We start from the raw sequence: 72,089 nt of genomic DNA, 5'->3' as shown, positions 1-72,089 counted from the left end.
ATCTGCCATCCCCACCCACATCAGGAGCTCTCTGTCATGACAGGGTTTTTACATCTGCTCATTTGGCGTTACCATCTTGCCAAACCCTTATACAATAAAATCTGGACTGCTTGAACATCATCTCCCTGTGTCTCTGTGCTGGAGGGCCCCAAGGAAAGCCACTTCGGTGGCCTGTGGCAGGCGTGTTTGCCACAGTACTGTTCTAGTGTAAGAATGGTACCAAATCCAGGCCTTGCCAGGGTTGGCTGTGACTGGCAGCCCCACAGGGCTACACATACATGGCTCTAACTTCGTCCAAAGATGGTTTCAGTCAGTCGGCTGGTTGATGGGGCCTTAGCAAGTTCACATGTAAGCTGCATAAGAAGTATGTTCCTCTGACACATGTCTCTGAGGGCCCGACTTGTGAACAGCGGTGAGAGACGGATAAAAAATTGTGCCACAAGCCGTCAGTGTCAGTGTCTGCCACATTATGCAACCATAAAGGCAAATTCATACTTTGTCACACGACACTTTCAAAAAGTGTCGCTCGACAAAAATGAAGGTGTCGCACGATGTTTGCCGTATATACTTCAGCGAAGGCCTGCAGTGAGAGATCTGTTGTTTCTGTGATAACAAAACACCAAACTCCTCACCATTTGTTTACATTTGTGAAAACATGGTGGCACCTTATGAAATTATTGAGATTATAGAGGAGGAATTTTTTTTAAATCTACTTTTGTTAAAGATGTGAATAGAAAATTTTTTTTTGCTCCCTCTGTCCCATAAGCTAAATTAGGGAAAACCAGAGAGAATGTTCTAGGTAAGCAGATGAAATGTAGGATGAGGACACACATTTCAAATATTTAAGGATGCATATTTTATAATGATGTGAAGCAGAAAAACCACACATCCAAGACAATGAATTATGGCATTCTTCTGTTCGATCACACTTTGTGCAAAAGTGTGATGGTATCCACGACATAACTAAATTCTAAAGGTGTGCAACATTAAGAAAAAGTGTCAAGTGACACTTTTTCAGTTGAAAACTATGTCATCCTTGTCAAGCATCACTTGTTGAAAGTGTTGTGCGCAATCCAAAGCATGTCCTTTCTCAAGCATGCTTGCTACAGCACTAGGGGCTACCCCCTGACACCTCCTTACACTCCATCACAGTTAATCCTGATGGGGTTCCTCTGAAACAGGGAAAGGGTCTTGCTTGGGTGAAATTCCTGAGCTGATTTCACGTTTCCCATCCCCCCCACTTATTCCACGCTGGAGCTAACACAGGGATGTCGTAATTCAAAAACACAGCCAACGGGCAGGTGATGCAAACAGGAAGCATCTAGCCCCCCCTGCCCAGGGGAAGAGGGGTGGGGTGGCCAGGATGTCTTGGGGGAGAGGCAAGCACTGTGGTTGGTCCCTTTCAGATTGGTTCCCATGTCTCTGCCAGGATTTAATGGGCTGAGACAGTGGGAATGTGTCAACCTCTGTCTAATTTACGAGAAGGACCCACAGCTTTTGTACTATTCCCCCAGGTTGCATACCAAAGAGGGAGTGTGAGTATGTGTGTGTGTGCATGTGTGTGTGAGGGGGTGGGGGGCGGGGTGCTTGATTTCCAGTGGTTAAAGATCATGTTTTGTCTTTTTTCCCCTGCGGTAATCCTCATATGTCGTCTTCACCACATTACCTGTGCTTGTGTTGATTTGTTTTCTCTCTCTCTAAGAGTTGCCAGGAGGTTTCTGTTTAAGTGTGGGATTAGGTCTTTAAGCAGAGTTCCAGGGCCAGTAGAGGGGACACCAGGGAGTCTTGGTTCTGGTGGTGGTGCTGGGGGGAGCTTAGCAACCGATCTGACCTCATGCATGAAAGAGATACAGAATACATTAGCACCCTGAAATAAACAACAGCCTCACTTAAGGTCAATTCCATTTTATTTCAGCTAATTTAGCAAATTAATTTCAATTAAATTGATTCATTGAAAAGCCATCATGGTACATGATGGCCATTTTTTCAATTAATGAGCTGAATCAAAGAGAGTCCCTTTCTTCAGACTCTTGATGAAATGGAATACAATGCAAATTACTGGAATAATACTGAAATTTACAATGTACTGCAGTATACACGTGTTGAGCATCCATTCCTGCCTTCACCTGAAAGAAAGAAAACAAATGTAGTTATGTTCTTTGAACGCTAAACAGGAACAGTGAGGTGCTTAGAATAGAATGTTGCCGCATCTAGACTGTCATTGTGAAATATTTATATTTATTATTATGATGTGCCCCTCATCTTGTCCAAAACAATACCTTGCATGTGGTGATATGTGAAAAGATACCACAATGCAAACACTGAGGGCTCCCAGCCGGTTCCATAGGCAGTGTCCACAGCTATAAGCTGAGCCCTACAGCTTACACATCACTAGCTAGCTTGATTTTAGACTGTGCCATTAGCTGACAATTATCAGAAGTCTGAAGCCGGGGGTTTTAGGTAGGTTTGCGAGCCTGGACCCCTCAGGTTAATAATGCATATACGTCCCCGAGCATTGCACTGCACACTGTCAGGCTACCATTGGTGCTTAAGGAGAGACTGATGTCTCCTCTCATGGGTGCAAGCCCTCCTGTAGCGCAGTGTGTGGCTTGTCACTCATGAGTGAGTGTATCAGGAAGTGCTCTTGTTAAGCTGCAGTGCCCCCTGAATGTGTGTGGCTAGCATCACTAGTACATAAGTGTGTACTACAATAGCTACCCGCAATCTGGAGAAATAGACTGAATAGAATGCACAGGATTCTTAAATATTTCTGCACTCATCCATGGTTAAATGATTCCACACTGAATGGTATCCACATATTATTCTTTATATGTGGAGACTGGTATTGGAAATGAGATTTGACCATGCACACATATGGTGCATCGGCTACTGCGTTAATATTGTATATTTGCTTTGCTTATCCCTAACAAATAAACAAATAAATACTGATTAAAATGTGCCACGAAGGAACTTCTCTCTTTTGTGTTTTAAATGAAGAGGGGCCAAGTGCAGACAAATAACTCTTTTTTTTCCCCTTTACAAGTAGCATTTCCTGTGTCCCTTTTGGATTTTCCACCTCACAGTGCCAATCAATGGTGGAATGCAAGAACATGATTCTTATTTGCTAAGGGTCACCGAGCCCGCGGCCTCACATTCTAAAGGGCCATTGTTTCGGTGGGCTGAGAGACTCCTTAACCCCAGCCCCTGGTCTGTTCCTCCCTGCTCACCACATTAAGAGCCCTCTGTATTTACACAGCGTCCTCTGAGCCCACAGAGCATCCCACCGCGTTAAGCACTAAATAACCCGGGCCAAATGAAGACGTGCATGATGATTCAATTAGTGTATCGATTTTTTTTTTTTTTCCCCACTGCGGGGGGATGCGTGTTTGTGTTCTGTCTGTAACTACATTTAGAAAAGATCCACAAGGAGACCCTGTGGAGCAGTCCATAGGGCAGCCGATTCAATCCGTATACAAATCTCCCTCTCATTGTGGGCGGGAGTTTGATTCTCCATCACAGCCCTTTTTGATCCTATCTCTCACCCACTCTGCTTTCCCCAGTCAGAATACATACATACAGAGGGAGGGCTATCTCTTTTTTGAAAAAAGAAAAGATTCGCTCTCGATGCTTAGTTAAGATGAGGCTAAAATATTCATACATTTCTGTACATAGCCTTAAGTGCTGTTATGTGCTAATGGCAGTGTTATAAACCCAACTCTTTAGCATCGTCATAAGTGAACAAGCTTATTAAAGAGGAATGGCTACTCTGAGCCTTTACATTCAGGTGTTCTGTCTGTTATCACCATTGTTGTCATTATTTTCTTTATTCTTTTTTATTTTAATGATTATTGTAAAGGAAATTGAATATACTGCAATACTGGACTTGGAAAATATATTAAATAGAAGGTAAAAACTGTATATTTCACAAAAATGTATATTTACATCTGTAAAAACAAGATTCCTAAAAATCATCCTGCGTTTCAAAATGAAAGTTATCTTCAGAGGTGAATATATAGTATGTGCGTATATATGTACATAAATATGTATCTTCAGTAAGTAATATGTGTGTGAGTGTGTGTGTGTGTAAAACTTAGTAAACTGTAAATATAATATTATAGTATAACATGACCAAAAGTATCTGGATGCCCCTTGGTCTGGGGCTGTTTTTCATAGTTTGGGCTAGGCCCCTTAGTTTCAGTGAAGACCAATCTTAATACTACAGCATACAATCACATTCTAGATGATCCTGTGATTCTCCATATTAATGCCCATAATTTCAGATGATATGTTGGACACCAGGAGTCCACAAACTTTTTGCCATGCCATGTAGTTTTCAATAGGCCCATCTGAAACGTACCGTGAAAAGTACCCTGCTACACAAGAAGCAGCCCACTCACTTAATACTCCCTTTATGAATTGGCCATAAATTGACTATGTACTGTAGTAGAATGCATTCTTCTAGCTGTTCTCTTGGAAGGGTTCTGTGTTGAAACAAGTGATCAAAGTGGGGGCAAAGGGATCAAGTAAAACAATGTTCAATGTGCTTTCTTAGTAGTCATAGTGAGCATTTTTATTTGACAGGTAAGTTAATGTTATTTAACACTGAAGAATAATTCTTTTTCTTAAAATCTTACAATTAGGCTTTTTGTATTCTAATTTTTTGTTCTTTTTTTGCATTTTGAGTCTTAATAATTGAAACAGCAAGTAGGTCCTGTGTTCGAATCTGGCCTGGGCCTTCCTGTGTGGAGTTTGCATGTTCTCCCCTTGTCCGCATGGGAGAACTGAGTGTCTGAGTGAATTGCGAGTGAATGGTGTGTGTGTGTGTCCTGTGTTAGACTGGCGGCTTGTCCAGGGTATATTCCTTATACTCGCCCAATGCTGGGATAGGCTCCAGCACCTTCCGCAACCCTGCCCAGGATAAGCGGGCATAGATAATGGATGGATGGATGGATAATTGAAACACTTGTTAAAGAGGCACTTTCTTTTAATTATTTGTCCATTCGGGGGCAGGCCATACGATTCCATTAGGTTCTAAAAGGTTAAGTCTGTGTAAATCAATAACAAAAAAAAGTCTAATAATGTGATAATGGTCTAAGAAATTTCCCTTGCTTTAGTACCTGCACAAACAGCAGATACCATTTAACATGTACTGGAGAACTGGAGATGCTCGAGGCAAAAACACACACATTTTAGTGAGGAGCTGTGTGTAGAATTTCTCAGGGGATAATTTGTTCACCATCGATTGAAAGAGCACTTATCTAGTCCTCAGTAAAATAGATCTGAGGTTAAATTTACAAAACAACATTTTTCTTTTATTCTAAACTCATTAATAGCTGATGGAAGTACTTGTAGAATTAAACAATGACAAGATAATGTAAATTTGAATACATAATTAGAAATATATGCCGCTCATTAAGCATTCTATGCATTGTTTAAGCACCCAACTCTAAATTTACTGAAATTGTCAAGGTGCGCAGTTTTGGAATTAAGTTGATTTTTGCGGCTGTGTATGTAAAATCTGAATAGATTGGCATTAATATTTCACTCTAGAGGCCTAAAAGCTTCCAAGGGAACTGAAAATGGCCCATAGATGTCATACCATTGTAATCATAGTGTCACGCAGAGATCACATAAAGTGAGTCTGAAAATCGAAATTAAACGTGAAGTGCAAATTGTGAGCATGTTGTAACTGAATATGAATGTCTCCTTGAAGGACAAATCGCATGCATTTTTAAACAGAGAGGCAAATGATTGTTACAGAAGTTCAAGGATCTTTCAGCAATCAGTATGTTGATTACTATACAGAAGGGGTTATACCGTTTCGGGCGATGGCTTAAAAAAGTACAGTGGCTCTCTTCTATTTGATATATTGAATACCCCAGTGTCACCACTATATTCAATATATTCACAAAAAGTTATAATAATAATAATACATTAGAAATAAAAACTGATGAACCCATTTAAGCCTGCGGGCAACTAAAGTTGCAAAAGTCTCTACCACTCTTTTCCCATCTGTGAATATTTTTTGGATGACTATAGATGCTTATGTACTGCAAGAAATCTCTGGGAAAGATCTTGGCATTAATGGGTTAATTAGATGCATTCATGATAATATATTTTACTATACCATACATTTCCAAGTATTGAGACATAGAAACATTCTGGTCTGTATTTTCTGGAATTAATATCACACTGCACGTGGGCACATTGGGTGTGGCTAGTGAATGTTGGTATTTTCGAGACCACAGGCGAGGAGCGCACAGCGCAAAATGCCTGGCGCACCTGGAAACTGGGCTGGGTTACACTGAATATATTACCAGTTGGTGTGGGGCAACAAAAAAAAAATTAACATTTTTTCCCCTTTGCATGAATATTATAATTTCATGTAAAATAAATAAATAAATAAAAAATACTGAACAAAGCAATACATGTTTTAGCTGATTAAAATATCCAACAGTAAAATAGATACATTAGACTTCAATTACATTGACATGAACTATACAGGAATCTGTAATGATTAACTAAAAATATTTAATGTTGATGTTATGTTTTTACATATTACATTTATTATGCCAAAAAGAGAGATCATTGCAAAATATTGCATTAATCATCAAACTCAGTGTATGCCAGTACTGTAGCAATCAAGATTGTTCAAGTTACGTTTATTGTCATTCTTCTCATTACAGACTGGTGTAAGAAAAAGAATGTAATACATTACCCCAGGGACCACAATTTAGCATAAAAAGCTATAAACAATTAAAGACATAAATATATACAGGAATTATTTTTATAAAAAGAGAAAAAAGACAGTGAACAATAAATGCAAAGTATTCTTTTTTTCGGCTTCTGGGATTCATATCAAAGTCATATTTGACAGCATTTCATCCATGTAAACTGTTGATTGGCTTTTGAATAGGCTGTGATCATAAGTCCATTGCATGGTAAATGCGATGCTGTAAGATGGCCTGCATTTTACACTGTACATGTGGTCTGAGGAGGTGTGTGTGCGTGGGTGTGTGTGTGTGTGTGCTTTAAAGGTGCCTTGATGCCTTGATCTCATAGATGCAAGATAGGCTGATGACAGGCTGCAGGAGCATATGAGTCACTTTCCTGTATGCTCCTTGCCTCTCAAGGAAAATAAAATAAATACATATAACATTAAGATAATATGGACGTTTAAGACAACAATATTTTATGCCTATTTTTGATCATAGCCGATGTTTTATTTATTTCTTTAATTTTTTGGTATTTTGCAGGACTATTGAAGAATCATTGGACTGCAGTAGTAACATAGACGGGAGAGCTGTTATTTTCTATGGTGATATCGACTGGGAAAACCCGAAGAACGCCTACATCATATAATATAGCTACAGATTGGCGAATTTCGTATAGAAAACCGTAGACGGTGAGTAACTATGCCTCCACTCACCTCTCCGCCAGCTTGTAAGGGCTGTCGCCACCAGGACCAGAAAATCGCCAAATTAGATAGAAGAATATCAGTGCTTCATCAGATAAAGGATGACGAGCTGCTCCTCGACTCCATGATTGCTCTGGGCCCTGCAACCGCCCCCCACTGCTGGAGAACTTCCACTTAATTCCACCGCTCCATGACCTGAGGCTGCCTCTATCCAGTCCCACGCCCGTGGTCCCACCTGGGCACTAGACCTAAATTTCGGCTAGCGTAACTCCTAGCCAAGCGGTGCCCTGGTCCGCTGCCTCTAGGGCAAAGCATAGGGACAAGCGCCTCTCTCGCCCATCTCCACCAAAACACATCCTACTGGAGAACAGATTTAACATCTTGTACTTGCAGGAGTTCCCCTCTTTAGCTGGCCAGACCCAACTTTCCCCACCTTCCGCTCCCGGGACTAAATTGTCTGTAGCCAGGCGTTCTCTACCGTCCACAGCCCATCACTCCGAGCTGTCAAAAGGCACCTAGCCCGGCGTTGCCCACTGCCCATGGTCCATCGCTCCGAGCCACTAACTCGACCTCCTGATCACAAGGCTAGGGCTACGGCTAGCTCCTGGGGTCCATCTCCACCGCGGGAACCTAGTTCGCAATCCTCGCCTCCTCCAATGCTCATCATGTGACTTTATTATCAGGGATATTAAGTCGAAGTCGGCAACGACTCGCTGTTATCCAGGCGCTAAAGTCTGAATCCACAGAATCCCATGGTTAAAGTCGTCATACACGTTGGCACTAATTATATCCCCCAGCAAAAATCGGAGCAACTTAAACATGATTTTGTGGATCTTTTAAATTTTTTAAAGACCAGTGGAAAAGATATTTTTATATCTGGTCCCATCCCCAGACTAGGTCGCGGGATTGGACGTTTTAGTAGACTCCTTAGCCTCAACTCTTGGCTCCAGATGCAATGTGAGGCACAAAACTTCGGTTTTATTGACAATTTTAATCTTTCCTGGGAGCACTCTGCCTTTTTAAAATGGGATGGTCTGCACCCGAACCAAACGGGTTCATGTATGCTCTCCGCCAACATTTTCCATGGCATCCTGATTAGCTCCCGTGCATGAATGTTTACACACAACTCCACATGCTATTCCACTCCCTTCCGCTGCCGGGACCCTGTGTGGTGGTAGCTTCCTCAATTCCTATCTTGATAAGTAATAGAAAAAGAATGGTGAATCTGCTAAGAAACAGGAAGCACCCAATCGATTCTGCAAATTTATCAAATTTAGCATCCATTCCTTATCAGCCACAGCCTGTCCCAAAAAATTGGTCAGATAATGCTTTTAACACACTAAATCTAGCTTTATTAAACGTTAGGTCTTTGGCAAGAAAAACATTTTTAATCAATGATTTTATTATCAAGCACATTCTTGATTTTATGTTTTTAACTGAAACTTGGTTAGACTAAGATAACAGTGTAGCTGTTCTTATCAAGTCAACCCCTCCCAACTTCAGTTTTATGAGTGAAGCTAGAGTGCATATGAAAAGAGGTGAATGATTCCCTCCAAGGCAAGCAGTTATCTTATGGAAATTTTGGTTCTTTTGAATATGTGGCTCTTCAGCTGAATTCCTCCTCTCAAGCTATGTTCCTAAATATTTACAGGCCACCTGCTGTCTATAATCTGTATTGACTTTGACTGTGTAGTTATTGTTGGTGATTTTAACATCCATGTTGACAACCCCCAGGACAAAGGGACTGAAGAACTGTGTTGTGTTCTTGATAACTATGGAGTGACTCAGCATGTGATGGAGCCCACCCACCACAAGGGGCACACTCTGGACTTAATCATCTCCAAGGGTCTGAACATTTCCAAGGTTGTAGTGACTGATGTTGCTCTCTCTGATCATCCCTGTGTTTTCTTTGAGAGTACTATCTCCGTGCACACAAATGTTCAAACAGCGGTAATCACAAAACGGTATATCACCGAAAACACCAGTGAAATATTTATTCAGCTTTCTCTTACACACCCGCCCTCTCTTGGGTCTCAGTCAATGAGCTTGTAGATAATTCCAATTCTAAAATTACAAATGTCATTGATGCCATTCACTAAGGTGAAGGTGGTCTCTGGTAAGAAAAGATTTCCATGGAGAAATTCCACGCTGGTAAGAATAGAAAAAAGAGAGTGTCGAAAAGCTGAACACAGGTGGCGAAAAACTAATCTCCAAGTATGACATTTATAAAGAGAGACTTTGCATTTATAATTTGGAACTGAGAAATGCAAGGCAGTCCTTCTTCTCTGACATCATCGCCAAAAACAATAATAATGCACGTGCCTTGTTTGCTACTGTCGACAGGCTAACAAACTCTCCTGTGTCAGTAGCCTCTGAACTTCTATCCACCAGGGCCTGCAATGAATTTGCCTCCTTCTTCACTGACAAAATTAGACACGCAGTCAGTGCCTCCATATCAGGTACAGGATATGTGTTGTCCCTGTGTCCACTTAAAATCAATTCAAATACCATGACACAATTTGATCCGATCAACCATAAAAACTCAGAGGACATAATCTGAAATCCTCCTCCTGCTGCCTTGATGTTCTGCCAACAGGCTTTTTCAAAAATGTTTCAAATTGCATAGCCTCAGATCTTCTACAAATTGTCAATACGTCTCTTCTCTCAGGTTTCTTCCCACAGGCCCTGAAAACTGCCATCACCAAGTCACTCTTAAAAAAGAACAATCTAGACACCTCACTAATGAACAATTATATGCCTATATCAAACCTCCTGTTTTTAAGTAAAATCATTGAAAAAGCTGTTTTTCAACAACTGAACAACTTCTCGGCACTACACAACTGTTTTGATGTCTTCCAGTCAGGATTTCGACCACACCACACCACACCACTGAGACTGCTCTTGTTAAGGTCTTCAATGACATCCATCTAAACACAGACAGAGGCAGAATTTCAGTCTTAGTATTACTGGATCTCAGTGCTGTATTCGAAACGGTCAACCACAACATTACTAGACCGACTGGAAAACTGGGTGGGACTTTCTGGCACAGTACTAAACTGGTTTGAATCCTACTTAAAGGACAGAGACTCCTTTGTGTCTATAGGTAATTACACATCTGAGTGGACAAAAATGACATGTGGAGTTCCCCAAGGCTCCATTCTGGGGACTCTTCTTTTCAACATCTACATGCTCCCACTGGCTCAGATTATGGAAAACAACAAAATATGTTACCATAATTATGCAGACAACACACACATTTACATAACCATATCACCAGGGGACCATGGTCCAATACAATCACTGAGTAAGTACATTGAACAAATCAACGATCAGATGGATGTGCCAGAATTTTCTCCAATTAAAGAAAGACAAAACTGAAGTAATTGTTTTTGGAGCCAAGGAAGCATGACTAAAAGTCAGTGCTCAACTTCAATCGGTAATGTTAAAAACCAAAAATCAAGCCAGAGAACTTGGTGTAGTCATGGACTCGGACCTAAATTTCAACAGCCACATTAAAACAATTAAAAAGTCAGCCTACTATCACCTTAAAAATATATCAAGGATTAAAGGACTTGTGTGCAGGATTTGGAAAAATTTGTCCACGCATTATCTTCAGTAGTCTTGACTACTGTAACAGTGTCTTTACAGGTCTCCCTAAAAAATCGATCAGACAGCTGCAGTTGATTCAGAACACTGCTGCTCAAGTCTTCACTAAGACCAAGAAAGTGGATCATATAACTCCAGTTCCAAAATCTTTACACTGGCTTCCTGTCTGTCAAACAATTGATTTCAAAATACTACTGTTGGTTTATAAAGCACTGCATGGTTTAGGGCCAAAATACATTTCTGATCTTCTGCTACATTATGAACCATCCAGACCTCTCAGGTCATCTGGGACAGGTCTGCTTTCTGTCCCCAGAGTCAAAACTTAACATGGAGATGCAGCGTTCAGTTTTTATGCACAACATATCTGGAACAAACTCCCAGAAAACTGCAGGTCTGCTGCAACTCTCAATTCTTTTAAATCAAGGCTGAAGACTTTTCTGTTCGCCGCTGCCTTTCACTAAACATGCCTTTCCAATCATATAACGCAACCGATTTAAGGTGGACCGGAAATTTCGAATTGGGAGCTGCGAATCGGGAGCCAACTTCAGCGTCGTTCATCCTCAGTGGTTTGGTGGCGTGTTTGGGCATGGCTGTCTCGTGGTGGAGCATTTTTAGTGTCAGGTCTACCACATTCATTTGCAAGTGTTTCAATAAATGTGTCACTGTCTAAAAGTGTTTGAACAAGTTCTCTGGCTCTGTCAGCCATTGCGTACCATTAAAAAATAAGGGCGAAGCACGTTCACCACAAAGCATACAGTAGCTGAAATTAAAAGCGAAGTTCGTTCAGAAACAGCACGGCTCACATTAGCAAACCCGGGCAAACCCCAGGAAGACCCATAAGAAGCGGACCAAATATGTGCCTGTATTAAAATCGGAGAGCTAGCGACATTTTTAATGTCTTACTTGTTATATTCACACCAAAATTCTTACAGAATATAATAATATAATTTTCAGTCTCAATCCAATTAAAAATGAATTTGGATTGCACTGATTATGTCTTAATAAAGACCCAATGGGATGCCCAAATATATGCCTGTTCAGAATGATATATATATATATATATATATATCGATTTCAATGTATATATATCAGAAATGATGTATATATATTGTTTTCAATGTATATATCAGAAATTATGTATATATATCGGTTTTGATGTATAAATATCAAATATGATGTATATTTATCGTTTTCAATGTATAAATATCAAAAACAATGTATATATATATATCAAGAAATGATGTATATATATATCACCGTTCAATGTATATATAACAAGAAAGATGTAGGCCTATATATATCAGTTTCAATGTATATATCAAAAATGATGTATATATATCAGACTTCATTAAATATTTCCTGTTTGGCCCCTCATATATATATATATATATATATATATATATATATATATATAAATATATATATATATATATATATATACATACACTGTGAGCTTCATAATATTTTGGACAATTTATTTGGCTCTGTTCTCCTTCATGAAAATCATGAAGTACATGTGGCTCCCCTTTTATGACTTCCTAAACATATGTATTTAACATCCATCCATAACAGCCATTATCATATCCATTATCTTGTTCCGGGCAGGGTCATGGGGGTGCTGGAGCCTATCCCAGTGTGCATTGGGCGAGAGGCAGGAATACACCCTGGACAAGCCGCCAATCCATCGCAGGGCACACACACCATTCACTGACGCACTCATACCTATGAGCAATTTAGGGTCTCCAATCGGCATGCCTTTGGACTAGGGGAGGAAACCGGAGTACCCAGAGGAAACCCATGCGAACACGGGAAAAATATGTAAACAGCACACAGAAAGACCCAGGTCGGATTCAAAACAAAGACCTTCTCGCTGTGAGGCAACAGCCATGAATGGTCAAATTAGCTGTTATATATCTTTCCTGTATGCTCGACCATTTTGATCCCTGTCATATAAAGGTGTACAAAGTCATAAAAGGATTTACAATCGTGAAGCGAAAACCGACGGCAAACTGTAGTGTTATACAATAATATATATTACAGAAAATATATTATACAATACAGAAAATACAATAATAATAATAATAATAATAAAAGCAATATGTAATATTATGAGCAAAATTAAAAGTAAGTGAAGCTCAATCATGCTGGGGAGGAAATGAATGTCGATAACACTGACAGTGTAAGGAGAGTGACAGTAAGTCAGAAATATAGAGGCAAAGCAAAAAATGTCAGCTCTCAACACAATGGTTGCATGTACAGCTGTTCCTGTTAGCAATATGCCATCAACATCAAGAGAGTTTGTTATTAAATTATCTAAGTGATCTGTGCCAACACAACTACAGTATTGCTGACATTAAATTGGGATGTGCAATACCTCCAAGTTACAGCTTGGTGGGGCGGCATGCCCCATACCTATACAGCACCAAGTGTTTGGCACTTTTCAGGGTTTCCTACAGAAATAGCCACAAAGACCACAGACACTCAGCCCTTAAAAAACTCAGCCCTTTACAGACTCTGTTTGTAAACACCTCTTACACTTAGTCCTCAGCCACACCCACACCTCCATTGAGGACACACCCTTGAGCGCTACAATCATAATTGAAAGCAAAGAGATGAGGTTGTCAAATATATTGAAAAAGCATGTTTAGCAACATGAATGATTCCATATAGATGGTAGCAGTAATTATGCAGTGTTATAACGATACTTACACTGAGTGCACGCCTTAGTGTGTGGGAACATTTTACAGCAGCTACTCCGTAGTGCCAGTGCAGCTGTTTTGTGTTTTTCCTCGTTTGGTATTTAGCTATTCTAGGCCCTGTTTCACGAAGCAGGATTTACTTACTTAGTAGAATAACTGCACTGAGTAAAACTCAGGACCCTCTCAAATCTGGAACATGGACTGAAAAGGAGGGTTCTGGGTTTTACTACACGCAGTTATACAGCTAACTCAGTAATCCTGCTTCTTGAAATACCCCCTTGGACATCTAGTGAAAATTGGGATGTAAACCTGGAATCAAGTGTGGAATAAGTAACATTAGCGGGCCATAGGTCTATCATAGCTAACTAATATAGTTGTAAAGTGAATGACTTTTTCATGAAGTTATCCGTAGCTCTCTCAAAGTTGTTAGCAGCATTGTTAGCTTTGTTAGTGAAGTTGGCAACACGTGACTTCAGCAAGATTGCATGCTGTATTTGAATTCAGTTAATTCATTTTCAATAAATTCAGGTGAATTACCAAGCTAGCCTAGTCGCAACTATAAACAGTGACAGCAGTTCCCATGGGGGAAGACATCTTGATACTAGAACAGAATCTCGACACAAAGCAAAGGTAACTAGCTAAAAGTAACGTTACGTACAGGTCCAACAGAAAACAGGCTAAATCTGCATCGCTTTTCATCCCCTTGGCAAACTTCAGCTGACGTCACCGAAGAAAGGTAATTCCAAGGTTGACTCTAGTTTTTGAACTAGCCCTGTTGGCTTGTCTTTTTGCTTTGCTGTATCTAAATTCTTAGCATCTGCCATTGCAGCAAACTAGCAACAAACATTTCATTGGAATCTGATCCCAAACTGCATGCTCTGTAGCTACGCCAAAACCTCCCCACACAGAAAAGAGCACCATGCCTACAAATGTCTGGAACACATTTTTAGAATAGCAAATACAGGTAAAAAGTGCACAAATTTTGCTGAAGTGTGTAAAGACTGAGATTTCCAGTGCATCATAGATATACCTTAGCATAGTTGGTTCATTTGAGGGTTTTTACATGTTTTTATAATATTATACATCATTTTATAATATTTTCAAATAAAAAATACTGCATAGTATGCTTTTAACTTTCCTCATAACCTGTCTTACTCCAATACTCCCATTCACCAATACTCCCGAATAGCCCTGTTATTTATGAGAACATAATAGAAAATTTGTTTCATATAAATTTCTTTCATAAGGTAATTAGCCATCTTATAAGTAGGGTAATCCACTCCAAGGTGGTCAGCTATCAAAAAATAATGACCTTCGCTGAGGCAATCCTGCTTTGCATTGGGGGCTTCTTCACCTTTGCACTGGTCATTATTTTTTTTCGCTGTGACTGCAGCTCTATAGCTCTGTCTGTTGGTCACTCGGTTGGTCCACAATAAGTGGAGGCTGAAATTTGGCATGGACGTTGGTCATGACCGAAGGTAGAGCTGAGGCCGATTGACCAAGAGGGGGCGTGGCGATGGGCGTGGCCTATCACAAAAAGGCACATAACTCCCGAATGGATTCACAGATTTGCACAGATTTCGTGGAAAGGTTAGTCATGAGCCAAAGAAGAGGTCATGTGTTTGTGTGAGGGTGTGTGCGTGGATGCATACACACATGGATGCATGCGCGTGTGCGGTCGAATCTATTGCGGATTCGCGCTTGTTTGATAGCTGACCACCTTGTCGCGAATTAATATAACAGGTTTTCTCAGAGGAAACCAAAGCAAGGGGAAACTATGTAGTTAGCCAGTCTATTAACGTTAGGTACTGTAGGCCTATTGTCTTTGCTGTTAGCAAGATAATCTCAGCTGGGGTAACTAATGTTATTTTTTCAGTAGGATCTTCATGGCAACTTTCATGTCAAGCTAGCTAGTCTGTATTTCCCAATGGACGTACAAAAAAAAAAAAAGGAACACATTACATTACGTTACATTACAGGCATTTAGCAGACGTTCTTATCCAGAGCGACGTGCAACAAGTGCATCAGTTCAAGGTGCAGAGGTGCAAAAGAAACACACTAGAGTGAAGTAAAGATCGTAGTGCCAGAAGTGACCACATAGATCAGGACTCCAACCCTGTAGGGTAACCTGTTCAGCAAACAAACAAACAATCCTGCCAAGTACAGACTAGCACTGAAATTACATTTGCCTAATCAGAATCAGACAAAAACAATCCTGCCAAATAAAAACTAACGTGATCGCATTAGCCTAACTAGGTACACTGAGCTAAACTATAGGCTAGGGAGGGGTGGGGAGAGGTGCAGCCTGAAAAGATGAGTCCTTAGTCTGCATTTGAAGGTAGTCAGATTCTCTGCTGTTCTGACCGCCACAAGGAGGTCATTCCACCAGCGAGGGGCCAGGACAGACAGCAGACGCGAGCGGGAAGTACAGACACGAAGAGGGGGAGGTGCCAAGTGTCCAGAGGTGGCAGAACGGAGAGGTCTGGCTGGTGTGTAGGGTCTGATGATCCTCTGGATGTATCCTGGTGCTGGCCCCTTAGCTGCCTGGTATGCAAGCACCAAAGTCTTAAATTTGATGCGAGCCATAACAGGCAGCCAGTGGAGGTCAGTGAGCAGGGGGGTGACATGGGAATGTCTGAGGAGGTTGTAGACCAGACGTGCTGCAGCATTCTGGATGAGCTGCAGGGGTCTGATGGCGGATGCTGGCAGACCAGCCAGCAGCGAGTTGCAGTAGTCCAGGCGGGACAGGACCATCGCTTGAACCAGGAGCTGGGTTGCGTAGGTGGTGAGGAAGGGGCGGATTCTCCGGATGTTGTACAGGAAGAACCTGCACGTTCGACTCACCGCCGTGATGTTCTGGGAGAGGGACAGTCTGTTGTCCATCACCACTTTGAGGTTTTTTGCGGTGGGTGATGATGACACCACGGTGTCCCCTAGGGAAATGGAAAAGTCAAGGAGGTTAGAGGACATCACTGAATATCATTGCAAGTATACTCAAGATTGCACCTGCCGAAGGAAGTTCATCAGTTCATCTTTTATCAGAGCCCACAAGGCTGTTATATTTTAATCTCCTTGAGTTTTATATGGCAACGTGCATTACCACAATGCTTTCCCTTGGGCAATCAGCACTAAGATTTGCTGCACATATCTTGCCTGGGATTTCTCACTACTGAGTTACTGTACTGGCCTCTTTGGAAGTGAAAAGCTTTTTACATGATCACAGAACACTTGCTGCGATAGCGACTTTGATTAACGCTAGACTAACTTTACTGCATGCTTGTCGATTTTGTCATGGTTGCTGAGTTATATACTTGATTGCATATATTCTTTATCAAATAAAGGAAGTTCAGTAAGTTATTGACAGATTTACAGTAAGTGATATGATCTTATTCATACCTAGCCTACCTAGGTTTTTTATCATTTCCTGATCTTTTCCACCACCCACGGTACTTTTGGACTTTTGGGACGTAGTGCAATATGTCTGTTTTAAACGTTAACTTAGGTTTTAGTTAAGCTACCGTAAATGTTTTTACCATTTTCTACAAAGACATATGGATTGACAGCTGATGTATTCTGTCTGACAATGTCAACGGCAATTGCACTTTGAACGTGGGCTACCAGTAATCATTTTCAGTAGGCTAACTGGCTGCACTCGCATAATATGTCAAATTCAATGCTGTATCAGTGCTACCTTGTTCAAAATATCATTCTTAAACAGAACCCTTCATGAACCTAATTTTATTTTATTGATGTTAGCATTAAGTCTGATCAATTTAATTTCCTGTTTTTGAGACGTTTAACAAATGCAAACATTTCACTTAAAACCTCACATCTTGACAGTATATGGCAGTACATTCAATCTCCATAATGGTGTGCACACACACACACAAAGACAGATAACATGATAAGCACTAGGCACAAGGAAACCTGGTGATAAATTGTGGGGGGGAAGGGGGTTATGTGTTTTGTCCTGAATGCTCTGACCTTTGACCAGAAGGCAAATGTAGAAATCTGATTGGATGCTGGAGCTACAGGGGTCACCACTGTTTGCTTTCTCCAAAAAGTGCTGCCTCGACGAGTATGCTGAGAATGCGGAGAATTCCACAGATCATTGTGTGTCCCAACATGGCTCAAAGGTATGCAGTCACGTTAACAGAAACTCAACTTACCTGACTGATCGAAACTGGGCCCACGCATTATTAACCCTTTGGTGCGCGGCGTGGGAAACAATACCAGGGCCTTGGAGGCTAATTCCTTCTCAAACAAGATGGATAGATGGAGCGACAGCCTTGAATTAGATGGGGAGGTGCCAGAGAGGGAGAGAGGGAGAAATGAGAGACGGAAAAATCAAGGTTTGCTTCCCCATTATATCCAACACAAAAGCTTGTAGCTGAAGAGACCTTCAGAGTCTGTACAAACGTGTGGATGGCATTCAGCATACCAGTATTCCTCTAGCCATGCTACAAAGACACACAAGGCAGCCAGTTTGCTCTGTTCTTTGGAGGAATGTGCGACAAAGCAAATATGTAGAATACTAAAAAATACTATAAAAAACACACAGGATGAATACAGTAATATATATATATATATATTTATATATTATAAGTTTTTTTAGGGGATGTTAGTTTTTCCACTTGTGTAATAATCACAAATAAGTAACAGATGTACAACTGCATCCCTGTGAGGCATAAAACAATATTCCTTTGGTAGATGAATAGATTCTGAGGATTCAATACATTGTATTGTAAGAGAAAGGGAAAATCCATTTTTTTGCGTTTTATGCATCATGCATTATATCTCTGTGTGTGTATTCCTTTTTTGTGCTTGTGCGTTATTGTGTTATTGCGTTAGACTGTTATTGTGTAGCTTTGTCAAAGATGATATATATACACACACACACACAGTGTATATATATACAGTATGTGTTCAGGTGTAAGAATGTGTGTATATACATGCAGTATCTTTGTGTGCAAATGTGTGTTTGTGTGCATATCTGTCTGTTCGTGTGTGCATGTGTATGTATATGCATAATGCATATGTGTACAGTACGTGTGCTCGTGGGTTACATACATATGCATGTGTGTTCATGTGTGTTTCTTCGATGTATGCACATACGGAAATGTGCTTAACACCTAACACAGGTCAAATGGAAATATATAACATATAACATATATATGCAGTCCTTGCTGTGTCCCAGCCAATCTGTAATCAAATTCCTGAGAGCTCTTGTGGTTCTTGCTCGGTTCCTTCCTTCTATGGTCCAGCCCAGCTGTGGGAACAGGCCTCCTGCTGCTGTGGATAGAGAGCAAAAGAGAGAGATAGAGAAAGAGAGAGTGAAAGAGAGAGATAGAGAAGGAGAGAGAGAGAGAGCAGCCCCAAGCCCTAAAAACACTGAACACTAGCCACACAGTCCTTCCCTTCTCCCTTCTTTCTTTTCTCAGGGGCAACTGAGGTGACATAGCTCACTCTTTGGGTACAAAAGCGGCATTCCAGCAGGGATTAAAAACCCCCCACCAACCCCCTGCCCCAGTTCCCCATTCCCCGCCCTACTGTCCCCTTTCCTGTATGCCAAAACCTTCCCTGTGGCTCCAAACTGCACTGCCACTATCTTCAGCCTCAGACCCAGTACTGACCCTAAATCATCATTTAAGTAAAAAAAAATAAAAAAGGTTTTTAGACTTACAGTTTTATGAATGTTATATCTCTTAAACATGGACCTTGTTCACTAGTTTCCATATCCTGCTTTGTCTTGTCTCGTCGTTCTAATTTAGTTTTTCTCCTTCGTTTTATCTCCAAGTCCTTGCTGGTGGCTGGATTGTTTGAAAAATGCTGCATATGGGGTGTATAGGCCATACATTTCCCATGCAGTGAAAGAAAGAGGAATTAAAATGTATTGTGTATCTGTACATAAATTGGACGCCTTCAAAAACTTACTAGTTAATGCTTGTTGTGCTGTCACTGGTAGGAGGTATGTAACCCCGTTTGTATTGTATTGTGTATTTGTACTTTGTCTCGATTTATGAAACTTCTGGTTAAATACATTTATGGTGAGCCACCATTAGCCACCAGGCCACCAGCTTTGTTTTCTCTTGAAAGTACGAAGTATCATGTATGAAAAACTCTTAAAAAATAAAGGTATTATTATTATTATTATTATTATTATTATTATTATTATTGTTGTTGTTGTTGTTGTTGTTGTAAAGTTGAGGAAGTGGAGAGGGATAATTAGTGCAATGCCTATCAGTCAGTCCCACACTGGCAGGGATGGAGGGCAGCCAAGGAGGTGATATCGTTTTATCTCACCATGTGATTGATCCAATTGTCCCCTGGGGTGCGTAAGGTTTTGTTCATGTAAAAACCCTCAAATGAACCAATGAGCTACGAGACTGCCTGTCTTTCAAGACGATGTGAGCAGAAAGTATAATCATGTGCAATGGCAGAAACAAAATGGGGGTGGATTAGAATATGAGTTTAAAAGAGGGGGGACAAGTTGAAGATCAGACCTTTTTTCAACTGCCATTGACCAATTATGTCCCATCACCACAACATCCAAAATGCACAGCAGCAAGTCTAGTAGTTACACTGTCTTTGCATTTGTGTATACGCTACGGGTCCTATTCAGACTCAGCAGTTTACAGATCTGCTAAAGTGTTTTTTGCTGAAGTGAAAGTTACGTTGTTTTCATTACATTACATTGCCTCTAGCAGACGCCCTTATCCAGAAAAACTTTTTTTACATAGCATCTACATGCATCCATTTACACAGCGGAATGTATACTGAAGCAATGCAGGCCAAGTACCCTGCTCAAGGGTACAATGGCAGGGTCCTAACTGGGTATTGAACCCGTGACCTTTAGGTTACAGGACCAGCTCCTGTATTCACACTGACCTTGCACATTCACACTGTTGTTTATTTGCACATATTGGAAAATGTAAAAAGCTGTATTTTTACAGGACCAGTCACCTGACTGCCTACGGCAGAGTAATATAATGGTTAGGAAATTGAGCTTTTAAATCTGGGGGTGGCAGAATCAGTTCCCAAGTGTGGCACTGCTGCTTGGGTTAAAGAAAATACTTAATCTGAGTTACTTCAGTAAGGATTCACCTGTCCCGAAATATTTATTGAACGCCATTCTTTGGAGACAAAGATGTAGGTTGTTTGTATTAAAAAATTATTAATATATTTCTAGTAATATTTTGAGAATTGCACCAAATTATGAAAACCGTTGTTTCCTCGTTCTCCCCTAATAATAAAAAGTGTCAATAATTAGATTAATTGCCAATATCCATAATAGCTTGATAGCATAGATATTTCAATATATTTTAAATATATTCTATTTCCATAAAGATATAAGGGTTGCTAATTTTGATATATGCTTTTTCTCTTGTCACCCCATGCATTTATGTTGCTGCTAATTGGAATTACACCATCTTTATGGAGCTAAGATACAAACCCAGGCCTGCAGTGCTGCCCTCTGTAATTGGATCCCAAGGTCAGACAGGACAGAACGGTCACATAAAAAGGTGTGCCAAGCACTTCACTGGTTTCCATGGTTATTTCTACAGAGATATTAAGAGTGTCAAATTTATCTCGTTGGGTATTCCAGTGAGATTATTTTTTTTCCCAAAATGAATATCTGGTGACTTCAAATATCTTCCAGAGAGCACAGGTGAATATTACTTAAAAGTAAATGGTAAACTGACATGAGAAATGTGTGGAGATTCGCACACTTCTGGGATTTGCAGAGATGATGGGATTCTCACTGAATTCACTCCAGATTAAAGTAAACTGAAACGTTATAAAGAACACAAGGGCCTGATCTTGCCATTATACATCCTTATGGTCTTGAACTCTTGAGAGATGAAAAAGCTTCTATGCTTTTGTGCTTGGTTTGCCTTCACTTGGTGCTATAAGGGAAAGGTCAGTCACACTGAGTGTCCTCTCCCAATAGCACATTCTATTACAGTATGTCACTGACGTGCAGAATTGGATTTCAGTTGTGAAGAAAAAACATAATCTGCCAAAAGCGCTCAGTTTGCATGCTTGGTTTCCACATCTTTTACGTTCCAATCTGGCAATCTGTTCTCATTGTTCCTGTGTGTGGTTGCATGTGAGCCTGTGTGCACTGCATGCACATGTGAGTGCATTCATGTATATATGCATGCAGGAAAATGTGTTATATTTGTGTTATATTATGAGCAACGAATATAGAATGTTCCATTTTCAGAAAATGAGTGTGTGTGTGTGTGTGTGTGTGTGTGCACGCGTGATAATTACTGGTGAAATAGAGGTGTCAATCTGAGGCCCACAAAATTTGAATCAGAGCGGTGGAGACAGTATAAGTGGAATAGAGGCATCAATCTGAGACCCACACAATACAACACACTGTACTGGAGACAGTCAGTGGAGTGTTTACAGATTTATGGAGACTTTACTGTTAAAGTTGCAATAGCTGTTCTTTCAAAAATAAATTTTTTCATACAGTAAATAACTATTAAATTAAAGCACTCCCGAAATCAAGAGGTGGTTTCTACACATTTGGTAAAATATAACTGTACATCATCTGAAAGCTGAATTTTTATTTCGAAAGAATAACAGCCCTTACAATAAACCATATTTCTGTTTTTTTTTTTCAACAGGCCCATTTTACACAGTAGCCTATGAACCAAGAAGCAACCCCTTGCTCAGTAAAAAAAATTGTTTCTGTTTGACCAACATGATGAGAATGCATTCTTGTGGATTTTCTTCATTCCTGTCTGTTGATAGGAGGGGCAATTTAATCAGTTGAATAATAAAACTTCTAGTCAACTCTGTTTATCTCACTCCACATTCACATTACAAATGTGTGAAATAGGCTAGAAATTATTGAGATGAGCTTTTACCTCTAGAACCCATAAGCACATGCTTTACAGAATCTCATAACATAATAATTGGCTGTGACTTCTCAACATAACCACAGCAAGTCTTTGTAGCATAGAAATACATATATCAACATAAATACACAATTCTGTGCTATAAAAAGTCTGGCAAACAACACATCACAATTTAAAAAAAAAAAAACACTGATATAAGGAATTCAGTGATGGCAGTATTTTTTTGTTTTGTTTTTACCATAGAAGAGATGGGTGGTTTTCTGTTATTCTGATCAATAATCAAATTATCTAAATTAGAAACTGGTGAGGTGACCTAGTTGTGAGTGATATGTTAGAAATCAAAAAGGAACCAAAACACTAATAATGTCTGTGATATCTAGCTATATCTAATTTTGATGAGATTAGCTAATGTTAGCAACATAGAAATGTTTTTTTTTTTTATATATAGCTACAGTATTTGTGACTTACGTCACTGTAGGTAGACTGCGTAGCTTGCAGGCTGGCTAAAATAGTATATTTTCTAAATGTGATCATTGCAAAACTATGAACATGTTTGATTAAATTTGAGTTGAACATTACTCTTACCAGTAGCAAGCTGGTATTTTAGATACAAAATCTTAATGCCTCCTGGGCTCATCAGCTGGATCTGATATTACAACTATTTTATTACCACTACATTGTTAAACATGCATACGTCATCATAGTGGGCATGGTTTAGGACGGTGATAGGTATATAAACATGGAGTTATCTATCTGTGAGTTATTTTTCATGTCCTGAAACATTGTTCAAACAGCTCTGGCATTCAAGAGCAAAATTGACGAAATTTTTATTAATAATAATTATACATGTATATCACTCACTAAGAGTGTGAGAAAAAAGTTGCTTAAATCATATTCTGAATGCATTTATCTCAGTAAGATACATAATAAATCTGCCCCGTGCAGGTACTCACTGAATTTCACTTGTTCACTGTTTAAAGATCCAACTCTGAGTTTGACAAATCTCAAGTCCGAATAGCCCCTTAGATCATTCACTCAGCACATGAGCATGTTTTTGTTTGTGAGTTCTTTTGCTAGGCAGTGACGTTGTATCACGGTGATTTCCACACCTTCTGACTTTGTACGAGCACACTGCTGACTTGGACTTGGACTCAGGCACCAGTAACTTCACCTGAACTGGACTGCAGCACTCAAACACGTGGACTTGCGTGGGCAGGAAAGACCAATATTTAAATTCCTGTGGTCATATAACATTTTGTGTTCAGCTTTATGACTCTTCAGAAGTAAAACATAATGATAAGGCCTTACGTCTGGCAAGAAGAGAGGCGACGGGGTGTTTCATGGTGCAGTTTTATTGCCAATATCCTTTCGTTCGTGCCCTTTGGTACCATTGAGTTCCAGCCACATCAAAGCTTGAGACCGAATTATTTCCCTTTGTCTGTGTGTGTCTGAGTGTGTGAACCATAAAAAGATGTAAGCAAACCTGGGTTATGTGAAAATAATAGATGGTGATAAACATGACAAAAAAAATTAGCAATTAGTGCTCGATACAGAGGTGAATGAACAAATGGCTACTTGCTACTTACACCTGGCACAGTCTGTTTCAAATTAGCCTGCTTTGACTGACCAGGGACCACATTTATAAAATATCCTTGGATTTAAATTGAAACGCAATCTTAAGATCATTTCCCAAGTGTTTATGCTTGATTTATAAAAAATGTTGGTTTAAAGTGGCGTAGCTGCAGCCAGGGCCGTCTTATCCCAACGGACTAGATGGGCTGTGGCTTAGGGGCCCATGCTTCAGGGGGCACAGACTGACCCTAAAATGAAAACGAAAGCGTTATGAATAAAATAAAAATATTCAAAGCCAGTGATATGAGGTGGCATGCATCACCAGTGTTTCTCTTTTTCAGAGGGAGCGGTGTGTCCCTCTGGAAAATAATAAATAAATAAATAAATAAATAAATAAATAAATAAATAATCATCCTTCTGTGGCATAGGTACACTCTGTGGCCACGTCTGCTGTATACTAGTGCCAAGAAAACTGGACAGTAGTACGACATCAAAGCGGTACATTTTTATGACCAAAAATGGTAGGCTGTCCTCACACCAGCAAGTAGAGATTTGTTTTTTGGAAGACCAAAGTGGCACACTTTTGTATTTGGAGGTATTTATTAGGCAAGGGTAGTCTATGACTAGGTGTGAGGTTATATGATTTTAATTCACAACCCGGAGGCAAAGAACCAGCCAGCGTGAAGAGGAGTGCATTAAAACCTTATACCTGCGGGAAAGAAGACCTTCTAAATCGATAGGCTACCCCTCTCATGTTTCATTAAAGCCCTGACCTACTTGGAATGTCAATGTGACACATTATTATTTTGATTATTATGCCTATCAGACTATATTGGGCCTATAAGCAGGTGGCTCCTGTGTTGTTGCCTGTGCTTATTGCTGCTGTCCATTTTCATTTGGATTTGACCCATATGTAAGCCGTAGGCTTACATATGGGCAGTGTATTGCTTATGCGTTCAGTTCGGTAAAGATAGGCTGTTGCTCCTCTGTTTTGCATAGTTCTCACATAGCAGCAATAATTAAGAAATCTGAGCAGTTGTTTGAACTGCCCTTAAAAGCATGAACACAGCTCACTTTTGGGATTCTCGCTCAGCCCTCAAACATGCAGTACCTTCACATAACCAGCAGGTAATTAACTTAGCATAAACTTTACGTAGAAATAAATTCATATCCACATCAAAGTGGATGTGATAGTACCTAGTCCTGTTTTTCTAGGTAAGCCACTATTTAAGATACTATTTGATTGTAAGACCATTTTTATAAATGATGTCTTTTTCAGGCTGCTAACACAGGTTCCTCACATCTTTTGTATGGTTCGTATCTGTTTCACTTTGCAAAGCCTATCTAGCCAAACTAGTCATCCACCATTTTGATTATCTTTGTCCAGGTAAACACTTCAGCAGGAGAACTGGCATTGTCTAATGTTGAAGTTCAGGTAGGACCCTACTGCAATGAAAAAACCTTAATGCCCAATGACAAAATTTCACATTGCTCAACCATTGAAGCAGGTGGTGAAATATATCTGTGTTACAGTAACACTAGGCCAATTGTATTGATTTAGATAAAGACTGGGAACACCAATGAAAACCCACCTAGTGGAGCCACCACTGTTTTCAGTGAAACTGGCAGCTCTTGCCCCAGTTTGAAACTCCTGGTTAACTGATCTGCAATTTCTTGTCTGTTTTGTTAAATGGACTGCATTTATATAGCGCTTTTATCCAAAGCGCTTTACAATTGATGCCATTTACCTATTCACATGCACACTCACACACCAACGGTGAAAGGCTGCCATGCTAATCAGCTCGTTGGGAGCAATTAGGGGTTAGGTGTCTTGTTCACAGACACTTCGGCACCCCCAGGGCAGGGGATCGATCCGGCAACCCTCCGACTGCCAGACAACTTTTACACTGCATTGATTTACACAGCTGGATATGTACTGAAGCAAAATGGGTTAAGTAGTTCTGTACAATGGCAGGATACTTCCTGGGAATCTAACCTGTGACCTTTAGGTTACGAGACCAGTTCCTTACCCATTGTACTACACTGCCGCCGCCGGTGGTATTATAGCTGGTGGTATTATAGCTTGGACATCATGGTCCTGAAGTATGTGCTTCAATAGGAAGGATATCTGATGATGTCTTTAACTTGGAATTCCATGCTGAGATCACCTTACATATTATTGTTCTTGAAACATCAACACGTTGTGCTGTCTTGGCTACTGAAGGCCCCACCAAACATGTTCCTACAATTACTGCTCTGTGGTCTCCCCTTGCAGCCATGCTAGTTATAATTATAGAAAACCTGGCTTATCTAGAATTACAGAATTTACAGGACTCTATGCATGCTGTGATGTTATTTTCTTAATTAACGGTGAGCTAAAGCTGTGTGGTACATCATCATTTTTTGTGCAGCTAACCAGAGTAATGTGGTTGCCAGCTACAACTGAGTTTAATAAATTATAAGTATAAGCAAGAGATCATTTTAAGATGCATTTAATGGTGGCAGAAGTTACGTGGTAATGAAGGCGTAATTTACTGTCCTGATTCCTCTGTGTTTTTAAATTGATCTTGTCATATAAAAAATGATGTTGTTTTAACTACTCTGGTAATGCCGAGATTAAATTATTTTTAATTTAATTCCACAAAACGACATTTCTTCAATCCTCTCATTATGAAGCAAGTGTGTGCGTATGTATGCGTTTGTATGTGTGAGGGTGAAGGGAAGAATGAAAGAAAAGCAGGAGCGAACCTTTTTAACATTTTTGCCATCGGAAGTATGGAAAATCATCAGGTAATAGCTGGAATTTGTCAGCACAGCCCTCAGGCGATATTGTTTCAGCTCCATTAGTGGGTACTTACCCAATTTTGACACTCAGAAACAATCATTTTAGATCTTCGCATGAATGCAAATAAACTTACCAGAGCCAATATTAATGACAATTCTGAGTGATAACAATTTGCGTTGATAAGAAATCACGGTAATGCTAAAAATGATAATGCGTTGAAACAGTTCATTAAAATGTGAATAGGTTGATACTGTCTGACCGGGTCTCAAACCCAGAGACTCCTTTTGAGGCAAGAGTGCCAAACACTGCGACACAGTGCCGCCATTGAGATTTGGGGTGGGGTTTCTGGACTGTTTGGTCAAGGGAAACAGGTCTGAAATATTAATCACTGTATTATTTCCAGTAAGGCACACATATTTATAATATATTACAATAAGGGTTGATTATGAAATGAGGTAAAGCACTAGTGTAGATTGAATCCAGGTCATCGTGTCACTTTATATGACAAGGTAGTAATGAGGTTTCAGGGACTCAGTAATCCTGGAAATTGTGCATTGGCCTATACAGTAATCAGCACAAAACAGAAAAGGATCTTGGAATCTTAAATAACTAAAGAAGCACATACACTGACTATGGGGGCAACGGAGTGAGTTGATGCACATTAAAAATACATTCAGCTAAGAATTTGGTCACAGGTATTACTGTCAGCAACCACATGGATGTGTGGTTAAATTTGAGGTTTGCAATTCACTCCTTTTATGAGATTACCTTAAATGGTTCTAGGGTTAGAGATGACATGGCAAATGTTCATTACAGTACTAATGTCTGTGCTAGTCTGTTGTATTTAAGGCGACAACTCCAACAGCTAAGCAAATGTGATGGAAACCACCCTAATCATGATACTTACAGTATACATCAAGATGAAGATATAAACCTTTTTTAAAATCAGTTTATTTTCAATAGCCAAGGTAAATGTTTCTTTATATAAATAATAAAGACAGAAATTCCTTTGAGCATAATTCTTTGACAGTGTATCATATTCTCTGTGTTGTTTTGCCTATGAACATTGAGTTTTGACTTTTAATCGTTAAAATTGTGTACAAATAAGCAAAAGTGCAGTATTGATCTCACTTGCTCTGGTTATCTGAGAGCACTTTTGGACTATGCACTACAGTCCGTCGCCCACGGAAAGTATAACTGCACCGATATTTCACCTCACCTGTAATTACTGGCACTCCCACGCAATTACCGCTGCCTCCGCTCCTCTCATGGGCAGGATGGGGTGGTGTGAGGTGAAGTAGGGGAGCGGGCAGATCCAAGCCATGTCCGTCAAACAGAACTTCTTTCAGCTCCTTTCATTAAAGACGATGTGCAATAAAAATTTGACATCAAAAGTATATCTTTTAGTTGTATTAAACAACCCAAGAATCAAAGCCCATTTAATTTAGTTGAGATTCTAAATCAATCTTTTTATATCCTGAAAGTTTTCAAGATTCTTAAATTACCCACTACTTGGCATTGGGTATTTGCATCATGTGTCTTATCAAACTAACATGGCATTTACATTTTAACCAATCACATGCCCAGCTGTTAAGTAGGCTGCCAAGCAACAGTGAATGTACAGTAAATTTACACACAGAATGGACATACTCTATCAGACCGCTAACAATGTGTTTTACAAGAAAAGGAAGTTTAATTATTTCCCTGCTTATAAATTTGGAAGAAGTGTACACCGTTGTCTTGTGGACACTTGAAATGCAACAAAACAGTGATTGCACAAGGGGACGGCCCACTGTAGTTCCCACCAATGAACCAGAAGAGCCTTGGGTGGGATAATGCTACGACAATGCTAATAGCTGTTTATATCTGTGGAAAATAAAGAATACAGATTCTACAGCATTAACATCCAAAACTCAGAACCTTTCTCTGTTTCCCCCTTTGTGTTTGTTTATTTTGTTGCTGTGCACTTATAAGTAACATTTGTTAAAGTGAATATTATCCAAAACTGACTTTACACTCCTAAAGTTACATATGATACTTTTATTATTGAATGTTGTTTTATTATACTGTATCTTTCATGCTTTGTTTTATTTATTTTACTTCTTTCTTTTTACTGAACTTCATTTTGACCAAAAAATATTTTTCTGTATTATTTTACTCTATAGTTTTTTCAGCTTTACATCTTGTTGACAGTTTAATCTTGTTTTAACTGTTATTATCTGTGAAGCACTTTGGGTGGCAAACGTTGTATGAAAGGTGCTCTACAAGTTTATTTTTTATTATATTTTCAAAGGAATGCATAATTGTTCTAATGCACATTGTTGCTAACCTCAGGCATCTGATCTGACCCAACTAGTATTTATTCACAAGTGACAGTTGATAAAAGAAGCAATACGAAACATGACTAATATTGGTGTGCAGCGGCCAAATCTGGTTCCAAACAGTGGGAACAAGTCAGATTATTTTCATTTCAAATCCCATAGCTGTCTGTTTTTGTTCTTTGTTTTTTTTTTGTTTTTTTAAATGAGCGAGCAGAAGCCTGTTGGAGTTTTCAGGGTGGATGTGTCACTCAGGAATTTTCTAAATTCGACCTGTACCATATTGCGTTTACCAGCACATGTTTTCATTTTGTCACCACAGACCAGAGATTCTTCTCAATGGGCAAAAAGCATTCTTCCTGAAATGTAAATCATTCAAGTCATGCAAATTACAATTTTCATAGACCACTCTGTGATTCATTCAAAAAATTTTCTCAGCTATTTGTATTGCTTTGTTTTGACTTCCTGACGAAAGCTTGATGCTGAAACGCGTCAGAGTTTATTTTTAAAGGTTTAATATGCCACAACAATAAAGGCATTTTAATTGTTAAAAAGGAGAGTGCCTTGGAGTTTTCTTTGATTTTGATATTTGTATTGCTTTGTTTGCACATGGTGGGGAGAGTATTTACAAGGTACACTAAGATTTCTATGATTTATCATTCTTCCATTTCGCATGATTGTGACAGAGTAAACACTAGATGATTCACAAAAAATTTACTTTTAAAAACATTTCTAGCAATGTAAATCCCAAATGTGATGAAATATGCAGATGTCTATATTACTATTGAAGTATACAGATGTCTATGTGATCGACTCCAAGTGAAAGCTAGTGCAAGAGCAAATTAGTTTGTATTGAACAGTAAATGTTAAATTATTTGTTAATCTTTCTCAGCCATTTAAAATGTAACAATAGGCATAAACAGAAATTCATTTTGGGAGTTTCTAAATTCCGAACTGAATCCATGAACTTTGGAACAAACCAGAATCTCAACCAGAATCTTGTGGGTGGTTACAGACATTTTTTTTCTGGCATTTCAGGCAGGGGGTGAGGGATGGGAAGATTGTTCCCCACCCTTTTGGTAATCTCTCTGGTGCAGGTACTGTATATGAAGCTTGCATAATGCTTTACTGACCATTTGCTGAAGATGAACAAATGACTGTTGTCCACTTTTGATATTTCTAAGCAATATTATTTGCATGCCTGCCTAAATTTCCTCAAAACCTTCTCCTGCACATTCCACTGCATGAACATACCAGTGTCTCAAATTCTTCAGGAGGAATACCACCCCACTCTTCAACAAGAAAGTCAACCAATTAATGCTTAGTTCATACACTGTAAAAAAAAGTCCTCAAGGCTCAAATAACTGATTTGACTCCACATCTTGTGATCATGTTCAGTTGTACCAATATTTTATTGTGTTTTGAGACCATAATATTAAAAATGTAATATTACTTACTAAATATTTTTAGTACTGTATTTTGACCGCTTAAGAAAAAACCCCAAACAGCAGTCGGACAGATCAGAAACACTCTTCAATAGGCAGGTGTGGATGTGCCAGTGACTACTGACTTCACAAACAGAAATAAAGAGGCTACACTGCAAGATGCAAAGCTGCAAAAACAGGATGGCACCTAAGAAGCACCTGAAAGAGCCAACAGAGTTCTGGAAAATGTCTTCTGGATAAATGAGGTCAAGAGTCACTAGTATCAGAGAAAAGTGCGGAGGCCAATGGGAACTACCCAAAATCTAAAGCACCCTTCCCGCTCATCTGTGAAACATGGTAGTGGGGTGCTATGGGGTTTGGGCTTGTATGGCTTCCACAGATACCGGCTCACTTGTCTTCATTGATGATATAACTGCTGATAGCAGCAGCAAAATGAATTCTGAAATGGACAGAAGCACTTATCAGTTCCAAAGTTCAACCAAACACCTCAAATTCATTGTATTCACTATAGATGTCTTCCTTGGTTTACCAGGCTCTTTGTGATTTCTAAGATCACCACTGTTCTCTTTCATCTAATGATGTTCCAAAGTTAATTTTGGTTAGCCTAAGGTTTGCCCTGTGTTTCTGTTTTTTTCTTTCTAATTCCTCAGCCTCATCATGGCTTCCTTGACCTCCATTTGGCACAAATCTGGTCATGTTGACAAACGCCAATAACATACGTCAAAGGCAATCAAAAGGCTAGAATCAAAACTATATACTGAAAGCTTTCTTATAACAGCACAAATTGAAGCAATTGAAAATACTCGACTAATCAGGAACACCTGTGACACCATCTGTCCTAAACATTATGATGCCCGAAAATGGGGGAAGTATTTATAAAAAGGGCAGCAATTTCTATGTGGTGAAACCAAAATGTATAAAATACCATTACATAAAAGCTGGAAATATGTACTTTAACCACATTTAAAATGTTTGGTTATAGATCTGAAATTGTGGAATACAGAGCCAAATTAAGAAAAAAAAAGTGTCTTTGTGCCAAACATTATGGAGCTCACTGTAATGTAGACAAAAGCATATAGTCAGTATTGCTACCTGCAGCTGTAGCAGTGGAGTGTACATGCAGAAGTGGAGATTGGGAGGTTTGATGGCTTTAAGCCTTCAAATCTGTTTTTATTCTTTTCATATTCAGTAATAGCAAACACATTGTATGTGTGTGTGGGTGTGTGTGAGCAATTGTGTGTGTGTGTGTGCTTATGGCATGGTATTCACTAGGTCTCTGACTCATGTCATGAGAATGATCCTTTCTCTGTCTCTGGCTCTCTGCCCGCCTTCCCTGCAGGGAAGAATGGGAGCCGTCCTCACACAGGAACGGGAGGTGTCACTCTATTCAATCCTCAAGGTCTTTACTTAAATGCAGGTCCATCATACTGAATCGCAGGTAGGAGGGGTCCTCGCTGAGGCTGACCTTTCTCTGCATTTTTGTGAACCTTTTTCAAAAAATCAAAAATGAAGCAGACCATGAGAGAGAGAAAAAATCAAAATTAGTCATTCATTTCAAAGGCAGCATGCGATAAAAGATCCCCCTCTAGGTAAAGCCTTACAATGCAAACATGGCATTAACCACCCACTACATCTGATTAATACAGAAAGGAATGCATATCGGCCCACTCAGCCACCATTAAAGAGTGAAATATGCACACATACACGTACACACACACACACACACACACACACACTCATACAAACGCACACGGACGGCTTTCACCTCCACACCCAGGCAGACATTAAATATGAAAATTGTATTTACCATTCGGGATCTGGGCCAGCAGCATTCAACACCATGTTGAATTTTTCATTTCCGAAACACCAACGGGATCAGTGACGAATCACAAATAGGGTCACAAAAATCATGATCCTGGCACATTTGCGCAAATTGATCACGGCAGCGAAACTGGGCTTTAGTTTCTTTTTCTCTCATCGCCTGTAAAACATGCAATAAACATAGTGCTTTGGCACGTATTGACTGATCGGAACTGTGCGGAATATACCGAAACCGCAGGCAATGGAGGAGCCTGGTAGAGAAGCAGTAGACTGTGGCGACCCGGCTCGAAGACCGGCACAGCATGGTGAGACTGAGCCGCTGTTTCAAAGCCTCGGCGGCACAGGCGACAATCTGCAAGCTGCGGTCCCGCTCTGTGGCAGTTACCCTGGCAACAAGCACAGTTTCTGGGGTCACCTCTCCCCCAGATAGCCTGTTTTTGTATTTTTGTCTTTGCAAGCGCTAAGCTAGGCAAATCACGAGAGAAAGCAACAGGACCTCCCACTGCAGCCTCTCTCAATCTCCACAGGGACAACGGTACATCTATACAGCTAGAAGAGATAAAGAATGTTTATTGCTGCTATTTTTTCCCTTCTTTTAATTACTTGTGTTTGCAAAAAAAGTAGTACATTAAGTAGATGAAGTTCCTAAGCTAAACCCAAGAGTGTTAATAAAAAAAAAATCTTTCTAATGCAACTGTTGCTGCAGTGCTAATGCCACTGATGTTATGTATAAATATCTTTAGTTTGGGCATTTAAAACAAAAATATTCCAAAAAAACCTCTTTGTTTTTCATGTACCTTGTTCATAGATTAATGCTTTTTAACAACCCTGAAAATGAAAAGACCCAGAAAAAACATAAAAGAATGTATTCTTGTGTTGTGCGGGACCAACCGACTTATTGAAAAGAGTCAAAATTCTAAATAAACCCCTTCAGTGTTTTTGTAGCAACCACTGCAAGAAGGTCAAGTGAATTTTTCTAAACCATGACATCAAGCGCGCGTTTGACTTTACTGGAAGAGTGGGAAGCTGCGCTATCCCGTTACAGGCAGAGTCATTTAAAAATCAAACCATGCACAAATGAACGGCTCTCATGTGGTTAGATGGAACTGTCCAGAACAGTAGCAGCAATATCATTAAAACTGACCTTAAACAAACTGATTTAAACTGTCAATGGAAATTCTGAGTGTGATGAGTAAAATCATACAGGCTTTTTTTTGCTTTTGCTTTTCTGTAAACCAAACATATATTTTGTCTTTGAAAGCATTTCCATTAAAAATTGACCTTTTAAAAATTGACCTTCACTGAGATCCCCTAAAATCTAAGAATCTTGTTAGAAGTCGAAACACTGTTTTAGACCACACCCAGACACTGCAGGCAACTTGCAGTAAAGCATTCTGCAGTTCCTTATGGTTACACAAAACTGTGATAGTCCAATGCAGGAAATGCTTAAATCTTGGAAGATTCTCCTCACTTCAGAAGAGATATTGTAAATGGAGAACCAGCAAAAGTAAAGATACATATCATAAGGCACATGCATCTTGTGTTACGCCTATTAATGTAGTGCCTTTTTGTGGCTGTGAGACAGTGAGCCGGTTACCTTTTGCGACGGTTCGCCTCACAGCCAGGTGTGGTCTGTTCCCACACGTACCTACCTGCATGGTTGAAGAATTCACAGTATGCAAGTCAAGCAGGAATAGCTGACATGCTTTGGAAAGAGTCAGACTTCCACCCTCCTGTCCCGACTGATCGCTGTCCGCATCACCTCCCGGTAATTTCAAACACAGAGCCTCTGCCAGTTTGGCATATTTCACAGATGAGGTATGGCCACTTAATGTAGATTCCCATGCCTGTTATGTGCAGGATGAATGTTTTATCTCTTTTCAACCCGCCCTCAGCAGTAGCCCCCTTTTCACATGGATATAAATCACCCCCTTGAGCCCTGACAAATATTCACCATAGAATGCAACCAAATAAAGAGAATGAGTCAGGGGTATTAGTGGCTCAGGTTGTTGTGAAACACTACCTATCCTCAGAGTAACAGGACGTAAATCTGAGGTAGCCCAGGTGAGTGCATTATATGGGACTGTGTCATCGGTGAAGTGAACTCACCCTGGGGGTGGAGGGGGTGCACAGAGTCTACTCCAGCTCTGCATAGTGGCTCCCAGCTCCCAAACTCAGGCTCACATCTCCCAAACCCAGGCCCACATCTCCCAAACCCATCCCCATATCTCCCAAACCCAGGCCCACAACTCCCAATCCCAGACTCACATCTCCCAAACCCAGGCCCACATCTTCCAAACCCAGGCCCACATCTCCCAGACCCAGGACATCTACCAAACCCAGGCCTACATCTCCCAAACCCAGGCCCACATCTTCCAAACCCAGGCCTACATCTCCCAAGCCCAGGCTCACATCTCCCAAACCCAGGATTACATCTCCCATTCCCAGGCCCACATCTACCAAACCCAGGACATCTACCAAACCCAGACTCACATTTCCCAAACCCAGGCCCACATCTCCCAAACCCAGGCTCACATCTCCCAGACCCAGGCCTACATCTTTCAAATCCCAGCCCCACATCTCCCAAACCCAGGCTCACATCTCCCAGACCCAGGCCTACATCTTTCAAACCCAGGCTCACATCTCCCAAACCCAGGCCCACGTCTCCTAAATCCAAGCTCACATCTCCCAAACCCAGGATCACATCTCCCATACCCAGGCTCATGTTTCCAAAACTCAGGCTCACATCTCCCAAACACAGGCTCATATCTCCCAATCCCTTGGTATCAATTCCAGCCCCCAAACACAGGCTTGCAGCTCCCAAGCCCATAAATCGATTAATTCTTTAGTTTTTATGTGGGGTGTCTGGGACAAATGCAGGAAATATGAATGTATTATTATTAGGGGTTCAAGCCCAAAGGGCTGACACCCTATTGTTTTTGGTTTTGTGCTGGTTTATTATTAATCTTATTCAAAAATGTTTGCGCAAATTCCCATGAGATGGTAAATGGTAGAGACATGAAGCAAGTGCTGCCCAAGAACTATGACCCCAATCAGCCTGATGGGGGCGCTATAATTAAAGGTAAAAATTTGGAACTTTGAAAAGTCATAATTCCTACGCCGTGAGTCCAATTTACATAAACTTGCTACATACATCCATCTATCCTCACTCTACACATTTGCCTCAAGAACTATTAATTAACTGACTGAATTACTGACTGAGTTACTGACTGAGTGAGTTAGTGACATTGCCGGTTTTTAGAGATTGCATTTTTAGAGATTGCTTCACATCTAAAAATGACCATTCAAGAATGTAAATTGGAACTAGATTTAGCTGGAATGAGTATATATGGGTATATCCTGGTATTATGTGGCACCTCAAGTGTACCAGTAAAATAAATAACAATTACAAACAGAAATATAGACATTAATTATAAATGTGTCGATGGCTCCCTTTTCCCAAACCCAATACCTATTATTAAATAGTTTTCATGCGGACACAATCAAACCGTCATTTATTTATTTAGTTCTTGTATGATATGATGACTATTTTTCTTATAGTTCTTGTATGACGTGATGATGGTGGTCCTATACAGCTGTTAGTTTGTTGTGCAATTAAACCTCTTCATTCATTCATTGAGAATGAACATGTTGTGTCAAGTCAAATTCCTTGTATGTATAAATGGACTTGACTATTACAATTACTCTGATTCTGACTAGTTCTTATTGCACTTCGCAGCTTTCACCTTCTAATGGTCCGTGTTGGCCTGAACCCTGGAATCGCCGCTTGCGGCTATATTTATTATTATTATTATTATTATTATTATTATTATTATTATTATTAATGTGGATATTGAAATTGATTTAACATTGGGTAGACAAAATAGATTAATAAGAAAAATTTAAATTTCTTTATAATACATTTCAAATATGATGCGCTAAACACTGCACAAGGAGCCCAAAAACGATGAAAGTTTTGAGAAAAAAAGCACAAAATGGAATTTGTTTTCCAAAAAAAAAAAAAAAAATCAGCAATTTTCAATAAGCGTACTTAAAAATAATAAAAACAACATTAAACAAGTTAAATTACATTTGAAATAAGAACTGAAGTGAACTACTAAGGCAGTGCTTTCTTCAGTAAGGGAACCATTCAAATTGGTTGTGTCCTTCCTGGGCTTTTGCATAAAATGTTTCACAATGTTTTAACAGTGGAAAAGCTTTCTGTTCATTGTAATATCCTGTTCATCTTGTGAAAAATATTTCAAACAGCATTTCCTTCACCCGTTCATTCATTGTCTGGACAATATTCGGGCTTGGCCCCAGATTTGATGTCAGCTATTTTCACTTTTTTTCTCCTCTGCAGTGAAATCAGTATCTTTAAAGAATAAATAAAAAAATAAAACAACTAAAAAACAAACAAACAAACAAAAAAAGTAAAAACTTAAGAACAAAAGGTAATATTACCTTAGTATTAAACTAGTTACATAGACTAAATGTTAAACTATAGTATGATGTAATAGTATTAACCTGTGCAGTGAGGTTAGTTTGAATCGGACAGTTCCTCAAACATGCATACCACAAGGCTGTGAACTAAACAAATGAGAGTCAAGGTCACTGACACCAGCTGGTGATGGAGACTGTCTGCATGATGTGGTATGCCCCTCATTTGATTCCAGGGCACCGAGACAGTAGTGTCCATTCACAGACCACATGCTGAAGAGGAAGAAGGACGCCAGGAGCCACCATGTCATCGTGTAATTAATGTCTCCACGTTCTTTAAAATTCTTAGTGAAACTGTCACTGTCTGTTGAGACCTTCAGAACGCATTGAACTTGGACTAATATTTAGGTTCAAGGTTTTGTAAGCATTGGATAGTTTTAATTATATCCAAAAATATGCATATTATATTCAAAGTGTATACTACAAAAACAATCGATTACAATAATGTAGGGATTAAAAATACGAGTGCTTTAATTTTATGTGTGCCTTTTCCATTTACACTATTCAATTCATATGTACAGATTAACTTGATGAAGCAGATGAACCCAAAACCTGAAAATTAATTGAAAAAAAAACAAAAAAACTGTCAGATGTTTTCCTGGAAAATTGAGAGCCAGGTGTAAATAGATTATTCATCCTGCATAATTTAATGGAATGAAGGTACTGATGGCAGAAGAAACTTTTTGACAGTGGATTCTTACTGTTTAAAAATAGGTTTGCATTCCCTCTCTCTTTTTCTCTGTCGCTATCTTTGTTTCGTGATTATTGACGCACTTCAGCCTACTCAGGGTCTCCTCCCTCTTTGGTGGACACCCTTGCTTCTCTGTGTTCTGCAGGTGGAGGCCTTCAAACCCTCAGCCTTTTTGTACCCCCCCCCCCCCCCCCCCGCAAAAAAAATGATAATAATAATAAATAGGCAGGCTAAATGGTCAGCATTATTTTAACTCAAAAAGTTTATGCGTCCAAGAGGAATCAAATAGCTGAATTAACACTGTATATCTTACTGCGTACATTTACATTTCATGTTAGCAGATGATATTATTCATTGTCTCTCCGCTAACATTTCTTATATACTATCCATTTGTTTAGCTGGGTACTTTAGTGAAACAATTAAGAAAGCGGAATGTTCAAAGGTACCACACAGCATAAAAGCTGTGGTTACAATTTGTACAGTATATTTGCCCATAGAAATGTCTCAAAATCTTTTCTGATCTTGATGATATTTTGCATTTTGATATCTTTCAGTACACTCTCAGGAGAAAGGGTCCCAAAAGGCTCCTCTGGGTCACTATAGAGGAACCCAATCTAGCTCAAGGGTTCTTTATCAGGCAAAATGGTTCAATTTGGGAGCCTCCACTTTGTACACCTACCATAGAGGAATCCATAAAGAACTAAAAATGGTTCCCCTATGGAGCCAGGCCAAAGAGCCCTTTTTTTATGAGAGTGTAGGCTCATTTTGCTGAAGGGATTGATTCCATAATGTAATAATGGAGGTGAATAAAAAGTGAAATAAATAATGTAGAGCAGGGCTATATTACAGGAGTTTCACCTCTTTGATAAACTCATCTTCCTATGATGACTCATGGCCTCAACAGAGGAAAACACAGCAGTGTCTGTTTCACATGTTCATTCATCACGCAGAGAAATGCTAACAGGCGGAAGACGAATTGCCTCGCTTCTCCTCGCCTCTTACTTCATGCAGAAAGCATGCGTGTGCGGCTCTGGCCGGAACAGATTGCGGAGGCAGATGCGGACGCATTCCTCACCCGAGCGCTGTCATTGGCGGTTCCGCTTGACTCTACCTAAATGAACAGCGAGGTAACTGTGCTGGGGAGGTGCCCTTTCTGGAGCAGGTCTGTTTCTGTCATCTCGTATTCCTGTGCAGACACCCCTGTGTGGTGCAGACAAAGAGCATGTGCACGGATCTCTGCTTCACTCAAACAAATCATTTCTTGTGTTTTTATTCTTGGAGTGTTTTCAGTACGGAAACGCTTGATCACATCAAGGTCACGCCAATCTAAATTTAGGCCCCAGGATGGAAGCACTGTCCAGATCCAGGACAGGAGGCTGTCTTGTCCATCCACTTTTTAACTACTCTTAGTTTGCCACCATCACCAATGCTTTAGAAGTGCAGTTAGATTGCTGCAATTTGTGACATTTGCATGCCTGCGGAACGTATGGTATTTAGGAAAAAGAACCATTAGATTAAAAAGGAAAAAATAAGGTACGGAACGGAGCTCAAAACTCAGGGGTTGCAGGTTCTATTCCCATGTGGGGCACTGCTGTTTGACACCTGCAATGCGCGTAACCTGAACTGCTTCAGTAAATATTCAGCTGCATAAAAGATTCTGAGTTTTATGTAAAAAAAGAAGCAGTGTAAGTTGTTTTAGGTAAGAGCATATGGAAAATGTTGTAATTCAATGTTTATGGGTAAATTTAAAATCTTATACAAATAAATAACTTAAAATCCGGTTATACACATTTTCATCCCATGAGGATCTATGAAATATCTAATCTGAGGTCATCAATATATTTATTTTGCTGTAGATACCAGTATCTGTGGTAGCAGCAAAGAGCATTCAGAAAAGATTTGTACTGAAACAGGAAACTTTCAAGTAGTCTTTCCTACTGAAAATAAAGGGTATTCTTTCATCTCAAATATGAGCAAGAAAGGGACAGAGAGACAGAGCGAGAGAAAGAGAGAGAGAGAGAGAGCAAGAGGGAAAGAGTCCTTCATCATTATCATAGCATGCTACATTTACCAAAAGACATACTTCACTTCTTTTTGAAGTGAAATGTCGTTATCTCTTTGTTATCTATTCATCTTAATTCCGCCAGCACATCCTGAATGCATCCCCCTCAGCTGTGATGTAATTTCACCAAAGACAAGCTGTTAAAAACATCAGAGCCATTCTATAAGGTCTTGCTCGACTCCCATGCATACTGTAAGTGAAATACGGTCGCCCTGAACAACAGGCATCCACGAACTGTTGGTATCAAAACCCATATAGTATGTCACTCAAAATTAACTGACCTAGTTTAGCAGACGGTGTTTTTGTTTACGTTGTGCTCTTGCAGGTTAGCAGCAGGCTAACAAGTTTTCTGTGAGCTTCCTTGGTTGTAGGTGGTTTTAGCGGGGTGAACAGCCTGCAGGAGAGAACACAAGCAGGAACTCCTTACGAACTACAACAAAGTTCACAATTGCCAATAAAACAAGCCTTTCCACTTTTGACTTTTAATAGATTTGCAGCAACTGTTAAGTCCAAACAGAGTTCAGGTAAATGCAAATTCTGGATAAATGCATGCAGAAAGGCCAGGAGGACAAACAAAGTAGGAATCCCCCACCCACACCTGTTTTCCATCAAACTTCCCTCAGCTCAACTCAAAATATACATGAACCTCCAAGTACCTTTAGATTATGTTTCTGCATTCCTGTCCTTTTCACCCTTCCTGCAGTAGAAGAAACACCACACAGGGTGACCTGGGAAAGACTCGCCGACCTTATCAATGTTTCTGTCTTCCCTCCCTCTTCATCAAAGCAGCCATTTTGGTGTAGTGCTGTGGCCATTTCAATTGTGTGGCCCTACAAAATCCCCTTGGTATAAATATCCATAGATATTAGTCATGCATTGTGTTTACGGTAACTTTAAAAGACCTTCATAAAGCACGCATAATGGTTTTGAGAGCAAGGTATTACCACTTAATAAAGTGGTTATAAGCAATAACAATGGTTTACAACATTTGGATTAGAATAAGGAAAAGTGATCATTTTTAAATAAAATGCCTCTCTTTTGAGAAAAACTATAGGCTCAGGTGTCAGTTGGTTGTGTGTACCATTGTTCTGTTTTAGCATTCTGTTTCAATTCGGTTCTACCATGCAATTAACATTTTTCTTTCAGAATAAGCAAATGGTATATACTATTTCTATTAATCATATGATGAGTTTCACATGCCCAAAAGTGCACTTTTTTAAAGTGAAATAATTGAGCTTTTTTAATTCATTCACAGTGGGTGTCACACTGGAAGACCCAAGAACTGCAATCAATGCTAGCTGAGGTTTTTCAATTTTTAACATACTTACTTTTTAATGTTGAAGAATGTCTGAAATAAAAGCACAATCACTAATCTATTCCCATTTGAGACAAAATAAAAATTTCTTGTGTAAATAATTGTCAGGCTGATGGAGTAACAAACAATGCTGTTGCTGTGCAATACTTTTGTGCTCCAGACCCATCACACACAGGCATACATACACATGCACACACGCACACACACGCATGTGCAAGCCCACACATACACCCTCACATGTACAAGCACACACTGATATGCATGTACATAGACTCGCACAGACATACATGTGCATACCGTGAGCTCAATGTTTGGGACAAATACTTCTTTCTTTTTTTTTGGCTGTGTCCTCCAAAATTTTTGATTTGTAATCAAACAATTCATGTGGTTAAACAATGTTATAAATTTTAGAACCTCATTAAGAGGTAAGAGAGCACTGGTGAGTTCAGTAATCGCAAAGGGAAGGGCCTGGTAGCCAAGGATAACCTCCACAGTTCAGGACCAAAGATTTTTTACCACAATGAATAAAAACCCTCCAACACCAGTCCTACAGAAACACTCTTCAGGAGGAAGCTGCGGATGTGTTAGTAGCTATTGTCCGCAGAAGACAACACAAACAGAACTACAGAGGGCACACTGCAAGATGCAAACTTCTACTTAGCCACAAAATAAGATTACCAAATTGCAGTTTGCTAAGAAGTACCTAACAAAGCCTGCAGAGTTCTGGAAAAAGGTCTTGTGGAGAAAGGAAACCAAGATTCCGTTGTATCAAAGAGATGACAAGAGCAAAGTATGGAGGCCAAAAGGAACTGCCCAATATCCAAAGCCACTTATTTGGGGGTCACTTATTTGTGGAACATGGTGTTATAGTTTGTCCATGTTTGGCTGACACAGGTACTGGCTCACTTGCCTTCATTAATGATCTGACTGCTGATAGCAGCAGCAAAATTAATTCTTAAGTGTACATCTTATCGGCACATAATGTCTTCAAACTCATTGGACAACACTTCATTCTACAGCAAGACAGTGATCCCAAACATATTACTAAAGCGGCAAAGGACTTTTTCAAAGCCAAAAACTGGACAATTCTAGACTGCCCAAGTCATTCATGGGAAAACGCATATGCACCCACAGACGCATACACACAGACAAATACACACACACTTACACACACTAACACATGGTCTCTCTCATACACACACTTACACAAACACAGACTCTTTCACACACACATAATTACACACAAACACACAGCCTCTCTCATACACGCACTTACACAAACACACAGTCTTTCTCTCACACACATATTTACACACAAATACACAGTCTCTCATACAAACACACAGACAAATACACACATACTTGCACACACAAACACATGTCTCTCTCATACACACACATACACACAGACCACAGACAAATACACACATACTTGCACACACAAACACGTCTCTCTCATACACACAGATACACGGTTTTTCTCATACACACACGTACTAACACACAAACACACAGTCTCTCTCATACACACACATTCTTACACACAAACACACGGTCTTTCTCCTACACACACACACACACACACACACACACACACAGCATATGACACAGGGGCTAAGAGCCCTGAGAGATTCTGGAAATGGGGGATGTTTTTTTTCCTCACAGATGGCAGATGGAGGGAGGTAAAGAGCATAGCAGAGGCGTAGGTAGCGTCTTCATATTTATTCATGAACTTTCCGTTCTCACCTAAACATTCCTGATTTTCGCTTGTGTTTTATGCAGAGGGGTTCATCCCATCCAGCAGGGTACCGCAATTTCAGCCTTTGTCTGCTCTTCTGAAAAGCTAAGCACAGTGCGCGGGAGGTATTAAAATGTGGGGGCACAACGGGGTGACACAAGGAGGGCTCAAGCAGAGCCGATCCCCAGACAGCTGTCTCCCACATTCCCTGTAACAGGCAGATTTCTCTAAGTCTATATTTTGACAAGCTCCTCTTTGAAGTAGGGGCTCACCACCCAGCTTGGGGTGTATAATGGACCAGAAAACAGGTAGAGGCGGCAGGGAATTTCAGCAGCCCTAATGATAATAGAAAGCCTACACATTTGAGTCGTGACTGGCATGAAACAGCTGTAGGAGTTGAGTCTGACTAGCGCTCTTTGTTATGTAAGTGGATGGATGGTGGCTCAGTCGTTAGCGAGTGGGTCAGCTCTCCACCCGCGGCTCGTGCTCTGCCTCTCAGCGAAGCCGCTCTCAGATACAGTTAATACCGAGCACCGTTCTGATCCTCTCACCCCCTGTGTGTGTGTGTGTGTGGGGGGGGGTGGGGGGAGTGGGGGTAGGGGGGGGGGGCATGTAGAGATGTGCGTGGGTGGTGTTTTTATGTTTTTATGTCTGTGAATTTGTATGTAAATGTCTGTGTGCGTGTGTGGGTGGGTGGGTGTGTGTGTGTGTGTGTGTGTGTGTCTGTTGCATTTGTATGTGTGTGTGCATGGTCAATGGGTGTGCGTGTGTGTGTGTGTGCATGTGTGTGTGGATGGGTGGGTGTGTGTATATGTGTCTGTTGCATTAGTATGTACGTGTGTGTGTGTATGGTGTGTGTGTGTGTGTGCGTGTGTGATGCTTATACGTGCATGTTTGCGTGTGGGAGTGAATATGTGTGTTTTTGTGTTTATGGTGTGTGCATGCATTGGTGTGTGTGTTTGCGTGTGTGTGCTTTCACAACAGAAATGTAGTTTTGAAGCTTTTTTAATAAGGCCGACATTATTACACTTCACTAAAACCATATATGTAAAATACTCAAAATCTTTAGTAAATGTTTACAAGTGACATATGTTCCCTTAGTTAAAATAGTTTTCACTGATATACCAGATTTACATTAGTTACATATATTAAAAATATTCTAGACATGCTTATTTCCAATCACCTTGCACTTGTTGGTACAGTTAATGTGAGACTGAAACAATTTTATTGCCAAAAAAATCTTGTTTAACCAGATAAAATCATGACATACTGATAGTTCTTGCTGTGTGCTGGCCCAAATGGTAAAGATGATTTTCTAGAAAGTTCCCCTGATTTTGTATCTGTTCTCTATTATCTCATAGTCCACCCATGTCACCTTTTAGTCAGCCAGAGCCAAGGACACTGTACATCAGATGTTCCTCATAATTTACAGGTTTCCGGAAGTCCCCAGGTAAAGGGAAATCAAAGCATCCATTGCTTTTTTTCCCATTGCTTTCACATGGTCTATTTACTTCAGATAAGTAAAAGTATTCTATTGTGCCTTGAAGAAGAAAAAAAGTAAAACTTAATTTAATGAATCTCTCAAAACTAACAAAAAGAGATAATGACTCTATTATATCCTTTACTTTTTGTTACTTGTTTCTTTCACAAAAACCAGCACATGTTTTTGTGAAAAAAAATAAGAACAAGTTGAACAATTCATAACATATAATTCATAATATAAAATAACATTTGAGAGGCAGATTTAAGTGGCCAAAATCTTTCTTGGAGATCTGATGATAGGCTGACTCAAAAGGTCAGGGCTAGCCACACCAGTGGCTAGCGTGTCACTGCGCTTGAAAATAATCTCACAAATCGACATCTAACCCTGACAAAGTGTCTCTGTTTGAGCGAAATAACCCCTTGCAGGCTTCTGAGTGGCGCATCCTGCTAAGGTACTGTTTTGGTGCATGGAAAGGCCCCACGGACCAGCGTCACATCCTGGCCGTTCCAGTGCTGACTGCAGCCGGCTGGGTGATGCAGAATTTACTGTAGCTTCACCCAGGGATGGGAGGGTTGCAGTCAGCTGGGAAGACTCATCACACACCAGCACCTCCTAAACTGATTGGGTGCCCGTAATCATAAAAAGAACCTATATATATATATATACATTGAACAAAACATGCAGGGCAACCCTGTTCATTCTGGTAGGTGTCCTTATTCATTCATTTATACTGTGTGCATCATGTTCCTTCAATATTTGACATAGATCATTTTGTATTGAGCGTAATGAATGGTATCAAGACCATTCAAAGTGTCTTTTCATATTTACATAAAGTGCATACACCACACATCAGCCACAACATTAAAACCACATGCCTAATATTGTGTAGGTCCCCCTTGTGCCGTCAAAACAGCTCTGACCCGTCGAGAGTTTTTAAAATCATGTCGAAATAATTCATCCTCTAACAATATCTTAGCTTTTTATAGCCCTGTAGCAACTAATAATGTAATAAACTACCAATAGTGTAATAACTCCCAATAATGTAATCCATTTCAAATTTTTTATGTAATAAAAACCAATAATGTAATAAGTAGTAGTAGTAGTAGCAGTAGTAGTAGTAGTGTACTTTATTGATCCCCGGGGGGAATTTGCACCGTTGCAGCATCAAATACAACAAAGTAACACAATCAGATACAAATTTACAGTAGATACAAAATATCCGATACACATATACAGTAGATACAAATATATACAGAAATCCAAATATACCAGAGGACACCTTCAGAGGTGGATTCCATGCCTCGACGGGTCAGAGCTGTTCTGGCGACACGAGGGGGGGCCTACACAATATTAGGCAGGTGGTTTTAATGTTGTGCCTGATCGGTGTGTATGAAAGACAGAACAGACAGATTGGTGTGAACAGAACTTGGACACAGTCATTCCACAGTCAAGAATATCTCAAGAATATAACTCCGTATGTTAGGACACAATTTACATTAGGACATCAAGGGGGATGTCTGTTTTGTAAAAAAAAAGTTTTGTTCAATAAGCTAGTCAGCAGTAGTGGATTAAAGACCACACCCACCAGGGCGGAAATGTGTCATCATAAGATAAAGGTGATTACTCAGAATAACTTTGTATTGATTTGCAGGGACCTTTCCCTCTAAGGGGACAAGTGGACCCAAACCATGCCAGGAAAATGCCCCCCATGGCATAACAGAGCTACAGGACCCCCTCACTGTAGGGGTCAAGCATTCAAGCCTGTGTCGTTGTCTTGGTGCACGCCACACAGGCACTCATCCACTGGTCGAGAATGTGGTGAAGGATGACTCATCTGACCATATCACTTTTTTCCACATCTCTGTAGACCAGAGCCTATGGTTCTTGCACCACTGAACTCTCAAATGTGTATTTGTCTTTGTAATGAGGGGTTTATGCACTGCAACCCTACTGTAATATTCCTCTCTATGTAGTTGTCGATGGAGTGTTCTTGCTGACATGGTCTGATGACGTCCTGACATTCTCAGTCACCTGAGAAAGTGCTGCCCTTCTGTTTATCCTCACACATTGTACAAATGTACGAGCATCACGATCATCAAATTTTGACCATGATTTCTAAGTATTTACTGATGTCTTTCCCATAGATCTTAATGCATATGTCACTGTTCCTATTGAAACACAAGCCAGTGCCCCAATAATGAACCCTCTTTCAAAGCCACTTACATCTTTTCCTCTTGCCATCTTGATCCAAAATCAAGATCATCTCAGTCTACTCAGCATTCTCAACCCTAATAGTCTCACCATTGCATCAGGTGTGTATGAGAGAACATGAAATAATGCAATTCTGAAATGTTGTGGATGAAACACCACTGCACCATATTCAAATAAAACTCCAACCTGTCTATATAAACAAATATATGAATAAAATCCTATTGAAAAATTGACATATTTCTCATCAAAATTTAAAAGTCTAAAAATTTGACATTTAATTACGACAGAAGGGCTCCTGAAGTGGTCTACATCCTACCCCATTTATGTGAAATTTTACTATTGCATTTTTTAATAATCCCACCTCAAACGTTCCATGTAATCCAATAGACGCCAATTGAAAAATATGAAAGTTTGGACAAGAATTTCTCTCCAAATGTAAAAGTTCACAAAAGTCTGACACTTGTTCCTGGCAGAAGGGGTCCTGGTCTACATCCTACCCCATTTCTGTGAAATTTTACTGTAGCATTTTTTAATAATCCCACTTCAAACATTCTCAATCCAATTAAAAATGAATTTGGATTGCACTGATTATGTCTTAATAAAGACCCAATGGGATGCCCAAATATATGCCTGTTCCGTATGATATATATATATCGGTTTCAATGTATATATATCAGAAATGATGTATATGTATTGTTTTCAATGTATATATATCAGAAATGATGTATATATATATCGGTTTTGATGTATAAATATCAAATATGATGTATATTTATCGTTTCCAATGTATAAATATATAAATATCAAAAACAATGTATATATATCGGTTTTGATGTATATATATATCAATAAATGATGTATATATATCACAGTTCAATGTATATATATCAAGAAAGATATATATATCAGTTTCAATGTATATATATCAAAAATGATGTATATATATATATATATATATGACTTCATTAAATATTTCCTGTTTGGCCCCTCATACATATGTGTGTGTGTGTGTGTCTTCCCCTCCTCCGGGTCTTTTGTAGAGTAATATTGTTGCCTGGCAACCAAAACTGCCCTCAGCTCTCCCAAGCATAGTCCTAATATAATTCACGTTGAGGATGTCAGCAGTGTAAAAACATTCACCTTGCTCCAAGTGCGTTCCGCTAGGTCACACAATTCATGGGCTAACGACAATGAACCCATGAGCGACTGAGACAGGTTATTGTGCTCTCTCACTTCAGCCTACAGCCCTGCTGGCTACCACAGCAGTGGGGTGCTAAGGAGACAATGCAAATTCTCATATCGCTTAGCATCACTCTTTCACTGTGCATGCACACACACACAGGTCAAACAGAATTCTGTCAGTTCTTTCACACTATGCTTGGTTTCTTTTTGCAAAATGTACACACTTTCCTGTATGCATTAGACTTGACACAAGTTATTATTTATAAATTCATAACCTAGTTAATTATTTTAAAGAACCAAATAGGGAGACTGCTTGGTCTTCATGTTTATCATGACTGACCAAAAAATGAAAATACTGAAGGAAATCTAAACAACACTACATCTTTAACAGGTACATCACTGCCCCACACAGATGTTAATAGGTGGCCAATAAGGTCATATAACTTTGTGGCAACATTTAAATGTAACATATAGTCAAAATGATGTTTTCAGTATATGATGTTGTTTTATAGTGGTGTAGTAAGTGTGCGATTGTTTATGTCTGTAAAACTGACTGCCATCTATATCAGTGCGTCCCTTGCATTTGTAATGAACGGTTGCCTTGGGTTACAATATCATACAACACATGTATTTACCAGATACTGAAGCACTTCATTGGAGTGAAGAATAAGGGCTTTCCTCCTCTGCAGCTCAGCGTGTGGCATTTCTCAACTGATGTGGATCTGTCTCTGTGTTCGGTGGAACCAGGCTTGGCCTTGTAAAAAAAAAAAAAATGCTGTAAATGCTGACAAAAAAGTGGTGTTCCTCTAAATGAAAGCCATCCCTGCTCTGCATCTGCCACTGTCTCACTTTTCTGTTTCCCTCACATCAAGTGCTCTTCTCTTTCATCTGTGGTTTCCAGGCAGCACGTGGGTGTCGCGCTGGCTACGTACACAAAGTTCCACTGACTTTCTTTCATCCTACAGACTTTTTTGATTTTTTTTTCTTTTTACCGAAAACATGGCTGCTTTACCAAATTTTTTCTGGTAAAAGGCGAGGCCCCAGGCGCCACATTGTTAAAGATTACATTAAGCCAACTCCAACCCCAAACCTGCATGTAGAAATGACCTCGGCCTCTTCTTTCGACTCTCCTGTTATTTCCAGCGCCCTTACCACCATCTCTCCCACCAGGGAAAAAAGATGATCTCCAGTCGTGGCCCCTTTAATTTAGGCCGTTGAATGTGTGTTGGGTGGAGCGACCAGCCGACCACGCGGTAAAAAGGCGGCCGCCAACCACAGCTCAAAGAATCCTGTGGGGTGGCGCGTGCTCACACGGTCTGGGAGCAGCAGTTTAACGTGAACAGCCACACTCGCTGCATTTTGGGCCTGATTCCACTGTGCTGCCACCACATCTCTTACAACAAAAGAATATAGTGAAATATATCTGATATAAAATATATATATTCAATCTCAGAATAAGATATTGCACATATTTCACAAATTACCAAATTTTTGCTGCTTTTAGAGATCACTGTGTGTGTGTGTGTGTGTGTGTGTGTGTGTTTATGTTTGTATGTGCGTGAGTGTATTTGTATATTTACATTACTGTGAAATATATTAATAATTTTCCAAAAGTCTACATATTGACAGTATACTGCATTGTGTCAATTTCCATAAGACTTCATCATATATAAGAAAACATATATGGTACCACTTTGCGTTGGTCAATTCTCCCATGTAAATCAGCAATGTTTGAACCTTCATATCTCCGCCGTTTCAAAACTAATCTCAATGATCTTTCACAGGTGGACCATAATTGCAATGGACTTGCCAAATACTGTTGTGGATACCCCCTTAAAATTTACAAAAAAATTAAGACTGGGCAAACATAAAAATAATTTAAATCCAATGGATCCTGATACAACATCCCACATTCAGTTGTTCATTCTGTTCATTCTTTTAATACTTTTGTTAAATTAGACCTTTATGCCCTGTGATAGATTGGCCTGTTCAGGGTGTATTCCTGCCTCTCGCCCAATGCACGCTGGGATAGTCTCCATGGTGGATGGATGAATGGATGAAAGAGACCTCAAATTTAGAAAATTTGGACACCGAATTGTCCATGGACTTAACATGGGGAGAGACAATACTAACTTATGAATCTGGTTAGCTTCTTCAAGTTTGAATAATTTCATTGTTCTGTAAGTTCTAAACAGACATGAGAACAATAATGGGAGATTGCTATGTCTAGTGCTGTAGTAACTGGGACACACAAGCAGTGGGTACAGCAGTAGCAGACTGTCATACAGTGAGTCTGTCCAAAGTGACAAGCGGGCATTTAATGATAACATGTCAGATCCAGCAAAGCAAGGGAAAAACCATGTAGCTACCCAGTTCTTTTATGTTGGGTACTGTATTGTCTTGTATTACTATCTGTTAGCCTGTCTAGTTAATTCACATTACATTTGGATTGACTAACATAGAATAGTAAGATCTTTGTGGCAACTCTCTTGTCTAGCCAGCTAGCTAGCTAATAACTAATGTGATATAGTTAGCTAGCACTAGTACCAATGAACGTTAGCTAATAAATTCCCTTTCACAATTTTTTTTTTTTTTTTTTTGAATTTTTAAATTGGTCTGGCTTTGTTCAGAAACAAACTATGAGCTGTGAGGTAACTAATACTAATGTGTTCTATTTTTAAGAGCATAACCTCCACAAGTGGCTAACCTTAGCAGTAGTTAGCTAGCAATCTAACCTAGACATTCAAGCCAGCTAAATGGATGGTGTTCACATAGACTACTCACTAACATTTTACAGTTTCAGATCATATTGCTAGCTAGCTACTTATAAATGTATATAATGTTGAATGCATATTATGAATTCATATTTTTGATGTCTTAGCCTAGGCTAATCAATGGTGTTTGATAATTGTATACTCATCTTGTATACAATTATCAAACACCATCCAGGAATGATACAACTGCTTCCGTTGCTACCGCGTTGTTACCCTGCATCCCTGTTTTTACCAAGTTGGATGGGTGACATTTTGAAGTTTTGTTTCTGGAAAGCATAGCTATGCCTAACTTTTACAGTTTAATCTATTGTGAGTTTTCCATTATGTTTTATGCCAGGTAGGAGCAAGCACAAACATACACTATATGACCAAAAGTATCTGGGCACCCCTTAGTCTGGGACTGTTTTTCATGGTTTGACTTTGGCCTCTTATTTCCAGTGAAGTTAAATTGTAATGCTACAGCATACAATGACATTCGAGACAATGCTTTGCTTCCAGTCTGAGGACGGCCCTTTCCTGTGTTAGCATGACAATGGCCCCAGGCACTCAGTGAGGTCCATATAGAAATTGGTTTTGTCAGGAACGGTGCGGAAGAATTTGACTGGCCTGCACAGAGCCCTGACCTCAACCTCGTCCAACACCTTTGGGATCAGTTGGAAAGCTACCTGCGAGCCAGGTCTAATCGCTCAATCAGTGTCCGACCTCACTAATGCTCTTCTGGCTGAATGGAAGAAAATCCCTGCAGCAAGGCCCTAACATCTAGTATAAAGCCTTCCCAGAAGAGTGGAGGTTGTTATAGGGTGGACCAACTCCATATTAATGCCCATAATTTTGGATAAGATGTTGGACGTCAGGTGTCCACATAATTTTGACCATGTTGTGTAGCAAATGCAAATATTTTGTAAATGAGAAATTCAGTTCCTTACTTATGGTTGATTACTTGTGGAAAGTAACGTGGTGGGTTGGGGTGTGTTAAATAGTTACGTGCCGCCACATGGTATTTAGGGGAGTGAAAAAATCCTGTGTACCGAAAAATCATTCCGAAAACAGCTGACGGTTCGTACCGAAAATGAAAACAGGCGAAACGCAGTTCATATATTAGCACATTATTTTATTTTAATTGAATTTAGTTTTCCAGTTTAAAACGTATAGACAGAGCATTTTCCCACAGAATATTAAAAAGACCTGTAGGACCCCCCCCCCCCCCCCCCCCCCCAAAACTGACTGTCAAGAGGAAGCTTCGAAGTGCCATATGACTAACGTAGCCAAACTGCGAGAGCTCACTCATTTTCACATGCGCACGCATTTTCATGCAGAAATCATGGCGAGAGCAAATAGACCTACTGAAATAGAAAATTCACCACCGAAATATAAATCTGAAGTGTGGAAATGTTTTGGATTCCCAGTCAATTATGAAGACGGAAAAAGGGTTGCGGACCTAAAAAACACAATTTGCAGACTGTGTAACAGTTTGGTCGTGTACAGTGATGGCAACACGTACAACATGTCTACTCATTTGCACCGCTGCCATCACATCACCAAAGCTGAAGGAACAGAATCCCCAAGACCATCGAGTGACCAGCTAACGCTGAAACAATCTTTCACCAACACCCTGGCTCATTCATCTCCCAGGGCAAAAAGTATAACCAACTACATCGCTAAGTATATTGCTTTAGACTTAAGGCCATTTTCATTGGTCGATAACAGAGGCTTTAGAGATCTTGTGAATGCTCTGGAGCCCAGAAATGCTATGCCATCGAGAAAGCATTTTAGCACCATAGTTATGCCTGCGCTGTATGATAGTACTAAACAAAAAGTGTGTAATGCCTTGTTAGAAGCTAATTCGATTGCTCTGACGACAGACGGGTGGACGTCAAGAGCCACTAGAAGTTACATTATAGTCACTGCACACCTGATTACGACCGATGGGGAGATGGAAAATGATGTGCTACAGACAAGGCCATTGCACGAATCACACTCAGTATCAGATATTGGCGAGGTGCTTGCGTCAGCGACTACAGAGTGGGGGCTAAAAAAGCCAATGCACCCCACAGCAGTAGTTACGAACAACGCGTCAAATATGGATATTGCTGTGTGTGAGAGTGGACTGGTGCCCCACGTGAAGTGCTTTGCGCACATTATCAATGTGGCTACTCAAAGGGGTCTACAAGTCCCAAGGGCGAACCGACTACTGGGACGAGTACGGAGGGTGACTGCTTTCTTTCATCGCAGCTCCACTGCCACTGCTGTTTTACGGAGCAAGCAGATTTTGCTGGACTTACCTCAACACAAACTTGTGGCAGACGTACAAACTCGATGGAACAGCAGCTATGAGATGCTGGAAAGATATCTGGAACAACAACCGGCCATTGTGGCAACCCTGATGAGTCCAGATATCCGAAGAAATTGCAGAAACATCGACACGATAGAATCATCGGATGTCACTGACGCAGAAGACATGATTAGCCACTTAAAACTGCGGCTACTATGTTGTGTGATGAAAAAAACCCTACTGTGTCTCTGATCGCGCAACTGAAGGACACAATTGAGAAAGTATTGTCACCTCAGGCCACAGACTCGCCCATTGCTACTGCTATGAAGAGTGCCATCCTTCATAACAACTACCTTTACTATAATCTCTTCATCGTGCAGGCCTACTCCAAATACCATCGCTTGATTAGAGCCAAACTCAACCTGGAAATCCGCCCTCAACTGAGGAAAACACCATCATGCAGGAAGCTCAAATGTGATGCACTGAAGTCCACACACTCAATCAACCAGCTCAGGGAACAGATTGAAAACCAGCTGTCTAGGATCCCCGAAACACCAGCAGATCCCAACATCAGTTTCACCTGGAGCACTCTACATACTGCCCTCCACCAGGCGGCAGTCGAGTCTATAGGGTACACTAGACAGAGACACTAAGACTGGTTTGACAACAGTGCACCAGGTATTCATAACCTCCTTCAGGCAAAACACCAGGCCCTTGCAGCTCATCTCTCAAACCCCCAATCCACCTCACTGAAGGGTCGCTTCAACACTATCAGGGCCGACCCTCAGAGCCATGGAGAATGACTGGTGGACTAAGAAAGCCAGCAAAATACAACACCACTCAGACACCAACAACTCCCATGCTTTTTACGATGCCATCAAGTCTATCTACGGCCCACAGAGGAAGAACATAACCCCGGTCAGATCAGCAGATGGCGCCATCCTCTACAAGGATAAACAGCAGATCCTGGACAGATGGGCTGAGCATTTCAACACCGTGCTGAACACCTCAAATCCAACTCAAACGGACATACTCTCTGACCTCCCATACCTGGCCCCTGTCAACCATTTGGACCCCCCCCCCCAGTTTCTCAGAGGTACACAAAGCCACTATGGGCCTCAAGAACAACAAGAGCCCGGGCCTTGATGGAATCCCAGCAGAAATACTAAAACATGGGGGATACCTCCTTACCCGCAGAATACACCAACTGATCACTGCCATCTGGTCATCTGAAATCATCCTGCAAGATTGGAAGGATGCTAACATCATCACTATCTTTAATCGCAAGGGTGACAAAGCAGACTGCGGTAACAGCAGAGGTATCTCCCTCCTATCAGTGGCCGGGAAGGTGCTAGCATGGATCATGTTACTCCGCCTAGCAACCCATGTATCCGAAGACCTCCTGCCCGAATCCCAGTGTGGCTTTAGGCGTGATCAAAACGCTGCGGACATGATCTTTGTTGCTAGACAGGTACAAGAAAAATGCAGAGAATACCGCAAAGTCTTGTACCTAGCGTTCATTGATCTGTCCAAGGTCTTCGACACAGTAAACCAGGAACTGCTGTGGGAAGTACTTGGGAAGCTGGGGATTCCACCAAAGTTCAGGAACATCCTGCGGCAGCTCCATGATGGGATGCAAACCTGTGACCATTGGTGGCTAACAATCCCCATTCTTCAGTGTGGATGTGGGGGTCAAGCAAGGGTGCGTTCTAGCCCCTACTATTTTTTAAATGTTCCTCTCTACCGTCACCCTTCTGTCTCACAAATCCCTGGATCCCACAGATGGAGTACAGATACAGTACAGACTGGATGGAAATCTTTTTAATATCCGGCGACTTCAAGCCTTCACCTAAACCACCACCCAACACATCCTGGAGCTACAGTATGCTGATGACTGTGCTCTCCTTGTCCATTCACCAGAATCCCTACAGCGTGCGCTAAATGTGGTTGCTTCCATATACAGCGCCATTGGTCTCCAGATCAACATAAAGAAAACGCAGATAGTCGTGCAAGAGTCCATCCCCCAACCACATGCGCCTACCTTCACCCTTGATAGTCATCCTCTTGCCATCATCCCACATTTCACCTACCTCGGTAGCATTATGTCCCCCTCCTGCAACATCGACGACAACACCCAGGTTCGCATTGGTCTGGCCTCTGCTGCCTTCGGCAGGCGTCAAGTCCGGGGTCTTCCAGAACAGGAACCTAACCATCTCCACCAAAGCAGCTGTGTACAAGGCAGTTTGCCTCTCCACACTACTTTTATGGTTTGGAAACCTGGACCCCCTACCAGAGGCACATACGCACTCTAGAGGCCTTCCACATCCGCTGCCTCCAAAGGATCCTGGGTGTGTCCTGGGAAGACAGGGTGCCCTATGTGGCAATCCACAACCGGACCCATACACCCAGCATTGTCGTATTCCTTGCGCAAAGACATCTGCATTGGGTAGGGCATGTGATCCACATGCCTACCCACCGCCTTCCCAGACAGATCCTCTATGGCTAGCTCTTGGATGGTCATAGGTCTGCTGGGGGCCAAAAAAAGTGTTACAAGGATCACCTAAAAATCCTCCTGAAGAAGTGCAATATCAAATACCAGCACTAGAGTCCCTGGCTGCTGACCGCCACACCTGGAGCTCCACCTGCCACCAGGGACTCACTCACCTTCAGGAGCAGGCTACAGAGAGGAGAATGCAGCGGCGTGCACAGAGGCACCAACGTGCTGCAGGGCCCCCCTTTCCTGTGCCGTATACCCCTGCCCCTCATGTGGCAAAACCTGCGGATCACGCACTGGCCTGCACAGCCACATGGCTATGCACAGGCGTAATACACCTCAATAAACCCCCAACAAATGAATTTGGAGCAACGTCATCATCGACATCGATGGACTGCCATAAGCAAGTAAGCAAGCAAGCCATCCTTCAAGATTTTTACAAACGCTACAAGGATGACATGGGTTTTCTTTGGGAGGTGACAGCAATGGACCTGCGGTTTCGCACGCTGCCACAGTAAGATGACAGCAACCGTGCAATGGTGTTCTCCAGAATAACATCACATGTTGTCAGCTTGCATGCTGAGGTAGGCTACTTTTATTCTTTAGTTTTGTTTATAATACATCTTAAAAAGCTGCGATAGTCTACCGGGGGTGAATTTCCGGCCTAGATGAACATTACGAAAGCATGTTGACAATGCAGTTTTTGGCTAATATAGCCTACATTTTCAACGAGTTCAGGCAATGTATAGCCAAGCCTATGATCCATTGTAATGAAAAGCAATATACAAATATTTATTATTTTATTTCTTTATTTTTTTCTCGCTACTAGAACACGACTGAGCAAACACAGCCTATTGGGAGTGCAAGTGAGCCCCCGACAAGTGAGAGAGAAGCGCAACACAGCGGAGCAGGAACTGAGAGCCTCTCCGCCAAAAAAGAAAACTGCTCTGGAGGCAATGCTTTCGGTGAACACATACAAGTAGAAGACTGCGACAGCGCAATCAATGAAGAAATTAGTCGGTACAGGGAAGGCGCTGCTCTCCCTCTAGACAAAAGTCTGCTACAATGGTGTTCCCACTGCTTGTCCCACTCGCAAAAGCCTTTCTCTCAATTCCAGCCACTTCAGTTCCAACCGAACAAGTTTTCTCAGCTGCCGGGGATATTGTTTCAGCAAAAAGGTCCCAGATCCTCCCTGAAAACGTGGACATTTTGTTGTTTCTTAAAAAAACTAGAGAAGCCTTTTTAATAGCCAAAGAACCAAGCGCTTACTTTCCCTATTTTTAATAAAATGTTTTCGTTTTGATTTTATTATGAACAATTTCGTTTGAAAGAATGTTTGATATGGCTATTTTATTTTACTGAATTTGTTTTAGCCCTGGATGCTGCAAAAAAGTATTGCTATTTATAACAGCACACTTAAACGTGATGTTCGATTATTATCCATTTATTATCCATTATTCAATACCGTACCCACTCTCCTCCGCAGAGACTCCTCTCTCCTTGCAGTCGCTACCAGCAAGATTAACGAAGCCACGCCCTCTGGCAACGAGATTGTACCGTACCGTGAGCTCTGTATTGTGATACGAACCGTACCGTCAGCTGAGTGTACCGTCCCATCCCTAATGGTATTGGATGCGAGTTTACAGCCAATGTGTGTTTGTGAGGGATATTTCTCATGCCTGTGGGCTCAATGTACATACGTAGTGCAGAGTTATAGAAAATCTGATTTCAACATTTCTAAAAATGTTTTTGGATAATGTTTAGAATGTTTGGATAATGTTTAGAATTGCATATGGTAATTTCATATGGTAGTAATTTCCGTGAAGGTTACATGCATAATTATAGCAAGGGTTAATTAAATTCCCCAGTGTAAAAACTAAAGAACTTAATCGCAAAACTACGTTTTAGGTGAAATGTTTGCATTTGCCGAATGCCTGGAAAGAAGAAGAAATTAAATTGATCAGCCTGCTCTTCATCAAGGTGTTTTAGCACAGATGGCCAAAGATCATCAAATAAACTATCATTAAGGCAAGAGCTATCCAAAAGCTTGTCACATTATGTATCGCAGATACACATGGACATCACTTTTATAAAATGACAATATGCATTGCACAATCCCTTGCATCTATGTTTGCGTGTGTGTGCACACGCATGTGTGCATGCAGGAGATTTTTTCTTTTTTCTTCTCAAATGATTTTCATTAGGGTGACTTTAAATATTTTCCAGATTTCACAGATGAAGCATCTTTATTTATCACACATATTTACAGGCCTCTTCTATTAATTAAGAAATGGTGTCCACCTTTCATGGAATTAGCGCTGTTTTTTGATAAATGTTAATGACTTTAAATATCCTCTTTGCCTCTTCCTGTAGTTACCATGGTTTCTGGAATAATTCAGAGCAATTATTTATTGTGTAGTCAAGGTTTGCAAAACAAATAACACTGTTATGACTGCTACAGAGATGCAAAAAAAGATGGATGCAGACAATTTGTGGAAGAATGCGGTTAAATAAAATGTCTATTAGTGGTCATGAATGTGTAAGTTTGAAAACACCACAGCAAAACCACACAGTGGTTGTTTAGTGTTAATTCAACACTAACAGGATGAGTCCGCAAGGGATAAAAACCCACTCTGTTGGTGTAAAATGTACTCTGATTTAACACGAACAATTTTTACATGAGCTCATTTGACATTCCACACTCATGAGACTGAGTAACAGCATTCCTTTCCATTCGCAGACATGCATTTGATCATGATAATGAACATTCATGCGTGTCCATGTAAGACTGTATGGAAGCAATACCATGCTGGGCAATGTGCGGCGGAGTAAAACGTTTTATCAGGTTTCAAAAAGCTGTGCTTTTGGTTAAAACTCCACAGAGCCTCAGCATGCCTGAGGAATGAGTATGAAGAAGTATACACGCTCTCTCTCTCTTTCTTTCTCTCTCCCGCTCTCGCTCTCTCTTTCTCTCTCCCTCTCTTCCTACAAAAGTCAGCGGCCTCTCCCCAGTGTGATGCAACCGCTTGTTTTCTAAACTGGGAGGTGGCAATGGGCCTCCTGCAAAAAGCCAAAATCCACCCACATGGCAGCATGTTCATTCCCTCCACCCCCACACGCAAAAGAAAAAGAAAAAAAAAAACACCCACCAGGTCTTCCTTTTACAGCCCACCTACTCACTCCCTCTTCCCTTCCCTTCCTCCCACCAGAGCCCACTCCACTGTCCTGCCTCCATACCCAACCCTGACACACACACGCATGCACACACAAACAGGGTCAACTCCATAACAACAAGCCAGTTTGGGCCAACTCCATAACAACGGTACACGTCCACAGTCGGTACAGAGGACAGAGATTTTGAGAGCCCCCACAGCCACACTGTCTTGTCCATACAACTGTAGCATGAAAGGACAATGGGGATAAGAGCTCTTTCACTTTGTTTCATCAGAGTGCTGGACTGTCCAATTTGGTGTTTGCCAAGGAGCACTGCCTGTCGTAAATCAAGAGTGTCTGATTCTGGTCATGGAGGGCCATGGTGTCTGCTAATATTTGGTGTACTCTGTTACAGCAACTGCAACTGATAATTTGATCTATTTTGGAAAATATAATGCTAAATATGTTTCACAGAAGTGTAATATACTGAAATATCTAAAAGCTGCAATAATTTGAATGTTTGTCGATGTGAAGTGTGCAATATATTGATAACATACTTACCTCAAAATATTTCCAAATACCAAATGAATCTATAAATAATTAAATGATTTGTCACTGGTTGGCTGAAGAGTCCACACACCTTGTTTCTAAGGTCTAAACGGGGTGCTGATTGGATGGAAAGCACATAAATGGTTGAACATAGGAAAGGCAAAATGGCTGCAAATGTATTTTGTCTGCTGTAGCAGCTCACTGCAGCTATTGTGCAAGCAAAGCTGAGCATGTGGCCTTAGTCAGTATTTCAGCTGGTCGTGCTGTCACTGTTGGTAATGTATGCAAGAGCGTCTGCCAGACATTTCTTTGATTACTCAGTACCAGATTTAATGCCTAAACAATTTAACGCTCTTCTTCTATTTCTCACACCATGAAACTTTCTAAATGGTAAAACAAGAGATAGAGTAAGGAACGTGCAGTCAGATCTACACAAAACCTTTCTTTTCTTTGACACAGCCTAGAATACCACATCTGTCATTTTGGTATATAGGCATATAGGTATTCCCTACACACCAAGACTGCTTCCCTCTGTTCAGAGGTTTTGTGCCCTCAGTATTCTGTCACTCGAGCGTAAACAGTTGACAAGCTTTTACACTATGATTAAAAAAATACAACTGGGTGGTAGAATCTTTCTGTATCGGCAAGGAAACAGACCACCATCAGTAAAAGCTGGTTTGTGTGCCAGCATTTTGTAAATTGGTACAGCAATGGTCTGCTAGTGGCAGTACCTATTGCCGGCTATTTTTTATTTTCAATTGATCCTCATGTTGCCTGCCTCAACTACGCTTGTGTACCACTGTCCAAAAAGCTCCGGTCGATGGAATTCACAGCAAGCCACTAGTGGGCCACTGAATGGTTAATAGAGCAGACATTCCTACAAAATAATTTTTTTTGTTTTTTTTTTAAATACACAAAAAAACTAAATCCAATTCCCTCCGCATTGTGAAAGAGTGAGAGAGTGAATGACAGTGAGAGAGGAGAGTGAGGGTCCTTGGTTGTGTATTTGGTTGAGGGTACTTGCTTGTTACAATTTACTAGTTTGGAAGGGGATGGATGCTGGGGGGTGTAGGCCAATATCTCAGCCTACACTGAGCATGTGTAGACCCCCTTTGCCATGGTGACTCACCACAGAGAAAAGCTTCACCTGCTCTGATTCAGACAGCCAACGCTCCATCGTGGGGGAGTCTGACAACCTTTCAGGAGAGGATTTCAGGAGGCAGGGAGTGGGATTTCACAATCGGCACAATAAAGAGGGAATCTCACAAATCACGAAGGAGAGAAGAGGAGGAGTGGGCTCTCTCTCTCTCTCTCTCTCTCTCTCTCTCTCTCTCTCCCTCCCTCTCTCTCTCTCTCTCCGTGTCTCTGTCTCTCACTCTCTCTCTCTCTCTCCGGGGCCTGTGAGCACTGTAATCAGAGTGCTTTGTGAGGGATGAGACATCATAAAGAAAGCCAAGATCCCCACACAAGCAGGCCCACATGTGGGCGTGTGTGTGTGCACGCACCACACATTCCTGAGACTTCATCTGTAACCCACGCACTCCCACAAACAAGTGTTACATATCTTCATACAGGCAGTGGCAGCAAAAACATCATTCAATTTAACATTTTTACCATTACAAGTATCGGCATAATCATTACTATTGTCACTGTTCTGTAGATATGGCTACTGTCATTTTAATATCTTATAAACTGCTAATCTGGGGGATAATACATAAATGCAAGCAGCAAAATTATGTTTCCATTCCTAGTCCCATGACAAATATATTAACTGCCTGGTGTACGAATAGTTACTGTCACAGTGCAATGCCAGGTGTTCTGCTCACCTATCTTCTTGAGTCATTAACCACAGGTTCACTTTCTGGAATGACACTGAAGGTCTCCATCAAGTTCAGGATCTCTCCATCACAGCTGAGAACAGGGTTTGACACCCTTGTCTTGTCTGAAACAGTAACGCCTCTACTGTGGTTCTACAGTACAGCTGGACTGCAAACCCATGATGCTTTGCTCTGTTATCCAAACAGATCGATCTTTATAGAAACTGCCTTTTATTGTTCTGTTTTGCTCTTGGTTCCGTTCCTAGTGAATCAGTTGCCTTGAAGAAAATAAATGCTGATTTTCCAATGACCATTATCAGAAAGACAATTAGAGGCAGGCATAAGTGTGCTTTAATTGTGTGGCTGAATTTCAAGCGGGTGCCCGAACAAGAAAGAAAGGTGCTTTCTTCAGACAAGCTATAGGTACTGGAAGCTAATTTTATCATAAAACCTTGTGAACTATGGGATATTTCACCTTTTAAGGGAAGTTGGTGATTGTGATGGAGAGAGTACAGTATTGCCATGCTGGAGGGTGATTTCTATTCTTATTCTTCCATTTCTTGATTTTAATTACCTGGCCACATGTCCATTAAGCCTTTGAAGGAATCTGTTAGATTTTAAGACCAGGGCTACTCAGTTGGTGGCCCAGGGACTAACTACAGCCTGTTATAGACATGCACAAGACCCTTTGATCATTGAAATAAAAAAGGTATTATTCACATGCAACAAGCAGCCTGATCATGTCCAGGTCTGCATCTGCAACAGTGAGGAGAAAAATATTCCAGCTACACTTGGAGTTGAATGGAAGAAAGGGTCATTAATTGTTAAAAGTAACATTTCAGCAAATAGCTTTGCATCGGCACAGTGTCGGCATATCTCACACTAGAGAAACAGCCATTCATATTTTACAAATAAGCTTTATTAGCACACATTTGTTTATTAGCACACATGTAGAATGGATCTTTTTCATATATATATATATATATATATATATATATGAAAATCTGTGGCCCATTTGCAACATTATTTGAACATAGTTCATGAGAGCAAGTTGGGTCACAGATGCCAAGAGTCAGTTACCTACAATACCAATGCATTTGTATAGTATACAAGTTTTTCTTGATAAGTCCCATTCTTGATATATGTCAGATTAACAATGCAGGAAGACAAAACATCTTTTTTGGCAGCTGGGAAAAGAGTCTGGGGTAAAAGTGACAGAAACTATTTTCAGCAAAACCATCACTACAGAAGCATTCAGCCCACTAATGCATTCCTTTTGACCCCTCTTGTCTTTTCTCCAAAATGGTGGGTGACAGGTCAGTTGGTATCATTTTGGCGAAATTATGGAAAGCTGTACCTGAAACACTTGAGACCAACCCTCATCAGTGAAAATAGTACTTTGCTCTCCTTCACTTTGAGACAGACCGGCAGTGCAGTGATCCAAGGCTATTGGACTGCTATCTCTCTGCTACAGCTTAAAAACCAACACTGGAGAAACAAGTTTTTATTCGTTCAGAGCTACATTGCTTGTCTCCAGTGTGATTTTAGAAGAGAATAAAGATGGATGACTTGCTCTGGCATAATGAACTACCCAGTTAACACAAGATGTTTCAAGATTACCAAGGGACATTACAATTAGATTCCCATAACATTGTGAAATAACGATACTTTGCCAATCACTCCCCTAAACGGTTTTAGCATGTATACAAGTTCTGTTGAAGCCATTGAAAAACATTGCAGGTATTTTGTATACAAACTAACAATAGCCCTCCCTGTGTGGTTATCATGTACAGTAATCATGACAATCCAACATTAATGGACATAGCAAATGCTTATGTTGGCAATGTTTAGTCTACCTTTCCAGGAATGACCTGGGAACCAAAACTCATTTGAGTAAATGCCCAAATCATTTTAAGTGAGATATGTGTTTAATTACGGAGTTCAAGATTTTAACCATGGGCCAGTTATTGAAACCATTAACAAAGTTGTGCAAGTTTCAAAGCAAAGGCATAGAACTACTTTCTGAAGATCAGACAAGGAATGTCTAGGACTGTTATTCTACCCATGAAAAGTCCTTATCAAACATATTAGATCAGAAGTAATAATACTAAATGACTAGACAACATTTCCTATGCGTCCTATGGATTTTAAAACCCAGAGCAGGCATATTAGATGCAAATATTTAGGCACAATCATTTGAATTTTCATGTTTTAAAAGTATGATGCATTAATCCAACATATGTTTTGATTTTTAGATTGACTTTTTTCTATTTTCAAAAGTATATGCAGTGATCAGATTTGGTTATGTATAAATTTAGGTAACTTTACAAAAATGTAAATGTAAATGTTCAAATTACACAGTGGAACTGGTGCTTTGAACTCATCCAATAAAATGTATTATGAAATTGATATTTCTTTCAAAACTGTAAAAAAACACACCATTGAAAGAACTGAACTTGAATCATTTGAACACATCCATTCTTACAAGGTCAAACATTAGATTAATTTATTCAATCAGCAATCTGAGCATCAGGAAAAATAAAATAATGAACCACATCATGAAAAAAATCAGTTAGGATAAAGCAAGTGTACCATGTCCCTTTTGAGAGGAACTTAGAAAGAGTGAACATACGGTCCTACCAATATGTACGAGTGCATTTGTGCATATGATTATATAATGCAACAATTGAGTAGCAATAATTATTTTCAACGTATAGTAACTCACAAAGGCTTATTGGAGCAGTTGTCTTTGGAGTTACTTGTGAAGTAAGACTGTTAGTGTTTGATTCCCATCAAAGCCTTTGTGGTCATTTCAAAATGCTATTGTTTCATACTACATGAAACATACTGTTTCATACTATACTATATAAAACAAAGTAGTAAAAATGGCACTAAACCTCTCCAAATTGGAATATTGTGTATATCTCTTTCCCAGCTATATTCCACTCCCAGAAGCTAATTCTATGGAGAGTGATACCCACTGGAACCCCACAAAATAAATATTCTTTATTCACCCATTCTCTCTTTATGGCTAAGCCCTGTATTTCAGTCAAAAAGTGTCATTTTGGAGAGCATCTATGTGGAAAATGTGTTCATAGTGGTTACTTGTCACACACACACACTAAATTCACTGAGGAACAATCAAACGACTTGGTTTCACCTTGGTGTGCACTCTGACCTACTTCTTGTACTCAGCGGTTAGGCTGCTGTAAATATCCTTCTAATTTGCATATGTAAACAGGGGATTTATGACATAAGGGAGAGCCTCCCAGCACCCCTTGTATTCTTTATCAATGCTTACAATGCTTAAGTGTGCAAACTCATGTCTTTTATCAACTGACACTTGTCATTTGCACTCACACACAGACACATGTACATATATGTATCTGAGCTGGCAGTCCTTTCCACAATAACATTGTTGAATTAACGTCACACTCAGTCCTGTGCAGTGTGGTAAAAACCTGCCTGGTGTTTCCTTCCACTGTCATAAGTCGCGTTTCCACCCAAAGTACCCGGAACTTTTAGTCCCAGGAACTACTTTTCAAGGAACTAAAAGGTTCCTTCAGCCCACTGTTGTCTGCGTTTCCACAGCGGTCTAAAGTCCCGTGACGATTAGGCAAATTAGTCCGCTGATGTATGAAAAAGCGACATCGTCGTCGGTCAATCTGTCCTATGATTTCTTCTATAATTCCATACTGCCACCGAAGTACGTTATTTTCCAATAACGGGACAGCCCGGAGGGGTTTATTCCACTTATACAACGGGTTACCAATAATGACTATATATGGTTACTTTAGTAGGCTATTTATTGATTTTTATCGACTTAATCACCTGAAATGTAAATATTTTTCCGCGGCAGTTTGTGCATATTATTTTACCGTTGTCAAGCAAAACTCTCGTTGGTAGTTCGACTTGGACCGTTGTTATGCAACAAACATGATATAACAGACCAATATACAGATTGTAACTGTTTTATATATCCTCTCAAACACATTTATTATGTTTTATGCGAACATTCACTTTCACGTCTTGACATCCGAGGTGACAGAATACATTTACATTCCACAAATAACTGGTAACAACATAGCAGAAAACATGTGCACGTCGGGAACAATTGGCTGTTTAATTGATTAATTCGACTGGCATCGTCATTTCCATATAATCGCAAAATGACAAGAATAAATAGAATGAAAACTCGGACTTGTGTGAAAATTTAAATTAATATTACAGTGGTGCAGCCACCGTTTTCTTTCATCTTTTAAAGTTACTGCTAGCGGAGCAGCTAAATACTTGAAGCGTGCCCTCCAGATGCAAACCATGCACCATAAATATAAGTGTCCGTATGTCTAGTCTTCCTGGTCTTTTTGTGGAATTGAAGAATCGCAGAGTAAAATTGTGGCAGTTTGAAAAAGCAAAAGGGAGGATTACTAAAATTAACCTGTTATTTCACCCTGACAAAAAGTGCGGAAGGTGATTTCCAGTTTGCTTTTACTGTATCACCAATGTGAGTTACGCAGAACTACCGCATACCTCACATAACTGTATCAAACGTTTTGAGTCAATTACAACGGGCTAACAAGAAAATCCGGAAGAAAATATTCAGCAACCGAATTAATCAGTTTGAATGTTTTGGTACGTGATATGCTGTCCCAGCACGAATGCTTAGCATTTTATAAAACACGTTATAATTCCAAGACGTTGGCAGGCTATAACCAAAACCAGGCTACTGCGCCGCATAACATACAAGTTTGATTTGAAGTTATTATGAAAATAAATCGGTTTGCGGCTGCATATTTTTAAACATGGCGGTTGAAAATAAAACACTGCAAGTAGTCGACCAATCAGAAATTTTCAGCGCTTGCGCCCCACCCCAAAGGTTCCGGTACATTTGGAAAGTACTACCCCCCGAGCAGGAACTTTTTTAGGGGTAAAATAAAGCCCCCGGAACTAAATTTAGACCTTAGTTCCTGCGGTGGAAATGCGGCTATACTGAGTTCCTCAAAAGGTTCCTAGTTCCTGGGGAAAGTTCCTGCTGTGGAAACGCAGCAATAGCACATAGCATCAAAGAGGTACACAAGCCTCCTGGTCACAACAGGGTGAGAGCCCACAAAGTTTTACACTATTTGCAAAAATATAATACAACTCATTAGCAGCTTACATTATTATAGTGCCATTTTCCTCTATTGCAGTCTCCTTTATGCAAGCATTTACTTATAAAAAAGCTCCAATAAGTTAAACAATGAATAAAGTGTTGCCACGGAACTGCGGAACACCCTCTGTGAAAGTAGCTTGGTACACGACAGCTTGATATGCTATAAATTAGCCACTATTTCACTCAAAAGGAACCCGTAAACTATGCTCAAAGGCTGTGTAAATGAGCTTGAAGAATATAAGACTGTATGGTTACTGTAACGTATACGGGGTTTCCAGGCAGGGTCAAAAATTACAATGCTGAGATCATAGAGAGGGTCAATTTCTTCAGGTAGTAGTTTGCTTTCAGATAATTTACTTGGCACTGGAATGTCTAATTGAGGTAAGTTTTACTGTTTGTAAGGTTGTAAGTTTTTTTTTTTTTTTAGAAGAACAACATTTTTCATGTTTTAAATTATGTGTACATAGATAGAAATACTTGTTTTCGAGTGCTCCTGAAAATGCTTTAAGCTCAATGGAAGTAATGCACTGACTTTTTCAAGCCTATGTAGAAACAGTGGATTGATTGCTTGCAACTCAGAGGGGATTTCCATGACATCAATGCCATTTCTGTAGTATTAGCAGTTGTTTGACTTCTTGTAGATTATAAATGACCATAATCATCAACCTGGGTTGTCAATTGCAGCCCTCCTTTGTGGGAGGGGACTGCCTTATGCTTTCTTTTGTTATCACTAGTGATTTTACATCAAAGTGCAAAGAGTCTAAGCTTTACAAAGGTATATGGGTTTTAGAATTGCACCTTAAATCAATGACGGATAAAAGCAATAATTTAAGACAATGTTATTGTTGGATGCTAACATCTAATTTCATAGCCATTGGGATTCAAGGGATGCTAGCAAAAGGTGACAGTAACAAGAAAAAACATCTGGAGGGCACATAGGAAGACATATTTTTGAGGAACCAGAACCAGAATTCTCCCTACTCTTTTATGAGCCCCATTCCATTTTTTTATTGATGAGGCTGGCTTCAATTTGACATAGCTGTACGATTTGACATAACCCTGAATGATTTATTTCTTTATTTTATATTATTTTTACTCATAGTACTGTATATTGTTTTCCAATTTCTTTTTCCCTATTTATTTTAATTTCATGTTGCCTTTTATTGCCTACAATGTAGTCTACTGAAATTTGTAAAAATATGTGTTCTTTCATAGGCCTGTATACGCTGTCATACTTTGGAACAACAGACTACTTTATGTCAAAAATAAATATTTTCTTAATAGTATCTTTCATTTATCACACCAGTGTGTAATTGGTATTAAATACATTTTTTTTCATCTGATGGCTAATGTACATGAACAGAAAGGTATTAGTTTGAGGGCAGAAAAAAATAATTGAACGCAGTGTTACAGTGCCTCTTAACGTTTTGGAGAAACTGTTGAATATTTTGTGTGTGTGTGTGTGTGTGTCTGTGTGTGTGTTTGTGTGTGTAAGGTTAAAATTCACCAATATACCAGATTCATTTTAGTCACATAAATTATTTATCAATTTTCTAGACAGACATATTTCAAATCACCCCAAACTTGTTGTTGTACAGTAAATGTGAGACTGAAACAACAACTGGTACTATTTTATTAGAATTAATATTATTATTATTACTGTGTGTGTGTTTGTGTATTTTTTATTTGTTTATTTGAAAGGGACAATGCGCAGTTAGTAACTGCCCCAGAATTAGCTTGATAGCTACATTTAATCTGCAGTCCTTTGGCAGGTAAAAAGCAGGCAGATTTACAAAAAAAAATGTAAGTTTGCATCAATACACTCTAATAGAAAAGTAAACAAAATTGTATGTGTGTGGTAGCCACAGTGATATTGACATATTAATTAATTTTCTCATTATTTATTACATATTACATTGTGTTTCCAGTTTGAACAATGTAAACCACTGAACAAAAGTGTCTGTCTTCAATAAAAAAAAAAGTGTAACAAGTGCTCTCAGATTCATGACAATAATTTTAAAAACATCAAAAGGCACGCAATTGAGGGGGTTTCCCTCAAGAGTTGCATTCTCATTTCATCTGATACATAGTAAAAAAAAATAGCATGACATTACTGGTATTCCGATCCGATTGTTGAATTGTCATATTTCCTTCTGTAAATGCGAGATCATTGCAATGACTGGGTCCAGCTTCCATTTTGCATCTCAGGAAACATAACAGGCCCGTGAAGGCTGTGCATTAGACGGACAGACGGACAGTCGGTCTGGTGCTCTGGTGTTAGAACTGCGGGCCTGGGAGTGTATCTTGGAGCCAGGCTCTTCTGTGAATAAAAGGTGCGATACTTGAATTAAACAAAAGCTCACAATGTGCCGACCCTCATGTCTAGTTGCAGAGTGGTTAGCTGAATGCATAAGTGGCGAGTGGGCGGTGTTGAATTTGCGGCAGCAAAATAAAAATGGGCTACATGTCGCCTGGTAGTTCCCAAAATGTAGAGAAAACCATAATTTGATTCCTTTACTGTAAGGGGGGGGGGGGGGTTTAAAAAAAAATCTATTTGAAATCTGTTTCGGGGGAACATCTATATGAAAGAGTATCTCTCTGGAAATGGTCTGTGTATTTTGACACATGCCCCCAACTCATTCTTGAGTATTTTACTAGTAGTTGGTTCAAAAAGACTACTCACGGGCAGAGATGGACGAAGATACATCAAAACGTATCTTGTTACAAAATACAAAATACCCCTCAACTAAATGTATCAAAATAAAATACAAAATACTGGAGCCAGAAAATGTATTAAGATAAAATATTTTGTATTTTCAAAATACAGGAAAATACATTTGTAACATTGGGTATTCTGAATTTGTTAAAAAATGGCAGAATATTCAGATTTTAATAATGTACACAAGGCTCTGGTGAGAGTTTGAACCATACAGGAAGGAAGAACAGGAAGTAGAATGCTACTGTATATGCATATGCCTGTACTGTGTATGTATATATTTTAACCAGGCATAAACACACTTGCACACATATCCATGAGTGCACACGAGAACACTCACACCATTTTCACACAGTATATCCCCAAAAAGAACTTCACAGAAAATGAACTTGATTACAGAAATACTTTGAGTAGTGTGGCCTTTCAAAATCACTGTGTGAGTGTGTCTAAGTGTATTGTTCTTCATTTTAAGATGTATTTACATGATTTTTTTTAATGAATCATGGAGAAAGTATTTTGAGTATTTGAAAATACAAAATTACTCCACTCTAAAATATCTTGTTACAAATTACATTTTTCAGCCCTGTCAAATACAAATTACAAAATACAAGTAACAGAAATACTGCCCCTCTCTGCTCATAGGTTTATAATGTTTTTGTATTAAAGCTGCCAGTGGGTTAGATCAAAAAGCAAATCCTATAAAAAAGCAGTATACCTGTTATATCTTGTTATATCCTGAACCATAGCATGTTGTTCCCAACTACTTTTTAATAGTAGCTGAAAGTGACCGAACAGACTAAATGGCCACATGATCACACGATGCGTCCTTCCTCTCCACGGCCTTCCCCAGAATGACTGGCCAAAAAGTACCCCTTTGATGATGGGCTGGTTCTTTCCCACCATATGAACCAGTTTCGCGTAACAGATGCTGCATTTTATCAGAAAAATTCTGTGCCTCTTTGTTCTCCTACTGCCACAAAATGTCATTTCAAATTCTGTTTATCTCTCTCTCTGACTCTCTCTCAAAAAATCTAATGAATCATCCCAGTCCACCAGAGCTTTCCTTCCAAACATCTCTTGCACACTGCTTCACTTTGCTCAACACCTCTCGTGGAGATCGCTGAAAATGAGAAATTACACTTTTAACAAAAATAGAAATAAAAAGCCACATAAAAACATTTTGAATTTAAGCACAAAACAAGCCCTCTGTAAACAATGATTTTACTGGATAATGTTCTCTAGGTTACCTGTGTTTACAAGCGAATTATTTTATAAGTTACAGTTTTCTAAAATGCAAAAAATATATACTCATTTACAGTTAATTACAATTCAGGGAGCTTTCACACAATTAGAATTCCACAAAGTTATACAGTCAGAATACATATCTGTACAGAATACTGTAAAACCTGAAAAGTGAACCGTTCTGCCATTATCTGCCCACACAAGATCTTAGCCTTTTAGCTATAAATGCATTGCATGAATGTAAATGAATATGCTTTCCATCTCAATCGTTAGGAAAAAAAAAACTAATCCATTTCAGTTCCTGCTACTTACAAACCTGTGTGCGTATGTGTGTATGTGTGTGTGCTCATGTACATATACACTGCCCTCCAGAATTAGTGTCACCATCAATTAATATGAGCAGAACTTCTGGATGCAAATTCACTTCAGCAAATGTTTAACACAAAAATTGTAGTTGTATTTTCTTTCCATCTCTCAATATCAAAAAGCTCCCAGATGTCAACTCTTGCAGCGCTAAAGTGTCACGACTCAGATCACACTGACCGAGAACTTGCATTTCACTATGCTTTTTTTACACAAGAGGACATTGTTGTAACAAATGCAGCTCCGGGCCAAAGTTTGCCAACAACAGCAAACATTAGCATGATTGAGACTTCTATGAGGCTTCTATTTTCCGGAATCAATGTCACGTGGCACGTGGGCGCACTCAATAGCATGGCACGTGGCGCACTGGGTGTGGCTTGTGATTGTTGGTATTTTCGGGACTGGAAACAAGCAGCACACAACCTAAAGCACATGACACACCTGGAAGCAGGGCAGGGTTATACTGAATATATTATCAGTGGGTGTGGTGCAGCTGTATTTGTTAATAGCTAATCAAATGACTTCTTTTCATTCCCTTCAAGAGCTGTGTGCATTGCCCAAGGCATCAATTTCCATAGTCTACCGCTGCAATGGAAGACAAGGATAATGATATATTAATCAGGTGTTTCTCACAAGACATTCTTTTGCAGGAGATTGAATGTGAGGAGATTTCTTCCTTCAGAATTAGAACATTGCCTACATGGTTATTATGGGTCCGTTTTAATTTGCCATTATAGCTAAATAGCATAAATGCTCTATAACTAAAACAATTATGAAACAAAATCAAACCAAGGTGGTTTTGTAATGTTTTTAAAACACTTATTTCAATTATTTATCTCCTGGTTCCAAATGAGCATAGGTTTGACTTGTATTACTTACTCATAGACATTGCTAAGCAATGAAACAGCAAGTCTATCCCCATGCAGCATGACCGTCACATCTTCATACAGAATGTAAATAGAACATACATATAAAAGGGTATAGAAGAGGTAAAACCTGGTTTCCATCTCACACATGATTTAGTTGAGTAACTGGCCAACAAATTATGTAAAGCCTATAGAAAATCAAGACTGTCTGAAAAAGGTTTTTTTTTTTACTTTTCTGCTTTTCCCTGACAATATTGACAAATTAGGTGTATTTAAAACTTGACAAAACCACAACTGATCAAATCCCGCAGATGTACCGTTTCTGGCAGTAAACAAAAGAAAACGTGACCTTCCTAATTGGTTGCTGGTTTAAACATCTATGCACAGTATGCTCTTCAGAACCAACAGCATTTTGTTTTGTAACTACAGCCGATTTTTAATGATTTTGCAGTTATTTGTATACTGCTACCTCTGTTATAATTGTCCCGAACATACTTTACAGTTGTTACACCATAAAACATAACATAATTTGTAATGACTATTACTTGTTTCACTCAAAAGCTTATTATTTCTACATTTTTGTTTTATGATGATATTACAATTATTACATGTTACATGTGTTATGCCAAAAGGAAATTGTTGCAAAATATTGCATTAATCATCAAACTCAGCCTATCCATAATTTATGGCAATACTGTTGCTATCATTTTAACTACAGTCAATTAAAATGAAAAAGATTATTGAAGTTGCATTTATTGTCATTCGTCTCATTACAGATGGTTGTAAGAAAAAGTATGAATTACAGGACCACAGTGCAATATAGCCATAAACAGCCATAAACAATAAAAAAAAGAAAGAAATACATTAATTAAAATATAACAAAGAAAAAAGACAATGAACAATAAATGCAAAGGCAATGCATTTTTCCTGCTTCTGGGTTGGACAGCATATGATCCACAAAAACTGTTGAATG

General features: G+C 39.9%; 1 long non-coding RNA gene across 2 annotated transcripts; it reads right to left on the bottom strand.

The window, feature by feature from the left end:
• Positions 1–16,606: 16,606 nt before the first annotated feature.
• LOC118222657 lies at positions 16,607–48,532 on the bottom strand. 2 transcript variants are annotated; one of them, XR_004764305.1, is made up of 8 exons: positions 48,354–48,532; positions 42,851–42,947; positions 40,071–40,183; positions 38,803–38,927; positions 28,172–28,304; positions 17,892–19,014; positions 17,707–17,805; positions 16,607–16,655 (listed from the first exon to the last, which is right to left on the bottom strand). It is a non-coding gene; the product is annotated as an uncharacterized LOC118222657 (long non-coding RNA). The 2 variants fall into 2 exon arrangements; XR_004764306.1 differs by lacking the exon at positions 17,707–17,805 and having other exon boundaries at positions 16,618–16,655.
• Between the last annotated feature and the right edge of the window lie 23,557 nt (positions 48,533–72,089).

The sequence above is a fragment of the Anguilla anguilla genome, chromosome 3, assembly GCF_013347855.1.
Source record: "Anguilla anguilla isolate fAngAng1 chromosome 3, fAngAng1.pri, whole genome shotgun sequence".
In the NCBI taxonomy this organism is placed as follows: domain Eukaryota; kingdom Metazoa; phylum Chordata; class Actinopteri; order Anguilliformes; family Anguillidae; genus Anguilla; species Anguilla anguilla.
Note: the sequence above shows the minus strand (reverse complement) of the source record. Positions and strands in the feature narration are given on the sequence as shown.